A 72,089-nucleotide genomic window follows, 5' to 3' on the forward strand; every position below is an offset into this window, starting at 1 on the left:
TAGTTTTTAAGAGGTCATGCACATTATGAGGTGTCAAAATTGAGACATCCCTTCCAAGGGTTAATTTGAGGGCTTCAGGCACTAGGAGAGCCACTGCTGCCACTGCTCTTAAGCAGGCAGACCACCTCTTAGCTACCAGATGCAGCTCCTTACTTAAATACTGCACAGGCTATAGAGTCATTTCCTGAAACTGAGTTAACACCCCAAGGATCATACCACTTCTCTCAGTTACATAAAGGCTATAGTTATCCCCGGTGGGCAGGCTCAGATCCGGGGTTGATATTTGAGCCTCTTTTAATTTGTGGAAAGCTTTTACTGCTTGTGTTTTCTAACTTAGAGATCTGCCCAGTCTTATTGGCCTCTTGCAGATGGCTATAAAGAGGACATGCAATTTCCCCATATCCTGAAAACAATAGCTGGCAAAACTCCTTATTGCCCCAAAACCTCTAGGCTGTTTAAAGGTAGTGGGAAGTGGAAATTTAGAGATGGGGGCTTGTAGCAGCAGGAAGGGCATAGTGCAGGAGATCCATGATCTGAGCAGATGTGTAAAGGAGAGTCCTGGAGCCCTTGGTGGCTTTTTTAGGTTTGTTTTTTTTTTAGATTTATTTTTATTTATACAAGTGCTGGGGTACAGTCAGAAGCGTGGGAGGGTGAGAGAATTCACCAGAGCCAAAGCAGGGAGCAAAGCAGGCAGAAGGACCGAAGTACACTGCTGAGGGGAGCAGCGGGCGGCAGGAGAGGTCTGCGCGCCATGTGGGACAATCTTCCGGTGGCCTGGGAGTAGCAGGGATTGAACCAGCACTGCAGAGGCTGCGGGCAGCCTCGCAACCCAGCACTCACCGCTGTGCCACCGGGGAGGCCCTAGGGATTTATTTTTTTTTAGGGTTTTATTTTACCAAGTATGCAGCAATGTTCTCCGGCATTCTCTCGTGGCCTCTGCTGGCCCTCTTTCATTCTCTGTTCCGCTAGCTCTGCTCTGTTCTCTTCTTGTTATTCTGCTAGCACCCCTGAGACGCCGCTCATGCATGCCCACACCCTATTCCCGGTGCACGCCATCAGGCATGCATTCAGGACCTCAAGGGTCCATCATCTATCCTAATGGCGGGAGGGCAGAAAAGCCTGATACTTTTTACTTACCCTGCAGATAGTCAGGCATTGGTGCAAAAGAAGGTCAGGCATTCTTTCTATGGAATTGAGGGCTGAAAGAGTCCCAATATTTGAGGACACAGTCCAGGGGTGAGGAGGCAATGGAAGATTGATTACCCATTGACGGGTAAGGTAAAAGTATCAGGCTTTTCTGCCCTCCCACCATTAGGATAGATGAGGGAACCCTGTGGTCCTGAATGCATGCCTGATGGCGGGCACCTGAAGTGGCTACACCTGGGCTGAGAGACTGAGTCTATAAGGGCGGCATCACGGGGACGCCAGCAGAAGCCAAGAATGAACGAAAGCTGAGAGAAGAAGAGAAGCAGAGAAAACAGCAGAGAGCCCAGATGGAGTGAGGATTTGCGAGGGCTGGGAGGACTGCCACCGTGCCGGCCCCCCAGCACCCCTGCCTGCCATGTGCCTGGTCAAGCTAAATAAAAGACCTGCAAAAGCCACCGAGGGCTCCAGGACTCCTTCTTTACCTGGTCTGCTGAATCAGAAAACCTGTGCAGTGCTCTGTCATGCCACTACACCTATCTGAAAGAGAATGACAGAAGCAACATCTCCTTCTCTGTCATCCGCAATCTAACATAAAAGCATCACTTTTGGCTTTGGGACTTGTGGGAATGTAACTGATGGCTGGAGCCATAGATTGTTACAGGTAGTGCCCCCTAAAGGGAGTTGCTGGTAAGGATAGATAGCCACAGGGAAAGTGCTAAAAAGTATCTGTAGAGTAAAGAAAATATCAGGCTTTTCTGCCCTTCCGCCATCAGGATAGATGGTGGATCCTTGTCCTGAATGCATGCCTGATGGCGGGCACCTGGAGTAGGGTGTGGGCATAGGTAGATGGGATTCAGCTGAGCTAAGACTGTGCTTTTTAAGGGCAGCGTCACGGGGACGCCAGCAGCAGCAGCCGAAGCCCAAAGAGAAGCCGAGAAGCAGCAGAACGAACTCCAGAGAGCTCAGATAGAGTGAAGACTTTCTGGGGACTGGGAGGCCTGCCAGCCTCCCAGTCCCCCAGCCAGCACCCCTGCCTGCCACATGCCTGGTGAACCCCAATAAAAAACCTGCAAAACTACTGAGGACTCTGACTCCTCCTTTACCCGGTCTGCATGGGATCAGAAAACTTGCCCTGTGTCCAGTCCTGCTCTTACAGTATGCCATTGTTGGGGTGCAGCGACCCATAAGTAAATAAGGGACTGCAGAAGGGGTGCAGATTCATTCAGTCTTTGGAATTCAATGTTTTCAGATATTCAGCATTTGGGGTCAGCCAATTTCAGCCTCCACTGCATGGCTCTTTCAGAAGGCTGTTATGGGCCGCTGAAGGTGGAGGCCTCTAATAGCCAACCTTGGAGTCAGAGCCGGGTGCCTTACTGAGATGCTTGCCTGGTGCTGCGCTGGGGCATTCAGACAGCAACAAGAGCGTCTCCTGTTGTCTTCATGAGTTGGAACATGGCCTATAGTCTGGCTGTTGCTGGCTCCAAGTCAGCAGAGACAGGAAGACGCCATCTTGGGCACATCACTTACTGTTCAGGAGAGGAGCTATGCATCCTCAGTGGTGGGAAGATGCCATTTTATCTTGTTTAGGACTGGAAAACACTGGGTACTGCTTCAGGTGAGATAAAGGGCCATTTTGGCCTCATTAACTCTTTCTTATTCCCTGGCTTGTTAAACAAATCCCTTTGTTGTTCTCTGAGCCTGAGTAGTCTTGCTATTTTGTGTGTGGGTATAGAACTCAGACTGTGACCAGTAAACTATTTGGGCAGTGACCTTGGCCAGTTTTAGTGCCCCTTGCTGTCCTGTAACAGAAAGTAGGCAAATTGCACCTAAAAGTTGAGGGAAGTGTTCAGTAGGATTACTGCCTGTAGGGTAAGTGATTATCAGGCTTTTCTGCCCTCCCACTATTGGCATTGATGATGGATCCCTGTGGCTATGAATGCATGCCTGATGGCAGGCACCTGAAGTGGGGTGTGGGCATACGTAGGTGGGGTCACCTGGGCTGAGAGACTGGGATCATAAGGGCAGCATCAAGGGATGTCAGAGGAACGGAACCAGCGGAAAAGAACAGAAGAGAGAGAACAAGAGCACCAGAGAGCCCAGAAAGAGTAAAGACTTGCTGGGGGCTGGGAGGCCTGCCAGCCTCTTGGACCCCTGGGACCCTTGCCTGCCGTGTACCTGGTAAAAGCCCAATTAAAAGCCTGAAAAAGCCACTGAGAGCTCCAGGACTCATCTGCTCAGATCACAGAGATCCTGCACTGTGCCTTCCTGGCACTGCACTGCCTTTTCCTACACAATTGACCCCTTTCTCTGTCCCTGCTCCTTTCTGTGTACTGAACATGCAGATGGGTACCCCAACCTAGGGACAGATATCAGAAGCCTGATGGGCTGTTCAGAAATAGTAAAAGGAGAGCTATTTTCTAGCTTCTAGGAAAAATATTACAGTCAGTAAATAAAAGTCCAGGTGAGACAAGGAGGGGCCAAGGGACCAACTCAGGTGGAAAGGACAATCTATGAGGAGGGACTTTGGGGCTTCATGGAAGGGCTCTACACAGTAATCCTTGTGACTGCTACTGCTGTAAAGGTAGAAGGCCAGGAGTTTTAGATTCATCATTCACAGGTAGGGGCCTAACAGAGAGTTGCAGTCCCTCCTCAGTACAACTGTGAGCCTCTTAAGTATTTCAACTCCTATTCCATAGATGTCCATAGATGTCCTTTGAAAACTTTCAGGACCTCCTCATCATATCCCTTCTTCTCAATAAAGCTACTCTTTTCTGTCACACTATTGTAACCCACCTCTCTTACTGTCCTATAATCTTCTTGTAAAATAAGAAGATAAATAAGGTGTCTGAATTATTAATGAAACTTGTGCCTTCATCAATTCCAGGTCACAGGTGGAGGAAGACATCCATGTCCTGCTCGACAAGGTTTCATGGCTCCACAACCTAAGGAAACATCTATCATCCTACTTTGGGACCAGATAAAGGAGTGGATTCCTATGCTACTTGGTTTCTTCTACTCTTGGTACCCTTGCTAATATTTCTGCTGCTTCTCATTTTTGGCCCATGACTCTTAAATCTCACTGTCAAATTTGTCTCATCTAGGCTGCTAGCAGTTAAGCTCCAAATGATGGTCCAAAAGAAACCACCTGTGACCATTTTCACTGATAGATCTACCAGGCCCCCTGGTTAGACACCTCTTCTGGGTGTGTCTCCTTTTTTAAAAAAAAGATTATTTATGCATACAAGAGCTGGGATGCAGGCCAGAGATGTGGGGGTTGAGAGGATTCACCAGAGACAGAGTGGGGAACAGAACAGCAGACTCACTGAAATACACTGGTGAGGGGAACAGCGGGCAAGTCAGGAGAGGTCTGCTATGCTTTGTGGATCCCCTCCCTGGCCAGGGATCCAACTCGTGCTTCAGTGGCTGCTGATAGCTTCATAGTGTTGAGACTTAATCCCTAGCACCACCAGGGAGGCCCAGGGTGTGATCTCTTACTGCTATATCCTTCACTGCCAGTCAGTAGGAAACAACAAGGTTGGTCATTTCCACTAATGACAGCTAGGGTTACTACTCTGAAGGGGAAATGAAAGAAGATGTTAGAGAATGTGTATAGGATATCCCCCCACAGATGTTTTCACCATAGGCCTCCTATCACTGAAGCACACATAGTCCTCCACCATAGTCCATTGTGTTGTTTTTTTCTCCCCTTCCCCTTTTTTCTATCCCTCTCCTCCCCCCTTCCCCTCCATAAGCTGAATATCTATTATCAGTTTTCAATGGTTAGTTTTAAATTTTGTCTTTGTCTGAACTTTGGTTTCCCTGTATTCCACATGTACGTGACACCATCCAGTATTTATCTTTCTCCTGGCTTATTTCACTTAGTATAAGCCCTTCTAGTTCCATCCACATTGCTGCAAATAGCATGAGTTTCTCTTTTATTCTTGCAAGATAATATTCCATTTTGTATATATATACACCACATATTCTTGACTCATTGTTCAGATTTAGACACTTTGTTTCCATATTTTGGTTATCATAAATGGTTCTGCTGTAAACCAGGGAGAGAAGGTTTCCTAATAAGTTAGTCTTTTCACACTTTTTGGGTAGATACTTATGTGTGTTATTTCTGGGTTATATGGCTAGTCAAATTTTATAAGGCATTGTTAAAGACTATGGAAGACAAAAAGAAATGGAAAGATAAACTCCGCTTATGAATTGAAAGAGTCAATATTGTCAAAATTACTAACTTGCCCAATAAATCTATAAATTCAATGCAATCCAAATAAAAATTTCAAAGGCATACTTCAAAAAATAGAATAAATGTTACTGAAATTCATATGCAATCACAAAACAACAAGGATACTCAGCTATCCTAACAATAAAGGAGGTGGGATGGGAGTATTGCATTCCTACTTTATGGTGTAAAGCCATAGCAATTAAAACAGCATGGCCCTGAAACAAAAACAGACATATAGATCAACAGAGTAGAATTTAAGGCCTCCCTGGTGGCACAAGGGGTTCAAATGCAACCTATGAAGCTATCCGCAGCCACTGCAGCACAGATTTGATCCCTGGCCAGGGAGATAGCCACATGGTACAGCAGAACTCTCCTGACTTGCCCGCTGCTCCCCTCAGCAGTGTATTTCAGTCAATCTGCCTGTTCCCTACTTTGGTGAATCCTCTCACCACCCCCACACTTCTGGCCTGGTACCCTGTTCTTGTATTCATAAATAAATAAACCTTTAAAAAAAATAAAGTCGAATTTAGAACCCAGAACTCACACATATATGAACAGTATATGACTGTTCAAGTAGCAAAGAATATATGTTTGGGGAAGACTCTAATAAATGGTGTTAGTAAAATTGGAATGTCACTTGTAAAAAAATGAAACTAGACTATTCACATTATACCAAAAAAAAAAATATCAGCTCAAAATGGGTAAAATTCTCATGTGTAATTCCTGAAACCATAAAATACATAGAATAAAACATAAGCAAAATGCTCCTGACATAAACCTCAGATATATATTTACAGATTCATCACCAGCAGCAAGGAACACAAGAAAATAGAAGCAGCTAGCACTGCATAAAACTAAAAAAAATGTTTCTGCATAGCAAAAGAGATTGTGACCAAAATGAAAAGGAACCCTACACATGGGAGGTTGTCCCGACCCGCGGGATTCATAGGCACGAAAAGAGAAGGGCTGAGGATTGAAATGAGGGGCTTGAGACAACTTGACGCTAGCGTTTACTTCTTTATTTTTCCTTTTCCTTTCTTTTACTTTTCCCTGTCTTTCTACCTTCCCTGACCTTCTCTCTGCTCCTCTCGCAATAACCTCTCTTGCACTAACCTCTCTCGCAATGACCTCTCGACCTTCTCGTGGTTCTCTTCTTATATCCTGGTAGCTCCTCCCATCGTACCTCCCAGTCTCATTTGATTAATAGGAAACACCTGTGGTTTCTCAGCAGGCAAACCGGTAAAGCGAAAACTAATTAATGGCACATGTGTTGCGCAACACGGCGCATGCTCCAGGCGGCTCCGGACAGGTGATATTTGCATACCTTACATCTGACAAGTGACTTATTTCAAAGACCTAAAACAAACTCATATAATTCAACAAAAGAAACAACCCAACCCCAAAATGGGCAGAAGAATTTAATAGGCAATTCCCAACAAAGGACATGCAGATGACCCGTGGACACATGAAAAAATTCTTCATCATCACTAATTATCAGGAAAATGAATTCACAAACCACTCTCATACCTAAGAGAAGGGCCCATATTAAAAAGACCAGAAACAAAAAAAGCTGGTGAGGATGTGGAGAAAAAAGGAGCCCTCTTACACTATTGGTGGGAATGTAGACTGGTGCAAACCCCAAAGAAATCAGTGCAGGGGTTTCTCAAAATCCAGCAGTGATAGTGTATTTAAACACTTGTAGTATAAGTTCCATCGAATACACATGATCCTATTAATATCATCAGGGGCTAATTTTATTCTCTGTGAAGTAAACTATTTAATAATTTTGCCAGTAATTGCACATTCATCCTCGCCTACCTGAAGACATTAGTTAAAATCACAAAATTAGAGCAGTATCAAGAAAGATTATTACATCACTGGTGGTATAGGTGCTAAATCTCAGTACTATCAAGCTATCACCACCACTGGCTGCAGTCTGAGTTTGAGTGTTCCCCTCTCTGTCTCTGGTGAATCCACTCACCCCCTATATCTTTGACCTATACACCTGTTATTCTATGCATTAATGAATCTTTAAAAAAAAAAAAAGATAATCTCTAGGGACCTCCCTGGGGCACAAGAGGTTAAACGTCAGCACTATGAAACTATCTGCAGCCACTGCAGTACAAATTTGATCCCCAGCCCTGGACCTGACTCACATGGTGCAGCAGACCTCTTCTGTCTTGCCCACTGCTCCCCTCAGCAGTGTATTTTCAGTCAATCTGCCTGTTCTCTTTCCCCACTCTGTCTCTGGTGAATCCTCTCACCCCCCACATCTCTGGACTGTACCCCAGTTCTTGTATGTATAAATAAATAAATCTTTAAAAAAATAACCTCTAGTCTGGTGACTTGCAAAAATATACTTAGTGGCATTTAGAGGAATATGGAATTATGTAAAATAAACACTAACTTCAATTATTTTCCTGGTTATTGTTTCTCTTCAAAATAAAAATGTGATGGATTATATTTTTTCAATCCTCACAGGAATATTATACAAACAGTATAATTGCAGATACCCAGGAAAGAAGCTGATTTATGAATATAATGCTTTATATGAAGACAATTCTTACCAAGAAATTTGGCATAGAAATAGATTTATGAATATTATTCATATTTTATATGTTTTAGGGGAGAAAATGCTAAGCTTTCTTTTTCAGTGATATGTTCTGAATACAATCAAAATCCATAGAATAAAATAGAAAAGGGATTTAAGAAAATAGAAAAGAAAAATCAAATCGTCCAAATATGTAGCATTTTATTGTATTTCCAAATACCAGTGGACTGATATATTTTTTTAAAGATTTATTTATATTTACACAAGAACCAGGTTATAGGCCAGATGCGCGGGAGGGTGAGAGGATTCACCAGATACAGAGTGGGGAACAGAACAGGCAGACTGAAGAAATACACTGCTGAGGGGAGCAGCGGCCACAACAGGAGAGGTCTGTTGTGCAATGTGGGACCCTCGCCGGCGGGCCGGGCCACCTATGAGGCCCCAGTGGATTGATATTTGTAATCTGTATTTTAATAATGATAAAAATTGTGCTCAGAGATACTACTTTCTCCAAAGTCACTTCTCGTATTTCCAAAACAGAGGTTCTAATTTAAATGTCTGCTTTTGATATATAAGAAATTTGGTATCATTTATAAAGATGAAGAGAAATCACACTGCGACATAATTAAAATAGCAAAAATTTCCATATTAAATGTTCACATTTTAGTTTTCTTCCACAAGCTTAAAATTTTGAATATTATCACAAAGACATAATACATCATAAGGTGCACCTCTTTGCTGGAATACGACTATTATTAAATTCAACATACGATGATGTGTCATAAACATAAAATAGCATAATTTAATAGAACATAAAAATATCTATTCCCCTTTCATGAAAATCTTACTGTGCATTGATTTTCTCTGGAAGGTACTTGTATCTTTTCATTTTATTTCAGTTCCTCACTGTTCTTTAAGCTTCCCTTCCTGTTATCATTTTATCTAATAAAATATATTTAAATTCATCAAATTGTGCCCCATCACAATAATGAAATAGGGTTCAGTATCTTAAAATTTGTGCTCATAATTCCAGTTTGAGACTTTGAGTGAAATGAAGGCTATAACATACGCCCTAGTTCTTATTGCCATGATTTTTACTTTTCCAAGTATGGTATGTTGTACTCTACTCTGCATTATCTACTATTTGTTTAAATTTTTCTTTCCATCAGACCCTCTACACACTGGAATGTGCAGGTGATTTCATACAAAATTATGCTCCTTTTTCTCTGTAGAAACTATTAAAGATGCCAAATTACACTGAGCCATCTTGAATTTGAACTCTCAAATTAACTTTACTTTCACTTTTAAATGTAATCTAGCATTTTACATAGATTAAATGTTTTTGAATGGTATTTCAAGATTTCTTCATAGAAATGGCTATATAAGAACTAAAACATACAGAGATTTACAATAGATGCTTGCAAATATATGTGCATTTATTACTAGCCCTTAATATTGAAAACAATTTTATCAATATGTTGTCCTTCACTATCCAATATAATCCAATGTGTCAAATTGTTCAATAAATGTGATGAAATACAAATAATTTATGTTTTAAAATTGAATCTATAATAAATGGATATAGATATTTGCATATTACTTAAAATGTACCCCAAATTCCTATGACAATATATTAAATGTAAATATAAAAGACAGGTGGGAAATATGAATATCTGTAATAATAAATAGTGTCTGTGGTATTTTAAAATGACTATTAAATAATTAAAGTCCAAATATCTTCTATTAATTATTAGTGTCTTGCTTAAAAACAGTAAGTCATAAAATAAGTGACCCATATAATTTGAATGTGAAGCAGAATAACGTTTAATTATGGCAACATAATTACTATTTAAATTTCCCAAATTTAAAAAAAATGATAAACATGCACAAAGCCCAGCTAAGTTTAGCTCATATTTTAAAATTTAAATGATTCAGTTATGACTGTAAAACAAAAATATATAATAAAATTTGAAAGTAAAATAAATACAAAATATTCTGTCCCTATGGAGTATAAAGAAACCACCTCATATCGAGAGAATGCGCCTTTCCAAACGACTAGAAGCAATGAGAATATGGAGAATAGGAGCCCCTAGTATGCTACTTGTGGGAATGAAGACTGGTTCAGTCTTTATGGAAAAGAGTATAGTGGCTTATCAGAATATTAAAAATAGATACACCATCTCAAAGTCCAGCTAATCACCTGAAAAACACAAAAACACTAATTAGTATAAACACACTAATGCTCATATTAATAGTCAAGTTAAGGAATTAAGCTAAGTGCTTCATGAAAGAGGAATGAATAAAGCAGATATATGTTCACAATGGAATAAGACTAATCAATAAAAATAGGAAAGATGAAATAGAGTCATTTGCAACAACATGGATGCAAATTATGAGGATTATTCTAAGCAAAGTAAGTTAAAAAGAGAAATACAAATACTGTATGATAGCATTTGTATGTGGAATATAAAACTAAAAGCAAAATAAAGGAACACAGAAAACTAAAGCAAAAGAAATCCTAGAGCTCTAACCAGGAAGTTGAGTTTACCAATGCAGGAAGATAGGACATGGAGAAAGAAGCCAGAAAGGAATTCAGTGAACTAGGTAAAGGGTTGCACAGGGTTGCTTTGGTGGTGCATGTGAAATGATACCATACATATGAAGAGGTGAAACTATACTCCACAATCTTATGCAGTTTGTAAACCAACATTATCTCAATAAAAAATGATAGAATAGGGGCCTCCCTGGTGGTGCAAGGGGTTAAGTGTCAGAAATATGAAGCTATCTACAGCCACTGCAGCATGAGTTGGATCCTCAGCCAGAGAACTAATCCATATGGCACAGCAGATCTCTCCTGTCTAGCCCACTGCTCCCCTAGCAGTGCATTTCAGTCAGTCCGCCGTTCTATTACCCACTCTGTCTCTGGTGAATCCTCTGACCTCTGCGCATCTCTGGCATACACCCAACTCTTTTATGCATAAATAAATATATCTTTAAAAGCAGGATACCATAAAAAAAGAAACTATTATAAAGAAACAGACAAGAAAATAAAAAAAGAAAATTAAGTTATTTATAATAATAATCCATTTAAAAAGTATATCAAGTGTGATATGCCAAAATATTTATTAGTAAGTTGTAAGAAATTAAAAAAATGCTAAAAGATAGTTTAGAAAATACAGTTATCACCTCTAGAGAGGACACATCACCCAGTCCCAGCAATGCATGTCCTGCCCTTCAGCATGGGCCTGTATCCACAGCTGGGAAGCATATCCCACTGTGTTCAGATACTTGAACTTAATTAGCAGACTCATTTCCCAATCTAGACCAGGTAGGGTCTCACTCTATATCAAGGATCTTCAACAACACTCCATTCTCTTAGACCCTGAAACAGACGTGTAGTTTATCCTCCTCAGTGGGGTGAGGAATAAAACGAAAATATTCCCTATTCATGATAATCAACATTGTCAAAAAGAAATAGCCATCCAACACAAAGCAATTTACACATTCAATGAAATTTTAATAAAAATACCAATGACATTCTTCAAAGAAAAACATAAAAAAATATTGAAATTCATCTGGAATCTCACATACACGCAAATGGCCCAAACTTGTCAGGATGACTAAAAGGGGAAAAATAGAGGCATCACATTTTGGACTTAAACTGTACTATATATAATCAGAATAATTAAAAGATCATGGCACTGGTACAAAAAGAGAAACACATTTTTCTAACACACTCACAGGGGCCTTCCTGGTGGTGCAGGTGGTTGAGCGCCACACCATGAAGCTGTCTGCAGCCTCTGCAGCACGGGTTCGATCCCTGCAGGCCAGCGAGAATCCCACATGGCAAGGCAGATCCCTCCTGCCTCGCCTGCTGCTCCCCTCAGCAGTACATTTCGTCAGTCTGACTTTTCTGTTCCCCACTTTCTCTCTAGTGAATCCTCCCACCCTCTTGGATAAATAAATAAATAAATAAATAAATAAATAAATAAATAAATACATAAATCTTAAAAAAAAGTAAATAAGAGCACATGCTCACTTAGGGTCCGTGTCACATTTAAGTAAGGTACATACACTGGCTATTTAAGACATAATGCTCTCACACACTTAAAGACTACATAACTTTTCCAGACTCTAGGAAACAGAAAAGTTGGTGACTCTCTTTCTTGTGATATTAACTTTATTGCAGTGGTCTGGGGATGAACAGGCAGTGTCTACAAAGAGAACCTTCATCTGTCATAGTTTGCCAGGTTTCATCTCAGCTACCGAATTCACATCTGAGGATAAAGCCCAAGAATCTGCATTTTTAACAAGCTATCCAAAGCTTATGGGTTTGTTATAGGTAATTTCTAGGTAACCTGAAGTTTCAGAAGTCCTGAATTAACTATAGGGAGAATGACAAATAGAACCGAAATATTTAAGGGACGAATTTTATTGAAAGTAGAGATAAAACGGTATTATTCAGCTGTTTTGTTAAATATTTACACTAAGATACCAGTACTTAGAAATTGAAAGACTTCCTAACTTGTTTGATGCATGGTTGCTGTAGACCTGAAGCACAGTAACCGAAATTAAGTGAGATATGTCTGTACCCACAGGGGATTAACTTCAGGATTTATTCTTAGTTTGTAGAGAGTTCAGGGTAAATATACACTAGCTTGTTGTCCATTTTCTTTGGATCTTGAGGGAGTTCTGTTGGGTGAGTGGTAGTGATGTGAGAGTTGATAGAAGATAGAAATAAAACCATATCTGTTAAAATGTATCTATAGCTTTGCATTTGTATTTCAGAGCTGTATTTTGTCAGCTGCATCTGTTGGATCATCTCTTATTTTGGAAGATAAATATTACCATTTTCATCATCTCCACCTTAATCTTAACAACACTTTTAAAATTGTGTGGTCCTAGATTTTTAATTGCCACATAGTATGAAGTAAATCTAACATATATATATATATATATATATATATATATATATATATATTTGCAGCCTCACCTCCAACAGCAAGGAAAATAAAGGAGAAAATAGAGGAGAAATAAATACTGAGTGGGAGAAAATATTTATTTGCACACCATATACCTAATAAGAGATTGATATTGAAGATCTACAATGTGTCTATACAACTCAACGATAGGAAAACAAATAACCCAATCCAAAAATGGGCAGAAATGCTAAGTAGGCACTTCTCAAAAGAAGACATGAAGATGGCCAACAGCCATATGAAAACATGTTAATCATCACTTATCAACAGGGAAATGAATGTGAAAAACTAATTAGAAACACCTCAAACTTGTGAATGGCCCATAAAAGACACGCAAAATGAAACAAGTGCTGGCAAAGGTGTGGGGAAAAAAGAACCCCGTTATACTGTCTGAGGGAATGTATGTAGACTCTTATGGGGAGAGAAATATGGAGATTCGTTAAAAGACTGAATATGGATCCACCATATGACCCATCAATTCCACTTGTGATATATCTATCTAAAGAGCACAAGAACACTACTTTGAGGGCCTCCCTGGTGGTGCAAGGATTTAAGCACCACACTATGAAGCTATACGCACCCTCTACAGCACCAGTTCAATTCACGGCCATCTAGGGAGCTACATAAATGGTGCAGCTGGCCTCTTCTGCCTTGCCAGCTGCTCCCTCAGCAGTGTATTTCAGTCAATCCGCCTGTTCTGTTCCCCCATCTGTCTCTGTGGATCCTCTCACACCCCGCACCTCTGGCCTGTAACCCAGTTGTTGTATGCATAAGATTTACTTATTTATGGGGTGCATGCCAGAAGTGCAGGGCTTGAGAGGATCCACAAGAGACAAACTGGGATACAGAACAGGCAGATTGACTGAAATACACTGCTGAGGAGAGCAGCAGAGAGACAGGCGAGGTCTGCCTCACCATGTGGGTTTCTCCCTGGCCGGCTGCAGATTGAACTCATGCTGCAGAGGCTGTGGAATACTTCAGAGTGCAGTGCTTAATCCCTTGTGACACCAGGGAGGCCCCAATAAATAAATCTTTAAAAAAACAAAACACTAATTTGAAAGGAAACCTGCACTCCATTGTTTATAACAGCATTTACAAAGGTCAAAATATGGTAACAACTGAAATGTCCCAGGGAAGATGACTGGATTAAGAACATTCCATGGTATATGTGTATGTGTGTATGTGTACGCACACACACACATACACACACAAATGCATAAAATGGAATAATAGTCATGAAAAAGATAAACACATACCATTTACTGCAACATGGATGGAACTGTAAGGGATTATTCTAAGTAACTTGAGGTGAAGGTTATAGAAGGAGAAAAATAAATGCTGATGGTTTCATCTGTATATAAAACAGAGAAATCAATCACTGGATTAACAAAGACAGGTTTAAAACAGACATTCCACAGAAGATTGTAGGGGAAGTGAGAAGGGGAGAGTCGGAAAAGCAGGTGAACACAATGAACTGTGGTAGAAAATGATGGTTACTTTGATGGTGGGAAAATTATAGTGACCACAACTAAGGGAAGAAATCCAATATTGTGAAAACATAAACATGGATGTTAATAGATTAATATAGAATATAGTTAGGAGAGTTCATATAGCTTAATAAAAATGGAAATAAATGTCAAACAGAATCATGGAAGTAATATGCAATGCCCCTTGATTCTTAGAAATAGTTGAAAAGTCAGAATTATTTATACTTAAGGCAATGCATTCTCTTCAGCTCTAAACATTTATTCATTATGTGTTTCTAAAGTAAACAGTGCATTTTTGACAACTTTGTTTATTTTTTCTATATTCATGCTCTTCTTAAATTTCTACCCTCATAAAATTAGTTTCTGTTATGCACACTTATGCTAGAAAAATCATACATGACTTCCAGGTTCTTGAAACTAATTATTTGAAACAACTTTCTGGCTGATAATGATGTCTTTATTATTTTCTGATTATGATTTGACCTTTTTCCACTTTTTTATATTGTAGATTGATATAGTTTTATAATTCTTTTTTTTTTTGAAATTATCATTATTTAATTAGATTCTTTGCAGGAAACTTAGAACACCAACTTGTGAGGATAAATTCCATTGGTGAGAGCAAACACAGAGCGGAGGTAGCCCTGGAGCTGGGGAACAGCTTTGATTTTTGGCAGAATTTGCGAGTCCACAGCTTTTTGATCCACCTTGCCCTGCTCTGTAATCTCGTATTTCTCCTTCTCTGTGTCGAAGATCTCACCTTCCTGGTGTCGGGGCTTACGCAGCTTCTTCTTCTTGAAGTAAGCATCAGTGAGATGTTTGGGGATCTTCACACCACTGATGTCAATTTTGGTAGAAGTGGCAATGACAAATTTCTGGTGTGTCCTACGCAGAGGAACTCGATTGAGGGACAGAGGTCCAGTCACAAGTAGCAAGCTACTGCCCAGCTGCTTCAAGAAAACCACCCTCTTGCCTCTGTGACGCCCTGTTAGGATGATCAGAATGGTCCCGGGAGTGATGCTAGCTCGCAGTTTCCTGACATGCTGACTGAATGGTTTTTTGCCATGGCTCAACAGCTTTCGGGGCACATCTTCAGTAGGATAGTATCTAGGCATTTTGCGAAGTTTAACTACTCGGGTACCGCCATTCTTGTCACCACCAACTGGTTTTGTGACTGTAGCCAGAACCTTCTCCTTCTTTTTCTTTTCAATTCTAGATTTAGCTGCTGAGTACTTCCTCTTGTACATGGCCTTTCTGGAATACATAGCAGATCGGGAATATCTGCCAATTCCTCTCACTAGGACAGGGTTTCGGCTGCAGTGGGGCTTCCCCTTCTTAGGGGTTTTGCCCTTGCCCTTGGCCTTCTTAACCTTGCCACCAGCATCAGCTTTCTTGGCTGCAGGTTTCTTCTCTTTAGGAGGCGCCTTCTCACCCTTTTCGCCCGCCATCTTGCAAGATGGGAAAGAGGTTATAATTCTTGTAAAGATCTGGTTCTTGAACTTAACAGGTCTGTATTTATTTTTAATATTCAAATCCATTGATTTAAATCACCTTATCAGATAATACTGATAATAATATTATAACATTATAATTATATATTATATATTATTATAGTATATAGTATTCATATTATTATATATTATATATTATAATATCATTATCAGTGTGTATTTAATCCACTGTGTACTTAAATTAATCAAGAGCTACTCAGACTGTTTTTCAGCTAGAGAGGTTGTCTTTAATCAGCCCCACGTTCCATAGTTTAAGAATTTAAGAACAAAATAAACTGTGCCACTTGGTTAAACAACATCTCATAAGTAGGTTTTGACATCCAAGCTCAAGGGGAGTTTTTTCTGACTACTGAAAAAATCAACCTAAATTTAGCTAAATATAATCATTTAGACAGATAAATCAGTTCTGATTTACCATCTACTGATTTATTCAATAATCCAGAATTATCTGCCAAACTCAACCAGCAAATACATATAGTCCATTTTTTAATGATCTTATTCTTTAAGCAATTATGCCGTTATTTTACTATCTTACAAATCCTTCAGCTATAGTTGTCAGAAAAAATTAGCATCTTCATTGTTTAGGTGTGGGTTTGAAATTCCTAAAGGTTATGACTTAAAATTGAATTTAAGATTTTCTATTCAATGCCCAGCACTTATTCCAATTGAGTGGGATATTTCCCCAGGGCTGGTCAGAAAATGAAAAAGAATAAAGGTTAAAAATATAGAAAATGTCAATATTTTCTTACTTTTTAACCAAACTTTTACAAAAAGAGAACTTATGGAATTTTATATAAAAGAAAAATCATTCATATTAAAAAAATGAAAAGTTTTTTTTAAACTTAATATTTTGCTCTCATTAAATTAACTAATTTTGTATAATAATAGCATAGACCTAAAAGTCAAAATTGTTTTGTTAAAAAAAAAATATATATATATACTTAATGAAGTGCCACTCCCAATGCATGAGTTTTACCACAATGTGCATTCCCACCACTACCTTATGTTTATTGTTTCCCCTATAGAAGCACTGTGAGAATACATTTATATTTAATACATTTTTTTAATGCTCATGTGTTAAAAAATAATGCCCCAAATGGAGACCCTTGTGATAAGACCACCAAGATTTAATACTAAACCTGTGTTTAATCTCTTGTAGGAATATAGTTTTGTCTGGTTTATATGGATTTTTCTGGTCAGCAATTAATTAAGTAACTTTATCCATAAGCCAAAAGAAGATGAGATCACCTGCAAGAAGACCTTTTCCCACTCCCTATAGTTAGGTTATCTAAACTTGAAATAATTTCTACTTCCCTTATATTGTCCTCTTTCTACCTGCAAAAACCTTTCATTTTATGCAGATTTTGGAGTTCTCTTCTGCTTCTTCATTGGATAATACTTGATTTATTAGCTGTTTACTAAATTCAATTGAATCTTTAAAATCAACTCAGTTGAATTTTAGTTGTTTAGCAGGAATATTTATTTCATATTTATCATATTTCCAATATCTGTTAGGTAAATAATGATATTTCAATATAGTTTTAAGGATTAGAGTTTTCTCTCTACTGAGATTCCCCCCAACTGTTAATGCATGTGGTCTACTTTTTCCTTTAGAAAATGTAAACATATAAACATTTGTTGTCTGATAATTGCAAAATCTGGGTCATCTTTTAGTCTGGTTTAGTTTATTTCATTGTTTCCTTACTCTGTTGTTGAGGGAGGTGTTTTTGGTTTTTGTTTTGATTTGTTTTTTTGTTTTTTTTGCTTTTTGTTTTTTGTAAATCTAGACATCAGTCATGTTTAGAATACTAAAGATTGAATTAAAATTCTTAAATGGAAATAAGTATTCTAAGGCTTAATTGAATATTTGGTAGGAGTTACATTAATCTAATGAAAAGTTGAGTTGAGTTTCAGATTTGTTTCTTGCTACGGTGCACACCCAACTCTAAATATAACTACCATTGTTTTGTACCTATGTGAGTTGGTGCAACTAAGGACTTCTTCTCAGTTCTCCAAGTTACATGTCCCCAATTAGCCAAAATCTAACAGAAAGCATCTAACTCTTTACCCCATTCTGTTGACAGATTTTGGTTAATTGGTACTTAAAACTTGCTAATAAATTGTAGGGCAAATGTTAACATGGAGGAACATTTTCCTGTGAGTGTAAGAAACTTGTGCTTCTTTCTTTCTGTATTTCTTTTTATTTTAATTTTCTTTTTCTTTCCTTCACCTCACTGCTTAAGAGAAATAAAATAATCTTGGTGGGTCTTTTGTGCCATTCCCACAGTAGCTATTCAATCACTCACACTGCTTTTCAATAGGAAGAAAACGTTTCCCAGTCTCCTGCTCTGTACTCTGTTTTTGAGTGCAAATTTCATTTTAGGGAGATCAATGGAGAACTTCAACAAATACAACTTTTCCTATGTGTGTAGCTTACCAGGGCTCTATGTAGTCCCACTAACACAGAGATGACTTTTTAGTAATTTACTGAAAAATTTAAGTGAAATCTCACATTTTCTCAAATCTGACCATGTAAGCCAGCATTATGTGTCACTTCTGCCCTTGGAGGTACCCAGTTTTCCTTTACTTTCTTTGTGTTGTTTTCAGATTTTGCCTTTATATTTTGGTTACCATGCAATCTCAAATCATACTCAAGAAAATTTATGATTTTGTAGATTATATGTTTTGTTTTCCATCTTTTTTTTTAAGATTTATTTATTTATTTATATAAGCACTGAGTATAGTCAGAAGTACAGAAGGGTGAGAGAATTCACCAGAGCCAGAGTGGGGAACAGAACAGGTAAACTGATGAAATACACTGCTGAGGGGAGTAGCAGGCGTGGCAGGAGAGTCTGCTGTGCCATGTGAGACCCTCACTGGCAGCCAGGGATCGAACCGGTGCTGCAGAAGTTGAGGGCAGCTTTGCAGCCCAGCACTCAACCACTGTGCCACCAGGGGAGGGCCTGTTTTCCATTATTAAGGTGAGATTGATGCATCTTAAAGGTAGAAGTCCTATCCAATTATTTTAACAGAGTAATTGAATAAACATATTTTGCTTTGTTTAGAATGATGCATGTATGTACGCACAAATGTGTTATATTATACACATGTATATTATACAAATATGTTATACATACACACACATATATAAACATATATAGATATATGGGTATACAAATAAGTAGATATATAAATACGCTCTAGTGTTGAATTATGTCCTTACATCATTTTTTCCCTTTAAAAGGTGAATTCTGCCTTCTATATTTATTGACATAATGTATTTGTTCTCAGTATTGTCAAAGTATTTAACATATATGAAGTATTTCATATATTTCTTATGTGGAATATATTATTTCTTTAAAGTTTCAATATTTTTGTTGACTAGGGATACTTATATTTTGGTCCAGTGATTTCCTTAGGATTTATACCTTTATAATTGGAGTAAACTTAAAGACTACAAGATGTCCTTATATTACTTAGACTGCAGCATAAGGGATGGAAAGATGGACATTCCATTCTCATTGATGGGGAGAATTAGTATAATCAAAATGATTATGTTGTCTAAATCATATACACATTTTGTTCAGTTATCATCAAAATCCCAGAAATATTGTTTCAAAATATACTCAACAGCAAGAACAAGAAAAATGAGATGAACATGGAACCACAAAAAGCACCCAATTAAAAAAATCAATCTTAAAGAAAAAGGAGAGAAATTTAGCTAATATCACATTATCTAACCTCAGATTATATAAAGCAGCAATATTAAAAACAGTATGACATTAGTAAAAAAATAGATCCATGGACCAATGAAACAAAATCAAAAGTCTACAAATAAACCCACGCATGTACTACAACCTAATCTATGATAAAGAATCCATTACCATAAAATGGGGAAAAGACCATTTATTTAATAAATGGTGCTGAGAAAATTGGAAAACCAAAAGTAAAATTATGTATTTGGATTACCATAGAGAAAATAAAAAAAAAAGTTTATACATAATATTAATGAAACTAAAAGTTGGCTTTTTTTTTTGGAAAATAAAATAGCTAAACCTCTAGCTAAGATAAAAAAGAAAAAAAAAGAAAACTCAGATAAGTATTAGAAATAAAAAGAAATAATTTATACTAGATGTCTCAGATATTAAGAGGATCATAACAAATTATTTTACACTTATTTTTTTCTAGTAGGATGAATAACCCATGAATAACCTAGATGAGATGGACAGATTCTTAGAAATATAAAATCATAGAGAATCAGGAAGAAATAGAAAACCTAAACACACCAACTATAAGCAAGGAATTCAAAACAGTAATTAAAATTTTCCCCCAAACTAAAAGTCCAAGACCAGTTTTAGTAGTGAATTATACCAAACTTTCAAAAGGAAAGCAATATCTATTCTTTTAAAACTCTTACAAAGAATTGGAAAGAGGGAATACTTTGAAACACAATTTATGATACCAAAATTAACCTGATACTAAAACCAGATACGAACACCTAAAAAAGAAAACTACAGACCAACATATCTGATGAACATAGATGAAAATATTCTCAACACAATCTTAGCAAACTGAATTTACAATAAATTAAAAAGATCTTGACCCAGGGACACTAGGGTGGTTTAACATCTGAAAATCAATCAAGGTAATTGATCACATGAAAAAGAGGAGAGATAAAAATCATATGATCATTTTAACAGAGCCTGAGAAATCATTTGTTGTTAAGATTCAACATCTATTTCTGATAAAGACCCTCAAAACCTGGGGATAGATGGATCTAACTGAAACATAACAAGGGGGCCAGATATATGACAATCCCACAGCGAATGTCATCCTCAATGATGAAAAACTGAAATCTTTCCATTAAGAGTTCAAGGACATCTACTTTTACCACTACTACTCAACATAGTATCATATATCCTAGTAGGTCAATAGGCAAGAGAAGGATAAAAAAGGATTAAAAGTTGGTAAAGAAGAAATGAAACTGTGGATAACTCATTTGCAGATGACATACTAACATACAAAGAAAACCCTAAAGACTCTACTAAAAAATGAATTGAAACAATAAATCAGTTCATGTGCTAGTTTACAAAATCATTACACAAAAATCAGCAGAACTCTAATGTGCAGATAATGAGCTAGAAGAGGGAGAAATCACGAGAGCAATCTCATCCACAATGATACAAAAAATAATTAAATATCTAGGGGGAAACGTAACAGAGAAATTGAAGGATCTCTATAGCAAAACCTGTAAGACAGTGTTAAAATAAATAGAAAATGCAAAAAAGAAAGAAGAAAAGAAAACATAAGCCCTGTTCATGGACTAGAAAAAATAATACTGTTCAACTTGCCATTCTATCCAAAGCAATATACAGTCTCAATGCAGTCCCTATCAAAGTTTCAATGGAACTCTGTGTGAAGAACATTACTGAAATCCATACAAACCCATGAAAATCCCTGAGTAGCAAAATCAGTTCAGGTGGAAAAAAGGAAGAATGGTAGTATCACTTTCTCAGATTTCATTCTAAAATACAAGAGTATAATAATCCAAATAATTTTGTACTGGAACAAAAACAGACACACAGATTAGTGGGATAGACTGTAGAGCTCAGAAGTAAATCTCGGCTATATGGTTAGTTATCTATAACAAAAGAGCAAGAATATACATTAGAGAAAGGATAGCCTCTTCAATAAATGGTTTTGGGAAAATTATACAGTCATATGCAAAAGAATGAACTATCTAACACCATACTTAAATATCAACTCTAAATGAATCAAAGATTTAGATGTAAGACTGAAACTATAAAATATATTGAAGAAAAAAGGCTAAAACTCCATCACATAGGCTTGAGTTATGTCTTTATGGAATTGTCTATAACAACAGAAGTAAACAAAAGAAAATATAAATAATGGGGACTAAATCAAACTAATATAGAAAATAAAATTTAGCCAAAAATACATCTACTAAATGGGAGAATATATTTTAAATACAATATCTCTGACAAGGGGTTGATATCCAAGATATACTAATAACACACACAACTCAGCAAAGGGAAAATAAATAACCCAATCAGAAAATGGTCACGTCTCCAAAGAAGCCATGCAGATGACAAATAGCCACACAAAAACAATGTTCATAACCACTTATCATAAGTGCAAGTCATCACATACCTGTGAGACCTAGCCATATCAAAAAGACAAAAAGACCAGAAACAATGTTGTTAGGATGTGGAGAGGAAAAAAAAAAAAAAAGGCCTTTAATAGTGTTGGAGGGAATGTAGCCTGGATCAGCCCTTGTAGAAAACAATCTTAAAACAATGTTTTACCAGGGCCTCCCCTGGTGGCACAGTGGTTGAGCGCTGCGCTGGGTTGTGAAGCTGCCTGCAGCCTTTGCAGGGCCAGTTCAATCCCGTGAAGCCAGTGAGGGTCCCACACTGGCCTACCTCTCCTGCCACCCGCTGCTCCCCTCAGCAGTGTATCTCGTCAGTGTGCCTGTTCTGTTCCCTGCTCTGGCTCTGGTGAATTATCTCACCCTCCCGCGCTTCTGACTGGGTGGCACAGAATTCAGAAAATGCCTTGGAAGTGTAGCCCGGTCCATTATCAGTCTTAAGGGCCTTAGGCATACCTAAAACAGAGAAGGCGTAAAGGAGATGGGAGATTACATGTTTGGTGGCCTCCCCAGCATGGGGAGAAGCCACTAAAAATCCACTGAAGGTTTCAATGGAAACATGGGCATACTTGGGATTACCAAACTCAGAAACATGGGTGACGTCCATTTGCCAGAGGTCTCGAGGGGCCAAACCATGAGGGTTGACACCCAAGTGAGGGACAGGAAGGGAAGTAGCACACGTTGGGCAGGAGCGAACAATGTGCCGGGCTTGGTCTCACGTGAGACGGAACAACACACGCAGGGACCGGGCTTCGAGATGATGGAGGTCATGGGCTTGCTGGGCCTGGGTGACCGAAAGAACGTGAATTGTCTGAGTGGCCGCATCAGCCAAGTTGTTTCCGTGTGTCAAGAGTCCCGGAAGACCCGAATGGGCCCGAAGATGGCCGAGGAAGAAAGGGGCAGTGCGGTCTCGTATGGCGGCCTGGCAGCATTGAAAAAGGGTCACAGCCATGGAGGATGTTTTGATATATGGGGTGGTTTCAAGTAGGGAGACCGACTGGGCGATGTAAGCACTATCCGTATATAAATTAAGAGGTTGATGGGCAAAGGAAGAAAGAACAGTGATCACCGCCTCAAGCTCTACAAGCTGGGCTGAGGAATGAGGGGTTTTCCAGGCAGTGGGATGACCATGCACCACATATGCAGCTGTCCCATTGGAGGATCCGTCGGTGAAAACTGTGAGGGCCGACGGAAGGGGCAATCTTTGTGTGGTTTTGGGAAAGACAAAGCGGTGGCTGGAAGCAAACTGAACAAGTTTGTCAGGAGGGTAATGGTTATCCAAAACGCCCAGATAGGAAGCCAGTGCGATGGGCCAAGTGTCAGTGGACTGCAGCAACCAGTCAATCTGATAGTTGGAATAAGGAGTGACCACAGAAGAAGGCTCAAGGCCGAAGTATTTGTGGGATGCAAGACGTCCCTGAACAATAAGGTCAGCCACAAGGTCATAATATGGGAGAAAGGTCCTTTTTGAGGAAACTGATTGATGGAGCCACAGGACAGGGTTGTCCTGCCAAAAGAGCCCAGTGGGACAGTGTTGAGTGGAAAAGATAAGCAAGAAAATGGTTTGGAATAGTCCAAACTTACAAGAAAATGATCATTAATGGCAGTTTGTACCTTTTGTAAGGCAATCTGGCCCTCAGGGGACAGAGATCAAGGAGACGCAGGATCAGGGTCACCCTGGAGGGTATCAAAAAGGGGCTTAAGGTCTGCTGTGGGCAACTTTAAATAGGGGCAAAGCCAATTAATATCCCCCAGAAGTTTCTGGAAATCATTAAGGGTGTGAAGATGGTCGGTCGCAATAGTTGCACTTTTAGCAGTAATATAACGGACCATCGAGACAGAAACCAAGGTAGGTGTAGGGGTCACAAATTTGAACCTTCTCAGGGGCGATTGTTAGCCCTGCCCGAGTTAAATGGCAGTGAAGGGAGTGGAAGCAGGCTAGAACCTCTTGGGGGGGGTTGCCTGCCAATAGGATGTCATCCATATAATGAATAATGTAAATAGAGGGCCATTGAAGACATACCGGCCGGATGGCGTGGGCAACAAAAAGTTGACAGAGAGTAGGGCTGTTAGCCATACCCTGTGGAAGAACCACCCATTGGAAACGCTGAAGAGGTTGTTGAAAATTGATAGAAGGAAGGCTGAATGCAAACCTTTTCTGATCATTGGGGTGAAATGGGATGGAGAAGAAACAGTCCTTAAGATCCACAACAACCCAGAATAAGTTTTTTGGGATGGCAGCCGGTGAGGGAAGGCTGGGCTGTAGGGCGCCCATGAGTGTCATAGTGGCATTAACCGCCCTGAGATCTGGAGGAGTCGCCATTTGCCTGAGGATTTTTTAATGACAAAAATAGGTGTATTCCAGGGCAACGTGCGAGCCACAACGTGACCAGCATCCAACTGTTCCTGCACCAGTTGGTATGCTGCCTGGAGTTTAATTTGGGACAGAGGCCATTGGTCAACCCAGACCGGGTCATCGGATTTCCAAGAAATAGAGATGATGTCCGGGGAGGGTACAGGAACGTCAATGGTCTCTACAGAAAACTTCCCAGTCTGGCACGGCTTACCTGGCCCTTAGGTTGGATGGGCTACGTAATGCCTTGAAGGCGGGATCCAAGGCCGCGACCTAGAAGAAAGCCCTGAGACAGCATTTGAGCGGTAACCACCTCATTAGGGCTACACATCATGAGACCCATTTGAGAGAGGAGGTCCCGACCCTAGATATTAACCGGGAGGCCGGGCAAGACATAAGGCTTAATGTGGCCAGTATGGCCCTCTGTGTCTATCCACTGTAGGAGTTTGGAACTTTGTAATGGATTGGCAGATTGTCCTATACCTTGAAGGTTGGTGAGCGTGGCTACGGTGGGCCAGGAGGGAGGCCAGTCAGACTGGCGGATGATAGAGACATCTGCTCCCATGTTGATAAGGCTGGTGAAAGAACGGCCGTCCAAAGAAAGAGTAAGGGAGGGCTTATCCTTAGTTATAGGCTGAACCCAAAGGACATCTGTGACATTACTGTGCGACCCTCGATGAGGAAGGGTTTGTTGTCACCGCCCGGACAACGGGGGGAGAGGAACCAACTGGGCAATTTTTTGGCCCTGGCGGATTTGTAACAGGAGAGATGTGGAGGCAACAACCGAAAGGGTGCCCATAAAGTCTTGATCTATGATTCCAGGAAAGACATGCAGGCCCCGGAGGTGGAGAGAGAAACGGCCCATGAGGAGGCCGCAGGTGCCCGCCGGGGGCGGTCCCATGGACGTGGTGGGTAACACCTGTGGGCCCATTTCTGGAGTTAATAACGTGTCGTTGGCGGCACAGAGGTCCAATCTGGCGCTACCTAAGGTGGCTCGGGAAGTTGGCCACTTACCGGGGTGGGACTGGTCGTTGATGGAACGAACCCCATTGTTTGTTGTGGGGCCTGGGGCTGGCCCTGCTTGAAGTTTCCCGAATGGGGGGGTAGGGGATTTCCATCTGAGTCAGTGAGGGAGCGGCATTCGCGGGCCCAATGGTAACCCCTACGACAGCGTGGGCAGAGTTGGGGGGGTCGGGAAGAAGTGGAGGTAGTAGTAGCCGTGGTTTGAGGTTGTTGATTAGGGAAGGGAAACGGAGACGAACAGGATACCGCGGGAGCGGCAGGCGAGGGACAATTTCTAGCAAAATGGCCCTGTTTTTTTGCATTTAAAACAAGTAACCTGAGCTTGTGTTTGGCCAGCCACGTAAGCGGCAACCGTCTGTCCCGAGAAGGCAGCGGCCATGGTCAGTCCTTGTTGGTAGGCAGGGTCAATGTCTGCACACTCACGGACATAATCCATAATGGTACAGGTGGTCCGGGAAATGGGACGTTTAGCGGCCTGACAGGCGGGAGAAGCATTTTCAAAGGCCAGTTGATGGACAAAGTCAGAGGATCCAGCCGTATCTCCTAACATGTGTTCTGCAGCAGTTTGGAGGCGATCAACAAAATCAGAATAGGGTTCCCCAGAAGCCTGACGTATTTTAATTAAGGGGGTACCAGTGTTGTTTTTGGAGGGAAGTTTGCGCCATGCACTAAGGGCAGCAACACTAATTTGGGCATAAAGGCCAGGTGGAAAATTGATTTGGTTATTTTGGTCAGAATAATTGCCTTCTCCAATTAGCATTTCAAGGGTCCATCCATTGCGGGCCTCGCAGTTTTGTCTTTCAAAAACCTTACAATTATCAATACACTCAGCCTTCCAAAGGAGGTGATCGCCCCCAGAAAGGGTGGCCTTTTCCAGGGAGTACCAATCCGACAGAGTGAGAGAGGATTGGGCAAAGGTGTCCAAAACAGTGAGGGTGAAGGGCACCGTGGCTCCATAAAGGGACACCGCCTCTTTTAGTTCTTTAACGTTGCGGAAATTATGAGGCTCATGATGACGTTGAACAACGCCCTGGGCGTTGGTTGTTTCAACTACAGGAAAGAGATGTAATGGAGCAGGGTGCGAAGGAGGAGGGAGGGACAGAGAGGGCGGCTGAGCGGGAGGAGTCAAAGAAAATGGCAGCAAGGCGGGAACGGAAGAAGGACAAAATGGCGGCGGATTAACTTGTGGGGACGGAGCAGAAGGGCCGTCAGCAGACACGGGGAAGGCCGCACACAATTGATCAAAACGGTCAACAAGAGTATTAATTTGGTTTCCCAAGGTCTCAAGTGTTTGTATTAAAACAGGCTTTTTTATGGGGTCCTTGGCAACAGAGGGGGACGCGGCCAATAGCCGCCCTCTTGTTCTGCCAACTCGTCCCAGTCCACCTCGAAAGCCGGAGGAGACCCACGGCAGGGTCGCGGCAGAGAAGGGTAGAGGCTTTTGCATGGGGAAAGTGTATTTGCACGGGGCTCCTTTACGGAGGTGCCGGCAGGTTGGGGGGCACCATCTGGCACTGGGGGCACATTATTTTGGGGATTAGTCTCATCATAAGGGTTGGGGGCCCCTGTCGCATGTTTTGGGGGCAAAATTTCTTCATCCTCACTATGGAATGAAATTAGATCCTCACCGCAAGCCCCGGAAGGGGGAGCCTCAGCTACACTGGAGGGGGCACTTTTAAGGATATTTTCAGTATGGGAGATAGCATGCTGTAAGCCAGGATCAGTTTTTCGCTTAGCCAACAGATCATTAATAAGATTCCAATATGAAAAGGCCGTTACGGGAACCTTTTCAGGCCCAAAAACTCGGTAAAACTCGTTGAGAGCATCTCCCACTCTTTGCCAGCGTTTTTCATCAATAGTTCCTTCTTTAGGGAACCACGGGCATGTTTCTTGCACAAAATCAAAGAATAAAAAGAGGTCCTTGGACTTAACCCTAACTCCGCGTGTCCTAAGAGCTTCCATGAGCTGGGAAACATAAAGCTGGTGCTCACTAAGTGCCTGTCCCAATTTTAAGCAAATCAGACGCCGAAACTTACCTAATGACTGTCCCGCCGGGTGGGTCTGGGCCTGAGTAACTCGCGCTGCGCGCCGCGTCTGGGTCTACTGGAAATCTCTCGTACCTCGAGCGCCACGTTGGGCGCCACCTGTCCGAGCCCGCGGACTGGTCAACGAGGTTCTCGGGTGGAGAGCAGCAACCTGAAAGAACAGGGGTACACTATGGAGGGAGACACGTACACTCGGTTCAGCTAAAGCAAGTCTCCTTTACTTTCGGTTTCAGCGGGGCTTTATAGCCGGGGAAAAGCGGAAGAAGCAGGCCAACAGTGCCCAGCCAATGATTACACACATGCCCTTATTTGGTGCGCCGGAGGTCGTCATGCGCACTGGGCCGAAAGGAGCACAGCTAATCCCGGAAGAGGGAAGTATCCTGATGCCATGAGGCAAGGCGCCAACAATAAATCTTAAAAAAATAAAAGAAGGAAAGATAGGGTGAAGTACCGAAATCAAGAAAACAGAGTTGAATATATCAGTAGACCAGATTATAAAAAGGCCAATTAGGAGAGCAGGAGAAATGCATGACAGACATTTGAACGCTCCTGTTACAATTTTTACATACAGATGGGGATGTAGAAGATAAGTATTTCAGATGTAGCAGTTGTAGCTCTAAATTAAATTAATTATGAAAGAATATAATAAAAATATATAAGGTTATAAACTTGCAGCACTAAATACTGACAGGCGTGACATAAGAAAGGAGGGGAGAAGGTCTTTTTTTAAAAGGGGTAAAAGAAAGATAATCAAAATATAAACATTTAAAAATATATCTGCTAGATTCCCCTGGCTTTATTTATTATTTTTTTTCACTAAGAACACCAGTGAATATTTTATTGTCCATGCAAGGAATGCATACTTTCATTGTGAAAATTATAATAATTTGTAATAACATGATGTGCTAAAATACAATTCAATAAAGTTTCCATAGAGTAAAAGAAGTTGTTTATTGTACCTGTTCTGAGAGGTAGTGAAGTTAAAAAAAAAAGGTGAAGGTGATATTTAACTAAATCTGCATGAAAATTTTCAAATTTTATAGCACTTAGACTTAGCAATCTTAAGCTATCATTAATCTATTTCTAATTACACCAGTATTTAGAACTCCAAATAATGTAGTGATAACACATACATTTGTACAAGTATGGCTTATAGTCTATATTAACTGAAAATGATTTGAAGTAAACAATATACATTATAAAAGCAATTATATCTTGAGAATTTATAGACCAAATTCTGCTTCAGCTTATTTATACACACTCATTAAAACATTAGTATATTAACTGTGGCATATAGATGAACTTGAATGAAAATTAATGAACCAAACAAGAACCATAGGCCCAAATGAGATAAAATATTTCTTGCTTCTGTCTTGCTGACAAGCAAAAGCAAATCGCTTAATGCCTTGGAAATCCCTCTCCGTGTAAGAATCAATTTGCTCTAGCTTCTGATAACATATTTTTATGCAGTCAAACTAAAATGATTAAATTCATTTCATAAAATAATTTCTTGACTTTCATATGCAGCATAATTTCAACTTCAAATGCATAGAAAATACGTATCTGAGACACCTGAACTCTAAAAGGCCCTTTTATGAATTTTATTGAGCAAAGAAAATTATTTTTCTACCCATTAAATCTCCTCATTTTAATTTTAAGTTCTTTGACTTGTCACAGAAAAATGTAAGCTTCTGAGTAGCCTTAAACAAAATATGCAGTTTTGCTATATTCAGTCCTCAGAAAGTAAGCTTTGATCTCTTTCTGGGTATCAGGGAAGCATAAAAATGATGCCTGACCACTTGCTTAGTTCAAGGGATTATCAAGTAGGATGGAATAAAGAAGGGATGAAATAACTAACTGCTAAGCCCATATTCCACCCACCACCCCATTATCTACATTCCTTAACAGGCAACAACAAAAATCTACCAGTTTTAGCTATAGCATATGGAACCTGTTAAAGACAAATATTTCTGGGCTATCTGTGTGTCTCCCTTTTGAAGCAGCAGCATAAAAGAGACCAGCTATGGGAATCTTAGGGAAGCAAAATACCCAATCCTCCTTATCACAGCTGCCAGCCATGCCAATATGTGAATACAGTTTAAGAGGTTCATGGACAATGGCATATTTGGAAACATATACAGACAATTAAGCTCTACCTTCTTCTTCCAAGGCTCAAAAAAATGTTATTAAAGGGTATGCCTCTATCATTTTAACATTCATTTGCACATGTATAGCATTCTGGTCCTGAAGAACAGGTTGCCACAACTCCTGTCTTCTGTTCTCATTGGAAAATTGTGCCTGCATCTAGATGCTGTGAGAATTAGATAATTGGAGTATTTAAGGAAAGAGCAGTTAACTACACAAATTCTTGCTCTCAAGAGGACTACAGTAGATTTTGCTCCCCCCCCCCAAAAAAAAAGTATAATTCCCTACTGCCTTCATATGCCAATTTTTCTTTTTTTTATTGATTTATTTTTTGATAATCTGTGTCAGTTTTTTTTTAATCTTTCCTCTGCATAATAATTATCTTGGATGATTTAAAAAGTCCATACATTTTTTCTTACTTTTGTAATCTAATTTTGGAAAATTTGTAATTATTTGACAAAAGTTAGTCACTTCTTTTCCTGTTCTGTTTTTCTGAAGGTATTTTATAAAGCTAGAAGTATAGAGATTTTTCTATTTAAGAATTTACTCTTTTGATTCAGGGTTTATAATGGAATAGGTCATAGACCTCATTGTTGCACTTATCCATGCCCTTGTAGTGCCAAATAGTGTCATAAATGAACTTTCTCTTGTCTGTTAAGTCACGCATATCTGTCACAATTGATCACTTATTTTTTCTTGCTTCAAGCACTGTCTTTATGAGGAATCAGTATTCCTCTCAATATGCTAACTTTATTAACTTATAAGCTCACTTTCCTTTAACTAGTCAAGGTTTGATCCCTATGTCACTCCTGACATTTAAATTCTAGAACACCAGGCTGTAAATATCAAATACTCACCACATGTATAGCTGCAGCATCATTACTTCCCTCTAACTTTAGACACTTCACTCTCATGTTCCTATGTATGAGTAATGGGTACCACAAGCCCAAAATGTTCAAAAATGCACCCAGGTTCCATTTTCCCTAAACATGCCCTTATTTCAGCTAATAAAATTTCCATTGTATTCATCTGTATTTTAGCAAGTGAAAACGCTGTTTAACTCCAAAACACTAAAATCTCTCTTTATATGTTTATAGCTATCAGTTTGCATAATTTTCACCAAAATAACTGAGATGCCTCTAGATTCCAAATATGTCTTACCACATCTACTAATGAATTTAATCCAGCTAGAATCATCTTTTAACTAAAATGGTGTTCTAATTGTTTTGTCAGCATCCATCACTGACAAACTCTGATCAATATTTCACATAGTAAACACATTACCTTGAATGCAAGTCTAACTAGTTTACTCTGCTCAAAATTATACAATTACTTCTGTGCAATTAGTGTATTGATGTGCATGTAACACCCTGACCACTTTTTCTATAACATTGTTAGCATATTTCAAATTTATTTTCCTAATACTATCTTATTTGATTATTAATTTTATTGTTTTATTTCCAGTTTTACTCACATGGCATATTATTGACATACTACATATGCAATGTTATGGGGTATGTTATGATGTGATACACATATATATTGCAAAGTGATTACTAAAATAAGGTTACATATTTCCTCTATCTTCTCACATAATTTGTGTTGATAAATTTTCTTAGGAGGACCTTTAGCTTGTTCTTCATTCCTGAAAGACAGTTTTCCTGAATAAAGTAATTTTGATTGACAGTTTTGCTTTTGGAGTCAGTGAGGGCCACTGGAATAAGGAGACACATGTTTAGCTGATATTTTGATTTCTGGTTACCCACTATGGATCTGGTGTCACTGGAGACTACTGTGGCTACTAGAGTCAAGAGCTACTTGGGGAAAACTGGATCCTATGTTCCAGAAACCTGAGGGGGAACCCGGGTCACAGGAATGCCCTGGAGCACACAAGCACCAGTGTGTTTCTGGGACCTGGGTCCCTGGGATCCTTGCCTTGACATTTACCTGGAGCCTTGTGAATTGCTTGGGCCATAGAAGTAGAGGTGCTTTGAGAATGAGGTATTGGTTTGTGGGAACCTACAAAGACCTTTCCAAGGATGCTGTTGGGATCATGGGAGGTACCAAGTACCACCAGTGATGGCAGGAAATTCCCAAGGCTATGAAGTCAGACTATTTCTATTGGGGGTCAACTCTGGGGTCCAGAATGATGCCCAGAACTCACTTTTCTTTCCTCCCACTGGGAAAGTGTCTCTCTAGATACAAAGTTGCTGGAAGTTAGAAAGGGGTGATAGAGGTTGAGTCTATTTTTCCTATTCTCCAGTCTCCTCCAAGTGTATTTTCTTATCACTATAATCACCATATTGTTGATGACATTCTCTATTTGTTTTAATTTTTATCTTAATAAAATTATTTTCATAAAATTAATGAAGTTTTCTGCCAATATTCCAAAGGATGCATCATATATCAGCCATATATCAGTTATTTTAAAATGTCATTAATTATTTATAAATGTTTTGATACATAAAATGTTTCATATATATTTAAGCAAATCATAACAAACACCTATAAACTTTCCTAATTTTTAAGAATAAGAAAAAATGTTAATTCAATTGAAAATGTTTATTCTCTCATTTAATCCTCTCAATTTCTGTGTTGTTCATCATTCAATTTACTTTTTCAGTTTTTCTTGGTCATGTTTGTACTTGTCCCTATTAATAAACTTCACTTTTTATTTTTGTAGACTTGCAAAATGTTTTCATTCTGTAACTTCACCTTCTGAGACTTGCAGTTCTTATTCTACACTGATTGTAAAATGTATTCATATAAACCTAGCTTATTCATTTTTACTTCTATATAGTAAGTCATATACCATTATTTCTTTATTTTCAGTCAATATTACAATTTTTCCAGAATTTTTCTATTTCAACCAGTGCCAATAAAAAAATCCTTGTAAATATGTTCTGATATACTGGTGAAAGGGTGACTTTGGGGCATATAACTTAAAACAGAATTTTGGGATTATAGTATATAAATGACTTTAAAAGTATAGTGTCAAGTTATATTCTAAAGCAAGCAAGCCCATTTGCACAGGCCATTTGGTTTTCCTGTGGACCAATGTTTTCATAGTCTATTCCAAATTTGACTACATCAAAACAAATGTAAACAAGATTGGAATTCTCCAACGGATGCCCCTTTCACTTTGAGTTTGCAGCCAGTAACACACAGCAAGGCCCTAGGTGGTCAACCCCTGCTTTCTTTCTAGCTTCATCCCATTTTCTTCTGTCATTCATTCTACTCTAGCTACAAAGGCCACCAGGCTGTGCTGTGAGAGCTGCCAGTACATTCTAAATCCAGTGCAGGGCCTCCCTTGGTGGTGCAGCAGTTGAGCGCTGGGCTGCAAAGCTGTCTGCAACCTCCGCAGTGCAGGTTCAATCCCCGGCCACAGGTGAGGGTCCCACATGGCGCACAGACCTCTCCTTTCACCTCCTGCTCCCCTCAGCAGTGTATTTCGTCTGTCTGCCTGTTCTGTTCCCTGCACTGGCTCTGGTGAATTTTCTCACCCTCCCGCGCTTCTGACTGTACCCAGTGCTTGTATAAATAAAAAAATATGTAAATCTTTAAATTAAGTGCAATGCACCTATAGGTAACTTTACCTGGAAAACTACCTCCTACGTGTTATACTATGTTCTACACAGGACTCAAAATGACTTTCCAGATAGCAAGGCGTCTTTGAATCTACTAAATCAAGCTTGACAGCTAACATCACCATTAAGCTTTATCTTCTCCTCTCCTTTAGCATGTTTATGCCATGTGTCACCACATAACATGTTATATGTTATTATTTCATATGTTCCAGGTATGTATCCACACAAAATGGAATGGCTAGTGACTCCTTCCTTCATTTGAATGTTTACTAATAACTAGATAACTACCCACAGCAATCAATGCAAAACTGCAGGATGGATTATCATGGGTAATAGTCAAAAATTATGGTTTCCTTTAATTTTCAAATTTTTTAACCAATTGTTCTTTGAGACTGGAACTGAGACCTATACTATGCAATTGGATTCGTTCTCTCAATCTCTTTAGAATGGCTATCTTTTCTAAATTAATGATTGGTCACAAATTTTATTTAGTAGGACAAGATATATTTAAAAGTGACTAAGCAAACATGCAAAGCATGTATAATGAATATAAACAAAATAACATTTGAATATTTCCCGAGTTTGTTTCTATGGAAGTACTCAGGGTATTAACTACAATGTATGTGATGAGAATACACATATATTTATGTATAGAAATGATAATTTATGAAACTTAATCATATATCAGATTTGGTCCTCCTGATGGCACAAGAGGATAAGATGCAACCTATGAAGGTATCTGCAGCCACTGTAGCACAAGTTTGATACTCGGCCAGAGAGCTACCCACATGTGAAACATGGCACAGCAGACCCCACCTGTCTCACCCGCTGTTCCCCTCAGCAGTGTATTTCAGTCAGTCTGCCTGTTCTGCACCCTACTCTGTCTCTGGTGAATCCTCTCACCCTCCCGCACATCTGGCCTGTACCTCAGTTCTTGTATGCATGAATAAAACAAATCTTTAAAAAAATCAACTATTAATATATATGTGGATTTATTTCTGGGCTCTTGATTCTGTTACATTGCATCTTGCCTTTTTATGCCAATATCATTTTATTTATTTATTTTTAAGACTTATTTATTTTATGCATGCAAGAGCTGGGGCACAGGCCAGAGGGTTCACAAGAGACAGAGTGGGGAACAGAACAGGCAGATTTACTGAAATACACTGTTGAGGGGAGCAGCAGGTGAGACATGAGAGGTCTGCTGTACCGTGTGGGTATTTCCCTGGCTGGGCTCGAACTTGTGCTACGGTGGCTGTGGATACCTTCATATGTTGCATCTTAATGCCTTGTGCTACCAGGGAGGCCCCAATATCATTTTATTTAATTACTGTTGATTTATAGTATAGTTTTTGATCAGGTAATGTGATACATTCTTTTTTATCTTTTTTCCCCTCCCTTTTTCTTACTCTAGGGGCTTTATGATTCCATATACATTTCAACTTTTTCTGTTCTATTTCTTTGAAGAATATTGTTGGCATTTTGATGGGGGTTGTGTTAAATTTATATATAACTTTTGTTGAGACAGTTATTTTGCCTGCATTGATTATTCCATTCCAGGAAAATGAAACAGCTCCCTATATCTTTATGTCACAATCTAAGTCACTGTAGTTTTCATTTCATTACATTCTTACCTCCTTGGTTAAGTTTATTCCTAAGTATTTGAATCTTTATGAAGTAATTTTGAATGGAATTTATTTTTTTATTTCCAGTCATTGTTCATAAATAAAAAGGCAACAGAAATTTAGCCTGACTTTGTAGTTATTTATTGTTTCTGATAAATTTTGGTGAAATGAATAGTGTTTCCTTATATACTATAGTATTTTCTACAAATAATAATATCATATTTCTATAAATAATAAGTGTTTCATTTTTCCAACCCAAATTTCTTTAATTTCCTATTTTTGTATTAGAGCTGTAGCTAAAACATCTAATGCTAAATAAAACAGAAGTGGCGACAGTGGATATAGTAGTCTTGTTCATGATCTTTAAAAGACAGTTTGTAATTTTTCAGCAATAAGAATTATATTGACTATAATTTTGTTAACATATGGCCTTTATTCCACTTAGAAAGTTTGTATTCCTTGTATTCCCACCTCCTTTCATGTTTCTATCAAAAATGGATGTTGAAACTTATCAAATGTATTATCTGTATCTACTGCTTTTTTTTTTAAAGAGGCATGTATTTATTTATTTGTTTGTTTGTTTGTTTGTTTATTTATACAAGCACTGGGTACAGGCAGAAGCGCGGGAGGGTGAGAGAATTCACCAGAGCCAGAGGGGAGCAGAGCAGGCAGAAGGACCGAAGTACACTGCTGAGGAGAGCAGCAGGCGGCAGGAGGGGTCTGCGCGCCATGTGGGACCCTCCTCCTGTGGCCGGGGAGCAGCCGGGGATCGAACCAGCACCCCAGAGGCCACAGTCAGCTTCGCAACCCAGTCCTCAACCGCTGTGCCACTGGGGAGGCCCTACTGACTATGTTTTTTAATCTCTACTTTTGTTGATATAATTATTTAATTTATCAATTTTTGTATAGTAAACAATTTTGGCTTCCTTGGGATTAATGCTAATTTATCATGTATAATATCTGTAATGTATTATCGAATTACATTTCCTAATATTTTGTTGAAGATTTTTGAAACAACATTGTTCTGTAGTTTTATTTTCTTGTTCTTTCATTGGTTTTGGTATTGGGTAATGTTGTCATCATATTAGAAAGCATTCCCTCTTCTTGAATATGAAAAATAATTTCAGCAAGATTGGTGTAAATTTTGTTTAATGGTTTGATCAAATTTACTCATAAAGATATCTGGGCTTTTGTTTCTAGGGAGATTTTTGTTTCAATTTATGTGACTGATTGGTTTATTTAACTCCCTTATTTATCTTGGGAAATAATGTTCTAGAAATTTGTTAATTTCTTCAAGGTTATCATATTAATTGCAGATAGTTTTCATAATAATTACTATCTGATCATTTATGTTTACATACTGTCAGTAGTAATTTTTCCTCTCTCATTTCTAACTTATTGTATTTTCTTTTATTTTCATAGTCAGTCCAGCTAGAGGCTTAATCAATTTTATCTTTTTGAAAACCCTCTTAGTTTCATTGATCTTTCTTATGGTCTCTTGATTTCTATTTCATTTATTTGCACTCTTAATTTTTTTATTATTTTCTTCCTCCTATTATACTAACTTTAGGTCTTCCTTGACCTTGTTCCTCTTTTTGAAGTTGTTTTAGATTTTACATTTTTATTTGTTTTGTTTTTTCCTTTTCTTTCTTTATTTCCTTTTCGTTGTTTTTTTTTTCTTTTTTTTTTTTTGGACAACAATAATATGATAATAACCTCTACATTTGTAATTATTGAGGCTTTCCAAAATAAAACAAGAAAAAAACCCACAAAAATCTGGAATATAAATCTTTAAAAAATTACTATTATATAAGTAGACTCAGCAAAAATATCAGTTCTTAACTAATCATAGTAATTTAGCTTCCAGCGAAATTTCTATAAAACCTACAAATGGTTAAGATTCAGTTTCCCTTTATGAACAAAGAATAAATTTGCACTAATCTAAAGCTTTTGTGGTTTTTTTTTGTTTTCTTTAAAATATTTATTTATTTATGCATACAAGAGCTGGGGTGCAGGCCAGAGGTGCTAGAGGGTTGAGAGGATTCACCAGAGACAGAGTGGGGAGCAGAAAAAGCATATCTACTGAAATGCACTGCTGAGGGGAGCAGCAGGGGAGATAAGATAGATCTGGTGCACCATGTGAGACATTTTCTTGGTCAGGATTGATCTTGTGCTGCAGTGGCTGCTATTATCTTCTTAGTGCTGAGATTTAACCCCTTTCACCACCAGGGAGGCCCTTAAAAAATCTTTAGTGTTAATTTGAATATTTGTTATCAAATTATATCAAAGAAAATAATGTGCTTGTACTACTGATTATGTACCATATTTCTAATAAGAACTTATTGGTGTTAATATAAATAAATAAAATTTTAAAAAAGTAGCTACACATATCTTAAACATTATGAAAATATATGAAATAGATATTTTTATCCAAATTAAATTCAGAAATCATATATGAAGTAATAGAAGGAAATATGCCCCCCACACACACACACAAAATTAGCTGCTCGTATTTCTTTGTGTGCATTTTGATTGTGTGCTTACGTTGTGCTTTGTGTGAATTTTGATTGTGTGCTTACGTTATTAATTCATCTTCAGATCATGATGGTAATTGTTTTTAAGATTTATTTATTTATACATACAAGAGCTAGGATACAGGCCAGAAGTGTGGACCATGAGAGGATTCACCAGAGACAGAGCAGGGAACAGAACAGGCAGACTGACTGAAATACACTGCCCAGGGGAGCAGCGGGTGAGATAGGAAAGGTCTGCTGTGCCATGTGGTTAGCTCCCTGGCTGGCAGGGGATCCAACTCCTGCTGCAGAGGCTGGGGATATCTTCACAGTGCTGGGCTTAACCCCTTGTACCCCCAGGGAGGCCTCACGAAATGAGGTTTTTTTTTTTTTTTTTAAGATTGTTTTATTTATGTATATAATAACAGGGTTGTAGGCAAGAGGTGCCAGGGGTGAAATGATTCACCATAGACAGAGTGGGGAGTTGAACTGAAATACACTGCTGAGGGGAGCAACAGGTGAGACAGGAGAGGTCTGTTGTACCTTGTGGGTTACCTCCCTCACCAGGGATCAAACTCTTGCTGCAGTTTTTGGCTATAGCGTGATAGCTCTGAGACTTTAACCCCTGTACCACCAGGGAGGCCCAGACCATGAGTATTTTTAAATGGTAATACATGTATTTTTAATTCTGAATATAGAATATCTTACTTAAATATTTTTCTTTTAGATGTTACTGTTGCAAAAGCATAAAAAATAAATAGTCATATATGTTTTGGGAAGCACAAAGCACAGCCATTTATCCAATCCTAGTGGTTTTGTTATTAAAAAAACATAGCTCTTTCCTGTATTAGCCTACAATAGAATCTTTTATAAAACCATCAGTATTTTTTTCCCAACACAACATAAAAGCTTAACATTACTTAAAAGGAAATTAAGACTTGAATTGTCTTAGAAAGAGAAAACACTGGGCCTCCTCTGGTGGCACAGCGATTGAGCACTGGGCTGAGAAGCTGCCCCCAGCCTCTGCAAGGCAGGTTCAATTCCCAGTCGCCAGCAAGTATCCCGCATGGCCTGCAGAGGTCTCCTGTCACCTTGCTGCTCCCCTTACCAGTGCACTTTGGTCCTTCTGCCTGTTCTGTTCCCCGCTCTGGCTCTGGTGAATTCTCTCACCCTCCCGTGCTTCTGACTGTACCCAGTGCTTGCATAAATAAATCTTTAAAAAAAAAAAAAAAGAGAAAACACTAAGGAAAGAATTTTAAGACTATGGAATCACAGCATTTTTTAAAAAAAATTAACTGACTCAAATTTAGTTATCCTCTTTAATAGTATTTATTTGTAGTATTGCTAGTAGCAAAAACCATGTTGTAAAATTTGAATTTGACACAAAATGAAGAGAAAATATTTTTTAAAAATTTCATCAATTCTTTATTGAATACATGTAGTGATAACATATTGGAGAACATAAACAATTAGTAATTATCATCAAAGTGAAGAAATGCCATGTAAGGGGAAGTAAGATGCAAAGAAATCAAGAAGTTGCATATTATTATATCTTTGTTTTTATTTATATTTAATAGCATTTAAAACAATATAAAAATGATTCTGATACATCATGAATTTGGTGTTCTTGTTGATTATTAAATTCTTCTGATAAAGGCTTCACATAAAATAAAACAAGACACTAACAATTTATTGGAGTAATCTGCATTTTTATTAAGCAGAATTATTATTCTGTGCTGCCCTTTCCCTGATCCCCAAGTTTATCTTAATTCATTTTAGATTTTGATATGAAAGAAATACAAAGAAAATGAGTCTGAAACATGATGTTTGCTATATTGCATTCTTGTTTGCTTTCAATTGCTCCTGTATAAGTCTTTCTTTGGTCAGCTGCGCTTGGAGATATGTCAGCTCACTGAACTAAAATGCTTAATATATTAATCATTAAGTAATTATCTTATTCACTTTATGAATTTTTAACAAAACAATAATATTACTTAATCAATTGTTTCACATGAATTCACCTGAGGCTTTTTTTTTTAAATATTTATTTATTTCTGCATACAAGAACTGGGGTACAGGCCAGAGATGCGGGGAGTAAGAGGACTCACTAGAGGCAGAGTAGGGAGCAGAACAGACAGATCTACTGAAATACACTGCTGAGGGGAGTAGCAGGCGAGACAGGAGAGGTCTGCTGCACCATGTGTGTTGCTCTCTGTCCAGCCGGGGATCAAACTCCTGCTGCAGAGGCTGCAGATTGAGTCATAGTGTGGTGCTTTACCCTTTGCATCACCAAGAATGCCCCGACACCTGAGTTTTTGTAGTAATCCATAATTTAGAGGAGGTGTGTAATGCTATCCACATTGAGGTAGAGAAAACAGAAGTTGGAATATTTTTGGTTCAGAGTCAAGTGATTCTTAAGTGACTGAGACAGACCATTCATCAAGAATTTTTTCCAGGCCTCCCCTGGTGGCGCAGACGGTTGAGCACAGTGCTGTGAAGATGTCTGCAGCCTCTGCAGCACTGGTTCGATCCCGGCCAGTCTACGAGAATTCCACATGGGCAGCAGACCTCTCCTGCCTCGCCTGCTACTCCCCTCAGCAATATATTTTGTCAGTATGGCTGTTCTGTTCCCTGTTCTGTCTCTGGTGAGTCCTCTCACCCTCCCGCACATCTGATCTATACCCCATTTCTTGTATAAAATAAATAAATACATCTTAAAAAAAAAAGAAATGTTTCCCATATTGTTATACAACATTTACTGTGTTTTATCTGTGATTTATGTGGAACATTGTTCCAACAGGATCTTTTAAGATGCACCACATTCCTAATTATTTTTCATTCCTATATTTATTTATTTATCTGTTTATTTATTTATTTATTATTAAACTTTGTATTGAAGTACCACTGGTTTGCATCTTTCTCAGTATTTTGCAAGTATATGATATGCTTTTGCAGATGTAGTCACCATGATGCACACAAACTGAAGCACCCTGAATTCTTTACCATAGTACATTTTTCTGTTTGCCCAAGCTGTTCATCACCACTCTCCCTTCCACTCCGGACACCACAATTCTATAGTCTGCACTCAATGATTGGTTTTAAACTTTATCTTTGGATCCAATGCCTGGGAAGACAGTGCACACAGGAAAGTGTGTCTCCAACTCATCATTTTAGAACAGGGACCTTCCTTCAATAAAGATGGCTTGAAACCAGCAGAAGGCTCCCTGCAGAGCCAGAGGTGAGCTGGGAAGCACAACCACACCAGGCCTTTTCTGGCCAGCAGTCTGAGCCCAGAGAGGGAGTGGGCATCAAATGCCAGGGCAGACCACATATGCAGGAAAGTGCATCTCTGACTAGCCATTTTAGAACAGGGACCTTCCTTCAATAAAGACTGCTTGAAACTGGCAGTCAGAGGTGAGCTGAAGGCCCCCACAAGCCTGGTCCCACCTGGCAGAAAGTTGGAGACCAGAGGGAGATCCAGCAATTTGGAACCTGGAGTGCAATCCAGCTGCCCCACCTCCAGGGAAGTCTGTGGGACTACAAGACACACCTTTAGAATTAAACACAGAAGGAGGAGATATTCAGTGACAGCGACCATTAACATACTCAAAGTACCACTGCCTCACTGGACTTCTGGCATAACAGTATTTGACTCATTTGGACCACCAGTTTCCAAAATCCCAGGAAGAGCACACCAAAAAGATGCCGGCCTGTACCAGTGACACAGTGTCCCAACGCATAGGGCAAAATAGAAAACAGGCAGCAGGGAAAAGAAACACTACGTGAAACCTAGCAACTCCTCAAGAAAAAGACACACCACAAAAAGAAAACCACCAACCAGATTGCAATGACAGTGACTTGGAAGAACTTCTGACCCTGCTAAAAAGAGAATTTAAAATTGCCATGATGAAAAAACTGACAGAACTCATTAAGGGAAACAACAATCAGAAGAATGAAATGGAGTCCCTAAAGAGGGAAATGAAGGAAATGCTGGAGATCAAAGGATTAACAGAAGAACTAACTAATGCTGGGAAAAGCAGTGATAACAGAATAGACAAAAGGAAAGAATGAATAAACACTCTCAAAGACACAGAAATAAAAAGAACCAAAAAAGAAAAGGAAAGAGAAGTATGAATTAAAAAGACTGAATAAAGACTTTGGGAACTATCTGACTCCATGAGGAAAGGAAATATAAGAGTTATAGGAATCCCAAAAGGAGAGGAGAGAGACCTAGGAACAGAGAAAATATTCAAGGAAATAATTGAAGAGAACTTCCCAAATGTGAAGAAAGAGCTGAAAATAGACATACAGGAAGCAAGAAGAACACCAAACTTCCATGATGAAAGGAAAATACAGCAAGACATATAATAATAAAGCTCCCAAGAATCCAAGACAAGGAAAATATAATGAAGCTGATAAGAGGAAAGAAACAGATAACATACAAAGGAAAACCAATCAGACTGACATCAGACTTCTTCAAAGAAACACTACGGGCAAGGAGAGAGTGAAGGGACATAGTCAACAGACTCCAAGACAACAAATGCCAACCAAGAATACTCTATCCTGCAAAGCTTTCCTTCCTCTGTGAAGAAAGAATAAGGACCTTCCCAGACACATGGAATCTCTGGAATTTCATTACGACTAAACCCCCACTCCAAAAAATACTATAAGGAGTCCTAAAGCCAGAACCAACAGAGGGATGGATAACAACAAAAGAAGGCCAAAAAAAAGTTATTAAAAGAATAAATAAATAAAATCAGAGGAAAGACAAACACAATGGCAAATACAGATGGAAACATATCAATATTAACTCTAAATGTAAATGGACTAAATTCGTCAATAAAAAGACACAGAGCCACAGGCTGGACTAAGAAACAAAACTCAAACTTTTGCTGTCTCCAGGAAACACATTTAACTACAAAAGATAAAAATAGACTCAAAGTTAAAGGATGGAAAACAATTCTACAAGCAAATGGACCCCCCCCCCAAAAAAAAAAAAAGAAGGCAGGAACAGCTATACTTATATCAGATAAAATAGATTTCAAACTCAAAAAGGTGGAAAGAGACCCCAACGGTCACTACATTATGATCAAGGGGACAATACTTCAAGAAGAAATAACACTCATTAACATATACTCACCAAATGAAGGAGCACCAAAATACATCAGATAGCTATTATCATCTCTGAAAACAGACATCAGAGAAAACACATATGTAGTAGGAGACTTCAACACAACACTATCAACAATGGATAGATCAACAAGACAAGAAATAAGTAAAGACACTAAAGCTCTAAATAAGGATCTAGAGCTCATGGGCTTAACAGACATCTATAGGACACTAAACCCCCAAAAAAATCTAAGTACACATTTTTCTCAAGCACACAGGGATCATTCTCCAGGATCAATCACATACTAGGACACGAGACAAACATCAACAGACAACCAAGACTGAAATAATACCAACCATCTTCTCTGAACATGAAGGCATCAAACTAGAAATAAACCATAAAAAGAAGGCAAGGAACTCTACTACTTCATGGAGAGTGAAACCCACACTACTGGAAGACCACTGGACTAATGAGGAGATCAAAGAAGAAATTAAAAGAAACTTTGAGTTCAATGACAAAGAGGATACCAATTTCCTAAATGTATAGGACACAGCAAAAGCAGTAATAGGAGGAAAATATAAAGCAATATAGGCTCACATCAAGACACAAGAAAGAACCCAAAGAAACAATCTAATCTCAAAGCTAAAAGAACTAGAAAAATAACAACAAAAAACCCAAAACCAGTAGAAGAAAAGAAATAATAAAAATTAAAGCAGAAATAAATGAAATTGAAACTAAAAAAAAAAAAAAATCCAAAAGATCAATGAAACCAAAAGATGGTTCTTTGAAAAAATAAATAAAATAGACAAACCTCTAGCAAGGCTCACAAAGGAAAAACAGGAGAAAGCACAAATAAATAGGGTCACAAAAGAAAAGGAGAAACCACAACAGACACAGCAGAAATCAAAAGAATAATCAGAAAGTACTATGAACAATTATATGCAAACAAGTTCAACAATCTAGAAGGGATGGACAAATTCCTACAACTCTATGATCACCCAAAGCTAGATAAAGAAGAAATAGAACACCTAAACAGACCAATTACAAGCAGCAAAATTGAAATGGTAATCAAAAACCCCCCCAAAAACATAAGCCAGGGACCTGATGGATTTACAAATGAATTCTACCAAATATTCAAAAACAAATTAGTGCCTATCCTTCACAAACTCTTTCAAAAAATTGAGAAGGAAGGGATAATACTGAACACATTCTAGTTCTTTGAGCTTTGAGATTAGGTTGTTTCTTTGAGTTCTTTCTTGTTTCTTGATATGAGCCTCTATCGCTATGTATTTTCCTCTAATACCAAAACCGAACAAAGACAACACAAAAATGAGAAAACTACAGGTCAATCTCTCTAATGAACACTAATGCAAAAATCATCAATAAAATTATAGCTATCAAAATCCAACAATGTATCCATAAGATAATTCACCACGACCAAGTAGGATTTATTCCAGGGACACAAGGATGGTTCAACATCCGAAAATCAATCAATGTTATCCAATACATCAACAAAAAGAAATATAAAAACCATATGATAATATCAATAGATGCTGAGAAAGCTTTTGACAAAGTACCACACCCATTCTTGATAAAAGCCCTTGAAATTCTTGGGATACAAGGAACATAACTCAACATCATAAAGGCCATATGTAACAAGCCCATAGCCAGTATCATTCTCAATGGTGAAAAGCCGAAAGCATTTCCATTAAGATCTGGAACAAGACAAGGATGTCCACTCTCGCCACTGCTTTTCAATATAATACTGGAAGTTCTAGCCAGAGCAATAAGACAAGAGAAAAACATACAAGGAACCCAAATAGGAAAAGAAGATGTTAAACTATCACTATTTGCAGATAATATGATAATATACATAGAGAACGCCAAAAACTCCACAGAAAAACTAATTCAACTAATAATCAGTTTAGTAAAGTGGCAGGAAGCAAAATCAACACACAAAAATCAGTAGCCTTCCTATATATAAACAATAAATATGAAGAAGAAAAAATAAAAAAAATCCCTTTTATTATTGAAACAAAAAAATCAAATATTTGGGAACAAATCTAACAAAAGAGGTAAAGGACCTATACAAAGAAAATTATAAAACACTGTTAAAAGAAATAGAAGAAGACACAAAGAATTGGAAAGACATCGCTTGCTCATGGATTGGAATAATTAATATTATTAAAATGGCCATCCTACTGAAAGCAATATACAGATTCAATACTATTCCAATAAAAATTTCAATGACATCCTTCAAAGAAATAGTACAATTATTGATTAAATTCATATGGAATCACCAAAAACCCCAAATAGCCAACTAAACTGAAAAAAAAAAAAAAAAGAAGAAGGGAATGGAGGCATCACACTCCCAGACTTCAAACTATACTACCAAGCCATAATCATCAAAACTGTGTGGTATTGGAACAAGAACAGACACATGGACCAATGGGCCAAATAGAAAATCCAGAAATTAACCCACAGATTTATGGTCAACTAATTTTTGACAAAGGAGCAAAAAATATGCACTGGAGCAAAGAAAGTTTACTCAATAAATGGTGCTGGGTAAACTGGGTCGCAACATACAAAAGAATGAAGCTTGACTACTACCTCACACCATGCACAAAAACCAACTCAAAATGGATTAAAGAACTAGACACAAGACCTGAAACCATAAAATACATAGAAGGAAATATAGGCGAAACACTACATGACATGCGCCTTAAAGACATCTTTACAGACACATCACCCAAAGCAGTGATAGTGAAGGCAAAGATCAACAGCTGGGACTACATCAAATTAAAGAGCTTCAGCACAGCAAAAGAGACAATAACAAAAGCAAAGAGAAACCCCACCAACTGGGAGAACATTTTTGCACCCAACAGTAATGATAAAGGACTGATCACAAAAATCTACAAAGAGCTGATGGGACTCAATAAAAACAATGAAAATAATCCAGTCATAAAATGGGCAGAAGAGTTAAACAGAAACTTCTCCAAAGAGGAAATGCAAATGGCTAACAGGCATATGAAAAAATGTTCAACATCACTTGTCATCAGGGAAATGCAAATCAAAACTACCATGAGATACCATCTTACACCTGTGAGAATGGCACATATTAAAAAACAAAACAAAAAAAAAAAAAACTAGCAACAACAAATGTTGGCAAGGTTGTGGAGAAAAAGGAACTCTCCTGCACTGCTGGTGGGAGGGCAAACTGGTCCAACCACTATGGAAGGTGTGTGGAGATTTCTTGACCTACTAAAAATTGAGCTTCCGTATGATCCAGCAGTTTCACTCCTAGCTATTTACCCAAATGACACAGAAACATCAATTCCAAAGGGCACCTGCACCCCTATATTTATAGCAGCACTATTTCCAATAGCTAAGCTTTGGAAACAACCCAATGCCCAAAAATAGATTACTGGATCAAGAAGATGTGGTACATATATACAATGGAATATTACTCAGCAATAAAATAAGATAAACATGCAATTTGTAGCAACCTGGATGATGCTGGAAGGGATCATGCTCAGCGAAATAAGCCAGAAAGAAAAAGAAAAATATTGGATGGTCTCACTCATAGCGGGAATTGAGAAAACCTAAATAAGGGAACTGGAGAAAGACTAATTAATACAAAGTAAAAATCAAAATTAGGAAGCAACTATAAACCAGAGACACACTACGGGAGTGTGAGGGGGGGAGAGGAAGGGCTAGGCTCATAAATAAGGGGGTGTGCCATTGTTTGGGGAATATAACCAAAATGAAAATGCAAACATTGTGCAAAAATGAAAAATGATATAAGAATTATATAAAATAAAATATTAAAAAACTTTATCTTTTTGTGACTTTTGGTTTCTTTCTCTATATTCCACACATAAACAATGCCATACAGTATTTCTATTTCTTTTACTTATTTAACTTAGCATAATCCCTTTTGCTCCATCCATGTTGCTGTAAATGGTATGAGTTAATTTTTTTTGATTGTTTGATACTATACCATTGTGTATATATATGCACACTTCTTGACACATTTCTTTTGTTTTGGGGCACTTAAGTTGTTTTCATAGCTTGGCTATTGTAAATAAGGCTGCAGTAGACATGGGAGTGCAAATTTCTTTGTTTATTAGTGTTTTTCTATTCCTTGGGATTGCTGGGTTATATGGTATATTCACTTTTAACCATCTGAGAAAAAAAGAAATGCATGCTTTTTTCCATAGAGGATTGAGCAGTCAGCATCCCCACCAACAGTGTAAGTGGATTGTAGTTGTTTTTTTTTTTTTTCCATACACCCTCCCCCAGCACTTTTTTGTTTCTGATGTTTTTGATATGGATCATTATCACCTATCTTAGTTATTGCCTTATTATGGTTATGATTTGTATTTTCCCTGATGATAAAGGATGATGAACATCTTTTTATGTATCTATTGGCCATCTGCATGACTTACTTGCCTAAATGCCAAATTAGTCATCATATCCATTTTTTGGTTGCTACTATTTGCTTACTTTTTGTTGAGTTGCAAGGCACCACATGGATCTTTTATATCAGTCCTTATTTAGTTGTGTGGTGGGCAAATAAGTTCTCCCTTTTAGTAGGGTGTCACTTCATTTAGGTATGTCTTCTTTCAATTGTGCAGAAACTTTTTAGTTTGATATTCTTCCAATTATTTATAATCTATTTTGTTTTCCTTGATTCTGGGGATACATTCACAAAGACATTGCTATTCTGTTTTCTATTTGTTTTACGGTATTCAGTCTTATTTTTTTTCAATCCAAGTTTTTTTCTCCATTAAGAGGTGTTTTATATGGTGTAAGACAGTGGTCTAGATTAGCTCTTCCCCACCCCCACACACACATATAACACCATATATTGAAGAGGCTTTCCTTATTCTAGGGTATATGTTTGACTCCTTTGTAGTAGATTAACTGCCAATAAAGGTGTAGGATATTTTCTGAGTTCTCAATTCTAGGCCAGTATCTGTTCATCTGTTTGTCTTTTTTCTTTAAAAGTTTTGTTTTATTTATTATTGTTTGATAGTTTAGTTTGAAATCCACAAGTTGGTACCACCATTCTTTCACCTGTATGTCAGGAAAGCATTGGCTACTTGGGGTTTTCTTTGGCTTCCATATGAATTTCTTTAGTGCTTGTTCCATTGCCTTGAAAAATGCCATTGAAATTTTCATGAGGGTTATATCAACACTGTATATTTTATTGGGTAGTATGGCCATTTTGGCAGAAGTGGAACCTAAAATAATTGCAGGACTTGCCTCAACTATAAAGGTTTTTTTGAGTAACTACCAAATTTCAGGACTTCTGTTTTCTTTTACTACATTTTTGTTTCTTGCTAGGTGTAAGGAAAGTGAGTTAAAATCATGCTGCTTTTCACTTTCAGTAGAGCCCATATCTTGAAATGCTACATTCCACCATTCAGACATTTAGCAAAAGGATGGGCCTTGCATTTGCAACAATGCATCAGTTATGTGTCTATGAGCTCTTAACAATGTAAAGTGGCCTAAGCAGTACAGTTGCTCCTCTACGTTTGTTTTTTGTTTTTTTTTTAAGATTTATTTATTTATGCATACAAGATCTGGGAGACAGGCCAGAGGTGTGCAGGGTGAGATGATTCACCAGAGACAGAGCTGGGAACAGAACAGGAAGATCAACCAAAGTACACTGCTGAAGTGAGTAGCCTGCAAGACAGGAGAGATCTGCTATGCCATGCAGGTTGCTCCCTGTCCAGCCTGGGATCAAACTTGTGCTGCAGAGGCTGAGACCAGCTTCACAGGCTGTGTCTTAACCCCATGCGCTAGCAGGGAGGCCCTGTTCTACCTTTCTCAGAGGTGGAGTCTCTAGTAGTCTTTCTCTGCCTGCCTGTGTATATGGTACCGTGTTTCATTATTAAAGGCCTGCAAAATTAATCAAAGGCTCCAAATTCTCTTTTTGTGTGTGAGAACTGACAATGAACCTACCTGGCCTGGGATGAATACACAACTGTAGGGAGTAGATGTATTTATCATTAAATACTTCTTTAGATCTCACAAAATAAACATACATAAAACATTCCCTAAACTATGATTGTAATTTAATCTGGAAATATCTTTAATTAATTTATATACCTATAAATGTACATAAAAACATTTACAACATAGATAAACATACCTTTGCTATCTTGTAAGCATTTCTTAATTGTTAATTAAATAGCAATTTTTGGGGGGGTCTCTCTGTGGCACAAGGGGTTAAGACACAGCACTATGAAAGCCATCTGCAATCACTACAGCACAAGTTCAATTTCCCAGCCAAGGAGGTGACCCACATGGCATAGCAGACCTCTCCTGTCTCACCCACTGCTCTCCTCAGCAGTGTATTTCAATAGATAAGCCTGTTCTATTCTGTTCCACTCTGTCTCTGGTGAATCTTATCATGCCATGCATCTCTGGCCTGCACCCTCAGTCTTGTATGCATAAATAAATAAATTAAAAAATAAATAGCCATTTTAATGCACAATTAATTGTAAAAGAAAAAGAACACCCACAAAAAAGCATACATAAATATAAATGTACTCTATGTAATTCAATTGAAATGGAGTAAATTGCCAAATTAAAAGTATAAGATATGTAAATATATAATGATGCAAAAAAAAAAAACAGTTTTTTCAGGAAGAAAACAGTTTTCATTTTAACATGTAAGAAGTTGAAAGTAGAAAAGAAACCCATCAAAGGTAAATTGACGATGTATTTTGATGAAAAATTGGCATGTACTGTTAAGAAGACATTCTAGGTACATGATATGTATGTTTCAAAATTAACTCTTGATGGCTTCACAGATAATTGTGGAGTGCCTACTATATGTTGAATATTTGATCATTCTATCTTCCCTGGAAGGTGTAAGTAGATATTTTCTCCATTTGGGAAAGATAAGCTGACATTAAATTTCTAAATCTTGATTACCCAAAAACATTCCACCAGGTAAATGTGGCTATATGATGTTATTTTATTTTAAAGGTTTATTTATTTATTTATTTATTTATTTATTTATTTATTTATTTATTTGTTTGTTTGTTTGTTTGTTTGTTTGTTTGTTTATTTATACAAGCACTGGGTATAGTCAGAAGCACAGGAGGGTGAGAGAATTCACCAGAACCAGAGCAGAAAGCAGAACAGGCTGACAGACGGAGGACACTGCTGAGGGGAGCAGCAGGTGGCAGGAGAGGTCTGTGTGCCATGTGGGACCCTCACCCAGTGCCCAGGGATTGAACCGCCACTGCAGAGGTCACGGGCAGCTTCGCAATCCAGTGCTCAACCGCAGCACCACTGGGGAGGCCCACTATATAATTTTAAATTTCAATTACCTAAATTAGTGAAATTAAAATTTCAGTTATTTGGTCAAATTAGTCACATGTATATAATTTCCACATGAAGCTAGTGATTGCCATATTGAATAATACAAATATATATATATACACTTATATATTTCAATTATCATAGAAACTTTACTGAACATTAACAATATAAATCTTTTATTTCTTTAAGAACCATGGCTGAAGGAATCCAAGTTTCTTCTAATTTACTTCTCTGAATACTCAAATGGCTATATTAAATATTTCTTTAGGAAAGTGTTTCTTCAGTACTCTCTGGTGCAGAAAAGGTAGGGTCATCACAGGGATATGAGTTTCCAAATTTTTGTATATTATAATCCTAGAATATTCATGAATGCCTGAGGCCTTCCTAGCAGGAAGCCCCAGTAATTGATATATAATTATAATCTAATAACTCCCCTTGCACTCACATAATCATTAACCAACTAGCATTCCAACAGAGAAATATTTTTTCTCAGTCATCAGGATCATTCTGGTTTGCATAATAATTATATAAACTGTTATATTGTAACTTGGTTTTACAAAAATATTCCTGCAGGCCTGGTCTATTAACCATAGACATAAAATAACTGCACACAGAAAATCTATGACATCTGGTCATTTTGACATTGCAGAGCCCAGTCTGATAGACAACTCATATATGTTTTCTTTCTGCTCACTATAAAATAAAATCTGTAATTTGTTCCCAAGGTTGTTTTTTTTGTTTTTGTTTTTTAACTCATACAAGATGTCCAGAGAGATATCGTATTTAGAAAACTGTAAAGGAAACTGTAAAGGTGCCTCTACTAATTCTTCTAATATATGGATAGATAGATAAGTAGATAGGTATCTCCAGATCTTCAAATTTGAGGGAATATGGGTGATGTGGAGAAAGATCACAGTGAACAACTATACATTTGACAGCAGTGAGATTGGAAATGGAATGAAATAACTTTTATATAGTTCTAAGGTAATCAGATACAATCCAGAGAATATGTTACCTATAAAACACAAAACAGGGCCTCCCTGGTGGCGCAGCAGTTGAGCACTGGGTTGCAAAACTGCCCGAAGCCTCTGCAGTGCTGGTTCAATCCCTGGCCACCAGTGAGGGTCCCACATGGCATGTAGATCTCTCCTATTGCGCCCACTGCTCCCCTCAGCAGTGTACTTCTTCAGTCTGCCAGTTCTGCTCCCCACTTTAGCTCTGGTGGATTCTCTCACCCTCCTGCACGTCTGACTCTACCCAGTCCTTGTATAAATAAATAAATAAAATAATATTAAAAATGAATAAAACACAAAACAGGGGGGCTTCCTGGTGGCAAAAGGGATTAAGGCTCAACCTATGAAGCTATATGCAGCAGTTGCAGTGCAAATTCTATCCCTGGTCAGGAGCTTCCCACATGGCACAGCAGACCCCACCTGTCTCGCCCACAGCTCCCCTCAGCAGTGTATTTCAGTCAGTCTGCCTTTTCTGTTCCTCACTCTGTCTGGTGAATCCTCTCACCCTCCCACACCTCTGGCCTGTACCCCAGTTCTTGTATGCATGAATAAATACATCTTAAAAAAAGAAAAAAAATACATTAAATTAGTAAAATAACAAAACACATTTCCCAGAAGTAAACATGGAAAGAAGTTTTCCTTCAGTTTGAAAGATTCCTCTGCTTCTTTCAACAGTGATAGGGTAGGAAAAGAGAGAGCTATAAGTAGGTATATTTTTTCAGAGATTTCAGAATTACAGGGATAGTGAATTCACCAATACAAAACAAAATGCCTAACCAAAGACACCATTAAGAAAATGAAATGGGAACCTCCCTGGTGGTGCAAGTTGTTAATTATCAGTACTATAAAGCAATCCACAGCCACTGAAGCATGGGTTCAATCCCTGGCCAGGGAGCTGACCCACATGGCACAGTAGACCTCACCTTTCTTTTTTTTTTGATTTTTTTTTTAAAGAGGCATGTATTATTTATTTGTTTGTTTGTTTGTTTGTTTATACATGCACTGGGTAGTCAGAAGAGAGGGAGAGTGAGAGAATTCACCAGAGCCAGAGCAGGGAGCAGAGCAGGCAGAAGGACCGAAGTACACTGCTGAGGGGAGCAGCAGGCAGCTGGAGAGGTCTGCGCGCCATGCGGGACCCTCCTCTTGTGGCCGGGGAGCAGCCAGGAATCGAACTGGCGCCGCAGAGGCCACGGGCAGCTTCGCAACCCAGCACTCAACCGCTGCGCCACCGGGGAGGCCCAGACCTCACCTTTCTTGCCTGCTGCTCCCCTCAGCAGAGTATTTCAGTAGATCTGCCTGTTCTGCTCCCCACTCTATCTCTGGTGAATCCTCTCACCAGAGGAATCCTCTCAGCAAAGGAATCGTCTCACCCCCATGCCTCTGGCTTGCACCCCAGCTCTTATATGCATACATTAATAAATCTTAAAAAAAAAAAAGAAAATGAAATGGTAAGTCAAATACTGGGTAATATTAGAAATGTATATATGTCAAAGTAATTACATCCCAAAAAATAAAAATTACTAGAAAAATAATAATGGGTCCTCCCTAGTGGTGCAAGGGTTAAGCTCAGCACTATGAATCAATCCACAGCTAATGCAGCATGAATTAGATCCCTGGCCAGGGAGCTTCCCACATGGTGCAGCAGACCTCTCCTATCTCATCCACTGCTTCCCTCAGCAGTGTATTTCAGTAGATCAGCCTTTTCTGCTCCCCAATCTGTCTCTGGTGTATCATCTCAGCCCCTAGCACTTCTGGCCTCCACCCCAGCTCTTGCATGCATAAATAAATCTTAAAAAATAGTAACAATCAAATAAACAAATAAAATAAATAAAACAACAAAATAAACAAATAACTTGATAAGATAGTGAATTCACAAAAGATGGTATACAAATGGAAGCAAATTAAAAAAAAAAAGTGAAACTTTTTTTTTCTTTCTAAAGCTACTTCATTAACAATATCCCCCAGTCAGATTTTGTTTTCTTTCCTTTTACTCCTACCTTCACAAAACGCAGAAGGCATGGTTTATATTGTGCTCTGTCAGATTCCCTTGTGAAAAAACATGCCAAATTGTATTGCTGTTGGTGGTAGTGTGATATTTTTCTTTGTCTTTTCTATGTCTCTCTCTTTGTCATGTGTCATTTTTTTTTTAAGATTTATTTATTTATACAAGCACTGTGTACAGTCAGAAGCACAGGAGGATGAGAGAATTCACAAGAGCCAGAGCAGGGAGCAGAACAGGCAGACTGATGAAATATACCACAGAGGGGAGCAGCGGGCGCAGCAGGAGAGGTCTGCACGCCATGTGGGACCTTCGCTGGTGGCCAGGGATTGAACCAGCACTGCAGAGGCTTCAGGCAGCTTCTCAGCCCAGCACTCAACTGCTGCGCCACTGGGGAGACCCTGTCATGTGTCATTTTTTTTTTTTTTAAGACTTATTTATTTATTTATTTACACAATCACTGGGTACAGTCAGAAGCACAGGAGGGTGAGAGAATTCTCCAGAGACAGAGTGGAGAACAGAGCAGGCAGACTTGATGAAGTACACTGCTGAGGGGAGCAGGGGGCAGCAGGAGAGGTCTGCGCCCCATGTGGGACCCTCATCCGGCAGCTGGGGATCGAACAGGGGCTGCAGAGGCTGCAGGCAGCTTCACAACCCAGCACTCAACCACTGTGCCACCGGGGAGGCGCGGTCATGTGTCATTTCTAACCTGTTATTCATATTTGGTCCTTTCTATCACAGTTTATATAAATTCAAAACCCAGACAGCTACAACGAATGTTATGAAAAATAAAAGAATTTTCAATAAGAGGAGAAATAAAACAATACCACAATCAGAGATACACTCATCAGATGCATACAATGTAGACTAAGAGAAACATTCTTAGTAAGAAACTACGTGTGTGCAGACAATTTCTACCCAGTCAAACAAGTTAAATTAATTAAATATATATATATGTATGTATATACATTTGACTTATATTCACCAGGAGCAGCAACAGAATAGCAAGGGCAGAATTCACCTAGTTGTTATCCATAATTATAGAGAAAGCGATTATAACAGGAATTGAAAGTTTTTTGCAATGGAGATGACTAAATTATGCACAAAGAAAATACATATAAAATAATACATATTATTTATTCCAAATAATAAAGTAATAGATATCAAGCTCTTAAAATTATGAATGGATATACAAAAGTTACATTAACAATACACAAAAAAATGAAAAATTAACTTAGCAAGCGTGAAAAAATGTTTGACTTCACAATTAATCAAAGACAAACAAGAAATTGAAGTAATTAGACACCAATTAACTCTGAAAACAAACAGCTCTACTGCCAATTTTAAGCAATGTTGTAATCTCACATGGATTCTAAAATACTGACAATATCTTACAAGGTCCATTAAACACATGTAAACCACTTAACCCATTAATCAGCATTTTATAATCTAGCCCAAAGTGGAAAATAAAAGCTATAGGAAAAGTATGAACAAAAATTGTCATTGTCCACAGCCACTGCAGTAAGGCACCAATTTGACTCCCAGCTGGTCAGGGAGCTGACCCACATGGCATAGCAGATCTTTCCTGTCTCTCACTGCTGTTACCCTCAGGAGTATGTTTCAAACCATCTGCCTGTTTTGTTCCCTGCTCTGTCTCTGGTGAATCCTCTCAACCCCCAACCCCCACACCTTTTGCCTGTACCCTAGTTCTTACATGCATGAATAGATACATCTTTTTAAAAAAAGTTTCATTGTATTCTTGGGTGTGATTTTCTCACCATTAGTCTAGAAGCTAAGGAGACATCTGGAAATAAAGGGGTGTTAAGATCAATATTCAAAATGAGATCAATTATCAAAGAAACAAAATAACAAGTAAAAGTAATCATCATATATATCACATACTAGTCAAAGGAAAAAAAAACATGGAATAAATATATGCATAATGTGACTAATATTATGATAAAATGCATCTTAGAAATTGAGATAGAAATAAAAAAGTTAACTATGGTATTTAGATTATGGTTTTCCATGTAATTAATTATTATACTTTTATTTTATCAAATTCAATTAGATCTTAAAATTAATAAATGAGCTATGGAAACAACCCAAATGCCAAAAATAGATGATTGGATCAAGAAGATGTGGTACATATACACCATGGAATATTACTCAGCAATCAAAAAAGATAAACACATGCAATTTGCAGCAACATGGATGGAGCTAGAAGGCATCATGCTCAGCGAAATAAATCAGAAAGAAAAATAAAAATACCGATGGTCTCACTCATAGCTGGAATTTCGAAAACCTAAATAAGGAACCAGGAAAAAGACTAATTAATACAAAGTAAAATTCAAAATCAACAAGCAACTATAAACCAGAGACACACTACGCTGGGGGAGGGGCAGGGAGAGGAAGGACTAGGGTCAAAATGGGGGTGGGGGTGCAATTGTATGGGGAATATCACCAAAATGAAAATGCATACATTGTGCAAAAATGAAAAATGATGTAAAAATATATAAAAATTTAAAAATAATAATAAATAAAAAGAAATCACATAATTGCATTTTGTAAGCAATTTGAGACCACTGAAAATATGTGTACACTGACAAAGATTTGTAAATGAGAAAACTCAATGACAAGATGGTAAGTAAGAATGAGTACTCTTGAACATCGCCAATGTAAATTATAATCAGAGAAATCTTATAAGAAATCAATTTACCAAGAACCTGAAAAATAATAAATCTTTTAATATAGTGAATCTAATATGTGATGAAATATATATTGAGCAAATAACCAGAAAAAATAGGAAATGCTATTTTCTAAAACACTGCTTATCCCTCATTTTCATACTTTGTAATTCTTGGAAAATTGTCCTTTATCCATACTCACTTGATACATAGTCAATATAAGAACAATTTAATGTATACTGTAGCAGGGCCTCCCTGGTGGCACAAGGGTTAAGATGCAACCTATGAAGCTATCCACAGCCACTGCAGCACAAGTTCAATTCCTGGCGGGACAGGGAGCAACCCACATGGTGCAGCAGACTTCTCCTGACTCTCCTGACTCACCCCACTGTTCCCCTTAGCAGTGTACTTCAGTCAATCTGCCTGTTCTGTTCCCCACTCTGTCTCTGGTGAATCCTTTCACATCCCCCACACCTCTAGCCTGTCTCCCATCTCTTGTATGCATAAATAAATCTTTGAATGCATATGGCAGCACAAAATTATAAAAATATATTATTTTAGAATACCATTTATAATAATATTGATTTGTTTAATTTTAGATATGTTTAATTGAAAATATGTTGGACTTCTACATTTTTTTTTTTTAGTTGAGTCATCAAAGTAAAACTTAAAGATAAAACAAAGGCTGGGGAAAAGCTGTAATATATTTGTCTTACAATTTACTAATATCCATAATATGTTAAGGGTATCTACAAATCAGTAATAAAAAGACTATTCATAACATTAACATATACCCAGGTAAAAAGTTATTCAAAAATCAATATCTACCCTCCTCAAACTCATCTTTAAAATAGTAAAGAAAGAAAACCTTACAATATTTTCTTTGAAGTGAAAATTTTCCTGATTCCAAAACCACACATGAACATTACAATTAGATAACAACTAAATACCAATATCTCTTATAAAAATTATGCAAATACCCTCAATGGTAAATATGAATTCAACAATACATTGAAAGAATCACCATCATAATCAAGTGGAATTTAGTCCTGGGATTCCATGATGGTTTCACATATGCAAATCACTGTGGGATGCACTGTGTCATTATAATCAAGGACAAAAAGTGATTATTTCAATGGATGTAGGAAAATCATTTGTCATGATCATTTGTAAAAATCATTTGAAAAAGTCATTTGTAAAAATCACTTGTCAAGATACAACATCATTTTATGATAAAATATTCAACAAAATGGATCTAGAAGAAACATTTCTTAACACAGTAAAGACCAATTATGAAAAATCCACAATTAACATTGCACTCAATAGTGAAAAATGAAAACATTTCATCTAGATCAAAAACAAGACAAATAGTCCATTGTCTCCACTATTAATCAATATTGTGTTAGAACTACAGGTAAGAACAGTTAGACATAAAATATTGTGAAAGGAGTTCAATTTGGAAAGAAACAAGTTATATTTTCATAATGAATAACAATATACAAAGAAAATCACAAAGACTCATATAAAAAGATTTTAGCAATGATAAAGGGATACTGCAATGTGGCAAACTACAAAATTAATATACAAAAATCTGTTATATTCCCAATGCAAATAATGAATTAACAGAAAGAGAACTCAGGAAGGCCATCCCATAATCATATACAAAATAATCAAATCCATTGGCATAAACTTAAGTAAAGAAGTAAAAATCTATATACAGTTAGAAAATACAGAAAACAGATATTGTGGAAAGAATAGGAGGAAGGCATAGGAGATGGAAAAGTATTCATGCAATACAAGCTCTAATATTGTCAAAATGGCTGTATTACCTAAAATGATATAGAGACACAATGGATACATTCCTATCAAAATCCCAATGACACTTTTCACAAATGTAGAAGAAAACTCATAAAATTTATTTGGATACACAACCTTGAGCAATAAAAATTCCTGATAAGAAGGTTAAAAATGGAAATACCACACACCTCAGTTTCAAACTATGATACAAACAATAGCTATTAAAGCAACATGGCCTGGTATAAAAGACGATACATGGATTACTGGAATAGAGTACACAGATTACTGAAACAGAATTGAGAGGCTAGAAATAAAACTACACATATATAGATAAATAACTTTTTGCGAAGGATCCAAGATTTCACATTCATACAATGTGGAAAAGGAAAGTTGTTTCAATAATTTGTTTTTGGAAACCTAGGGAGTCATACATAAGGGGATGAAATTAGAGAAATATCTGGTACCACATATAAAAGTCAAATATAAATATACTAAATAATCTTATATAGGTCTGAAACTATAAAGTACATATAAGAAAATACATGGCATACACTACTTGACATCAACCTTAGAGATGTTTGGTGGCATAATGTCTTAGCTAAACAAAAATAAGCAAATGTGACTACATCAATCTAAAAACTTTTTATAAAAAATACATCAAAATAAAATGAATATTGCTAATAGGACAGTATGTCTTAAAAGGGGTTAGTATATAAAATATATAAAGAACTTCATAAAATTCAAATATATAAAACTTAATATGGGCAAAAGATTTAGAGAATTCTCTAATACATCCATAAAAGACTTTCCTTTCCTTTATTGTGTAGGGATACACAAATCCAAATACAATGAGATGTCACCTTATACCAGTAAGAATGGTTATGATACAAATGATAAGAAACAACAGGTATTGAAGAAGATGTCAGATGGAAACCCTTTTACACTGTCAGTGAGAATACAGATTGTCACAGACATCATGGACAACTAAAGAGATTCCTCAGTAAATTAAAAATCGAAATTCTTTTTGAAACAGTTATCCAACTTTTGTATGTGTACCCCAAAATATATACAAAATACTAAACACATAAAATATAAAAAGTCAATAACTAGATCCACCCTGTTTAATGTAAATGTAAATTAAAATTGTATATAAATAAAAATTTATATTTTATTTGCATATATAGTTTACAATAATAGATGAAAACAATCTAAATACTAAAAGGAGTGGCAAATAGATGTAGATTTGGTACATATACAAAGCAGAATGCTACTAAGCCAGTAAAAAAGATGAAAATCTGCCATTACTACAACATTGACAAACCTAGATAAGATTTTATAGAGTGAAATAAGTCAGATGGAGAATAACAAGTACCATATGATTTCACTCATATGAGGTACATAGAGAAAACAAACAAATGGATGAACTAAATCAAACATAACAGGCAACTATAAATCAGAGACATTCTGCATGGGAGGGGAAAGGAGAAGGATCAAAACAGAGGAGGGAAGAGCACAAGGGACTATGACAATTGTGCACAGGTGAATTGCTGATGGAAATTCTATGGGGACTACACCTGAGAGGAGAAAGTAAACATTGTGCAAAAATGAACAATGATTTAAAATATGTATAAATAAAAATAAAAATAAAATGGTTTCAAAAAATAACATTACAGCAACATAAATGAATAAATACACCAGAATAAACCTAATAAAGGAGGTGAAAAATGTTGAAATAAAGTTGAGTGCAGCACTGTGAAGCTGTCCGCAGCCTCTGTAGTGGGGGTTTAATTCCCTGCTGGCCAGGGAGATCCCCACATGGCATGCAGACCTCTCCTGTCTTGCCTGCTGCTCCCCTCAGCAGTGCCTTAGGTCTGTCTGCCTGTTCTGCTCCACGCTCTATCTCTGGTGAATCCTCTCACCGTCCTGTGCCTCTGACCTATATCCCAGTTTTGTATAAAAATAAATAAATCTTAAAAAAAATAAATATAACAAAGGTGTGGAAAGTTATTCCCTGATAATGGACTGGAAGATCAACATTGTCAGAATGAGCATCCTACCCAAAGCAATATATAGATTCAAAGCAATCTGAATTTAAAAAAAAAAAAAAATGGTGTCATTGAAAGAAGTAGAACAAACACTACTGAAATTCATGTGTAACTACAAAAAACCCCAGAGAGCCAAAGCAATCCTGACAAAAAGGGGAAGAATGGTGACATCACACTTCAAACAGAAATGACATCAGACTTCAAACTATATTATAAATATACAATAATTAAGAGCTTGGCACTGACACAAAAACCAAACATATAGTTCCTTGGAAAAGTACTGAGACTCCCGAAATTAACCGACAGGTTAATTTCATATTAGACAAAGGAGCCAAGAATATACATTGTAACAAGGAAAATGTCTTCAATAAATAAGTCTGAGGAAACTGGATGACCACATGCAAAAGAATGGAGCTACACCACTATCTCAAATTACACAAAAATCTACAAATATGGGTAAGAGACTGTAGGGGCAGGAATGGACACTGCAGGTTTTCTATGATCCAGCAGACAGGGTAAAGGAGGAGTCCTAGAGAGTACTCAGTGGTTTTTACAGGTATTGGGTTTTACCCGGTACATAGCCGGCAAGGGTGCTGAGGGGCCGGGAGTCCTCACTCTATCTGGTTAACTACTATAACAATCTTAGTATCATTAATTTAAATTTCATAAAAATGGACAAGTAGGTTTTTTCATCTTATACAAAATATATCCCTGATAAACGCTCTTCACATTTCCTTCTCCACATATTATTGGTACCTAAAAAAAAAAAAGATCAGCTACAGAAAATCTGTTCTATTAAAACTATAATTAAATATTTATTATTAAATAAATATATGACCACCCACAATATATAAATTTTACCAGTGTACAGGTGAGTGCAACATTTTCAAGAGATCATCCAGGAATGAAGACATTCATTAATTTTACTTATTTTATCTTCTAACATCTCACAAACATTAAAACAATAAGGAAAGTCTCTGTGAATATCACCTTTTCATATTTTTATGTTCACTTTTGTTTCTCATCATAAAAGTATAAATTTATATAGTGATTATAGGAGTAATTAAAAGAAAAAATAAATTATATTGATTGAATTAAATGTTTGAAAAATATAATTTAAATTTCCACAATTTCTATAATTTTAATTTTAATGGATTGCAATATTCTAAGAAATACCAAAGCAGATGTTTATCTACTATTGATAGGTATATTTGTTATTAGCAATATTTAATACTATGAATGCCACTTCAGTATAAATCTTCCTATAGTTTTCATAGACTACCTTGGCATTAAATTTTCAAATGCTTTAATAAGTTAAGGTTTATAAACATTTTTGACACAATATAATTCATCAAGTGAAGAAAATAATTTTAAAGTTGCATCTGTATGATAGTTCCTGGAATGTGGTAAACATATCGTGAACATAATTTTAATTTATTAAATTGAATGATATCTAAATGATTGTCCATAGACACGTGCTAAATATTACATATTGATATTCTTTATTTTAATGCAAAATTCGTCTGATTGATTCATATTGTTATATTAGGTAAAATATTTTACAAGACTAGATATTTTATTCAGTGCATAGATACACATAGATAAACAAGGTCTTGTCCTGAAACATACATCTCCAAGATTATCACAGTCACATTCTTCAAGTTCATTTCTAGTATCTGTAGTTTTTAAAGGCCACCAAGGGTACTTCCAGGAAAGATTTGGTCCCACATAGAATCTGATAGTCAAGAATTGTCTCCATTTCTTTCTAAATTACTTTTTCTATATCCTCTGGGCATGTCACCCCACACAAGAACTAGAACTGGCATGGGTCCAGTTGAGTCACCTTTCCACAATGTATCAGACTGACTAGATACCCTAGAGATCTCCAGTATTCATGACTATTGGGTCGTTCAATGGTTCCATGACTTGCCAAATTTTCAGAACAGTAGTCTGACTAATATATCACTCTCATCGGATAACTTGGTATTTCTTTTGCAGGGTTACATGAGATTAGGCTACCAAAAAGGTACAGAAAATCTGATTTTGATTGGCTTTCATTCACATAATTTAGAGAATGAGTTCAGGACTGTAGGCTACCAATTTGTTCAGCATCTTATCTTGTGTTTTAGCTGAATGCTTGTGCATATTTATCAACTATGCCCATCATTGTAGAAACCATGATACTATTGCATGCATCCTTGACCTTCTATCTTTGTGTTTGCATTCCAAACAGTTACTTTACAAGGTATTTTTCCTCTGATAGCACTGAGACTTAAATCCTAGGGCATCAGGGAGACCCCTCCCCTGGGGACTTCTAAGAAAATTGCCCTACAAGGGCCTCCCCTGGTGGCGCAGCAGTTGAGCACTGGGCTGCAAAGCTGCATGCAGCCTCTGCAGCACCAGTTCGATCCCAGGCCACCGGTGAGGGACCCACATGGTGCACAGACCTCTCCTGCTGCACCCACTGCTCCCCTCAGCAGTGTATTTTGTCGGTCTGCCTGTTCTGTTCTCCGCTCTGGCTCTGGGGAATTCTCTCATCCTCCTGCACTTCTGACTGTACCCAGTGCTTGTATAAAATAAATAAATCTTAAAAAAAAAATCAATTAAAAAAAAAAAAAAGAAAATTGCCCTACAAGTCCAATGGGAACATTTGAATTGCGTCTTCTTTTGTCTTCAACAGAATGATGATATAAGGTTTTCCTGTGTTTATTTAAAACCACACTAGAAGAAAAGCAAATACTTTTTACCAAATCAGTCTACTTCTCACATTCTGTTCTGGATACCTCACTATACTCCCATTGATGATGCTGTGTGAAAGTGAGGGATATGGGCAATACTAAAATAAATCACACTCTAGGAATGCAGTGTTTGGATCTAAAGAATGCAAAAGAAGATTGGGTTTAAGCTATAAAGTCCTAACTGGTAAGTTTAATATGACCAGAGAATAAATTATTGTTCATATTATATTTCATATCCTGGGTAAGTTTGTTTTTGTTGTCATCATCATAAAGTAGAGTATGACTGTTTACAGAGTAATTGTGGGGCCAATGTCCATGGGTGACACGAACATTAAGTCAGTATTATAAATGGTGACTCACTAAATAAATGGCATTATGAAGTTTCAGAGGCAAGAATTTCTATAACTCTTCTGTAAAATCTCAGTTCAAATCCATGTCATTATGATAATAACAGCATTTTTAATCTGTTTCTGGCAATAGAAAATGTGAAATTAGTTATAAATCACAGTTTTAATGGTTTCTTGACAGAAAACTAGTTTATGGGTCTGAAGAAAATGAGAGTACCTGTCTGAACAATAATGAGGTGAATAGTTCATCTCTCCCCTGTATTCTACATTTACTTTAAAAATTCAGTGTCACACATGACCATATATATTTTAAAGATTTATTTTTGCATGCAATAACTGGGGTACAGGCCAGAGATGTGGGGGGGAAAGGATTCACCAGAGACAGAGACAGAGTGGGGAGTAGAACAGGCAGACTAACTGAAATACACTGCTGAGGGGAACAGTGGGCTAGTCAGGAGAGGTCTGCTGTGCCATGTGGGTCACCTCTCCAGCCAGCCAGAGAATCAAATTCATGCTGCAGTGGCTGCGCACAGCTTCATAGGTTGTGTCTTGTTTATATCAAATTGCTCATATAAATGGGGCCAGAAAAACATATGATACTGATGTATTATATGCCTGGAGAGGACGTGCAGTTATCAATATTATTTCTAATGCTTTCATTTATTCTAATGATTTATTCTAATTCTTTATTAACATTTTCACATTGAGATCACAGAGACCAATGATATACTTTGTCAATTTTTTTTTATTTTTTTAAAGATTTATTTATTTATTTTATACAAGAACTGGGGTACAGGCCTGATGCGTGGGAGGGTGAGAGGATTCACCAGAGACAGTGCGGGGAACAGAACAGGCAGACTGACGAAACACATTGCTGAGGGGAGCAGCAGGTGCAACAGGAGAGGTCTGCCACACCATGTGGGAGCCTCGCCAGCGGCTGGGATCGATCCAGCACTGCATGCTGTAGACAGTTTCACAGCATGCCCTCAACTGCCTGCACCACCAGAGGAGGCCCCTACTTTATCAATTTAAGGAAAATTATTAGCAACCTCATGAATCCAATGTAAAGCCAATTGTTAAACTTAATGTAACTGGTTTCAATATAATTATACCCATCTGATTACATCTTATATGACTACATGCAGTGTGAATGGAGAGCTTCTTTCCATTATATTCCATACTAGTTAAAAATATGAAACCATGTAAATGTCTATACAGTGTGGTAAAGGAAGGAATTCCATAATCAATTGTGATTAATTTTTTTTTTCATTCAGCAAAAATTTATTGAGCACCTATCATGAGCCAGTAGGCATGGGTGCGAATGCTTGGCTATCTGTCTTCAGTCTAACCCTCTATGGCTCTTTTTTTTATTATTATTTTTACTAAATTATTTTATATAATTCTTACATCATTTTTCATTTTTGCATAATATATGCATTCTTATTTTGGTTAAATTCTCCATACAATTCCCACCCCCTTTTTCTGACCCTAATTTTTTTTTTAAGATTTATCCATATACACAAGAACCAGGGTACAGGCCAGAGATGCGGGAGGGTGTGAGGATTTACCAGAGATAGAGCTGGGAGCAGAACAGGTAGGTGGACCAAAAACACTGCTGAGGGGTTCAGTAGGCTAGACAGGAGAGGTCTGCCGCGCCATGTGGATGTCTCCCTAGCCTGCTGGGAATTGAACACATGCTTAAGAGTGTGTGGACAGCAACTCCACTGAAGAGGCCCCCAATTGTGGATTATTAATAGCCAGGTAACCATTAAGTCAGGAAAGCAACACAAAATGATTATGATATAATTTCACAGGCAATTATGCTATATCAAATATCAGCATTTTTGAAATATATATCAAATTTGAAACTTTTAGTTTAATCATCATAAGATGAAAGTTAATACACATATACATATACATATATATTATTCTAAGTGCTGAAGTCTTTTCATGAACTTAACATGATTCTTATCCTTTGCAAGTAAACATGTGTCCTATTAAATGTAGGAGATATTACTTTCATTTTTAGATGTTTGATATTTCTGTATATTTCTAACTAAAATCTACATTTTCTGATCATATGTTCTTCAATAGTGTGTACTTTACTTTTGCTTGGTTTTGACATTTTTTAGTATTCTAAAAGATAATTTTGTTTGGTTGCTGAATAAAGTTGGTATTGTAATTATACCTCATTTATTTAGTTTTTTTGGTTGCTGAATAAAGTTTGTATTGTAATTATACCTCATTTATTTAGTTTGTATAGTATACATTTATCTAAATACATGAAAATAAATTTATTCATTTAGTCATTGTTAAACATGTAATTTTTTCCCTAGGATTTACTATTACAAATAATAGGGAAATTAAGGTGCATGTATCGAGGTGTGAACTTATTGAATTAAAACATATGCATGCTTTAAAATTTCCTTTTGACCCATTATAAAATGGGTTATATGAGTGTTTATTAATTAAATATGGTTAAGCTAGAGATAGTGATAGAGACAGAGATGTGTGTGTGTGTATAATTCACATGGCAAATGGAAAGTCAGGTTTTCAAGCTGCTAGTATGCTATCTCATCTCTTCATTTTTAAAATGCAATAGAATAACGATTCTTAAAAACTCATATAAAAAAGTCCCTATAAAAAGCAATATGGAGATTTCTCAAATTAAAGTTGTATATGATCCAGCAATTCCACTTCTCAGTATCTGTCCAAAGAATAATAATAAAAAAAAAAACTAATTTGAAAGGAAATTTGCAATTTCATGTTTATTGTGTCACTACTTAAAAAAAAAAAACTAAAGAGACAACTTAAATGCTTCACAACAGATGTGTGAATCAAGAAGATGTGGTGTGTATATGCAATGGAATTACACACATCAATCAAAAAAGATTAACTCATGACATTTGTGACAGCATGGATGAAGTCAGAGGTAAATTCATGTCCATAGTAAAGATTATATTTTTGGATCCTTCTACATAATGTTCCCATGGTAGATTTAAAAATATGTGTGGTGTTCTATATCTTAGAATCTATGTCATAAACCAATACATACTAGAATATTTACTCGTTGGTGTCTAACCAAAGAAGGCAAAAACACTAATTCAGAATATATATGCATTTTTTAAAATTTATTTATTTATGATTACAAGAGGTGGGGTGCAAGCCAGAGGTGCAGGGATGGGGGGTGAGAGGATTCACCAGAGACAGAGTAAAGAGCAGAACAGGCAGACTGACAGAAATACACTGTGGAGGGGAGCAGCAGGGAAGGCAGGAGAGATCTGCTGCGCCATGTGGGTCACCTCCCTGGCCAGAACTCCTGCTACAAATAACAGGAAAAATAAGGTGCACGTACCTTATAGTGCTGAGACTGAACCCCTTGCACCACCAGGAAGGCCCCTATATGCACTTTTATGTGTATATTTAATGGGACAATATGGCCAGAGTTATTCACTAGTAGCTCAGTTACCAAACACAGAAAATCTTAAATAATTTAACAAATTCTAGGTGCCATTAAACATTCAATTAAAATAGTTATAGTTTATCTGTATTATTTGACTATAAAGTTCAAATTATATTTTAACAAAAAAACAGTTACATTTTTATATCATAAGATTATAATCAAGCCTGTGATAATCACTGATATATGTAGTATTGAAAAATAATAATTCTGAGCCTGCCTGGTGGTGCAAGGGGTTAACCACAGGACTATGAAGTTATTTGCAGCCACTGCAGTCAAGTTCTATCCTCAGCCAGCCAGGGAGCCACCCATATGGCGCAGCAGACTTCTCCTATCTTGCCCGCTGCCCCCCTCAGCAGTGTATTTCAGTACATCTGCCTGTTCTGTTCCCCACTCAGTCTCTGGTGAATCCTCTCAACCCCACCCTCACGTGTCTGGCCTGCACCCCAGTTCTTGTAAGCATAAATAAATAAACATTTTAAAAAATGAAAAATAGCAGTGGGCCTCCCCTGGTGGTACAGTGGTGGAGCGCTGGGCTCTGAAGCTTCCCGCAACCTCTGCAGCGCTGGTTCAATCCCTGGCCCCCAGCGAGGGTCCCACATGGTGTGCAGACCTCTCCTGCCGTGTCCTCTTCTCCCCTCAGCAGTGTATTTCGTCGGTCTGCCTGCTCTGTTCCCCGCTCTGGCTCTAGTGAATTCTCTCACCTTCCCGCATTTCTGACTGTATCAGTGCTTGTATAAATAAATAAATAAATATTGAAACATATATATATATATATATATATATAGATAGAGAGAGAGAGAGAGAGAGAGAGAGTTGGATATATACCATTTAAAAAAAAAAAAGAAAAATAGTAATTCTTAGTATTTTCCCCATCTGCACCTATTTTCTTTCCTTTTCATAGTTTTCTTTTTATGTTTTTTTTTTCAGATTTACTTTATTTATTTATACATATAAGAACTGGGTGCATGGTGAGAGAATTCATCAGGGACAGAGTGGGGAGCAGAACAGGCAGATTAAATGAAATACACTGCTGAAGGGAGTGGCAGGTGAGACAGGAGAGGTCTTCTGGTTCATGTGGGTCAGCTCCCTGGCCAGGGATCAAGCTCTCATGCTGTAGTGGCTTCTAGATGGCTTCATAGTGTTGAGACTTAACCCCTTGAGCCACCAGTGAGGCCCAGTTTTCCTTTATCTTGATGTTGAGATAACATTTCCATTCTATTTTATTATTGAGTAATTGTATTATATTATCTCACTTAATTGATAAGTTACCCTTATTAATATGTATAAGTTTAATTCTAAATTCATATCATTGCTACTGTCTTTACATTGACATGGATTATAAATGGTCTTTTGTCTTAGTTAGTTTACTATCCAGTTGGATATGTGACTGAATAAGTTTCCTGAATGCAAAATTATTATTGTTCCCTTTCTATTTTTGTAACATATCACTTTGGAAAGACCCTCTCAAGCTGATAAGAAATAGACATGGTGAAATAACATCAATAGCAACAATAGCTACTAATGTCAATTTTCTCTTTTACTATTAACTAAACACTTCATAGTTATAATTTCCCATAATTTAACACCTTGTTAACTTTTTAACTGAGTCTTGTTTATTCCTACTTTATTAAAGAAAGCACTGAGTATATGAGAAATACTAAGTGCCTTTAATGAGGCACAATGCTAGGAAGAAAAAGATTTAGATTTGTATCAGTTATTCATCTGGAACCAGAGCCCAAGCACTTACACAGAACACTAAGTAAAAATATTTTCTCAGGAATGGAGAACAAAAATGTTGGGACATGCACAGATTCTGCCAAGAAATGTATGAATATTATATCTATGTTTTGATTTCTGAAGTATTAATTTCTTAAGTGTACTTTACTATGCAAAGGATGCTATCTGAAATGTTAATTATAGAGAATTTCCCAAAGTAATTACTTCATAATTTTCACTCTACTGAAATAAAATAATCTTATTTTGTCTTAGGTTAATGTTTAATTTCAAGCATCTATAAAGTTAATTTATCAACATTTATACTGTTATAATTAATTTTTAAAAGTAAAGTATAAATTACTGCTATTCCCAAGTCTGGAGAAGATGATAAAACTATTTTGAAATTAATCTCTTGATGGGATTTTATTTTAAATATGCTTTCATTGATCTTTATGACTTTTTCCCCAGTTAAATTATAAATTTATATACATTTTATTTGCTGTTAGGTTTCTTATTTTTAGAGATATTAGTAAATGATTATTAAGCCTTTATGATTTCTGAGTTGATAATATTACATATATTATTTTATTTATGTGTATTTTGAAATGCTTTTTAAATATTTCTAATATGACATATGCAATGACAAAACTTTGCTACTTTTTTAAAAAATATTTATTTATTTTTATACAAGAGCTGGCTTACAGGCTAATGTGTGGGAGGACAAGAGGATTCACCACAGACAGAGCAGGGAACAGAACAGGCAGACTGACGAAACACATTGCTGAGGTGAGCAGCAGCAGAGACAGGAGAGGTCTGCTGAGACATGTGGGACCCTTGCCAGCCCACCTGGATTTAACCCTTGCTATAGAGCCTGTGGACAGCTTCACAGTGCTGCGCTCAACCACATGCACCACCAGGGAGGCCCACTTTGCTACTTATTTTGATAATCTATTAAGAATCAAACAAATGTGCCATTTGGAGAATAGAAACAACAAACATTGAATTACTAAAGCAAAAATTAAAAAAAAGGAAAATTTATATAATCCATGGTACAAAATAGGCAGACTAACACTTCTCACTTTGTGACACTGCTCACTGGGTCCCATCCCTGGAACTTCTTAAACCCCTCCTCTATTTTTCCCTGTCTCACCCTCCTCTCTCTTGGCCTACCTCCTTGTTTTATAATTGGAATACAATGGGATATTATTTTACAATAAAAAGGATTGAAGTTCTGATACCAAAAAAAAAAAAAATTAAGAGACAATTCTGAAACACAACTTTGTTCTTGATGATAACAAAATTGGGTACATTTTACTGAATGTGTGATTATGTTAGTTCTCAGTATGAAAGAATATTAACAGGTCATTTACACAGGCAATAAAAGGCGATTCCCTTCTAGACTTTTAATTATTTTTATTTAAACAGCAAAAATCCTTTCTTAATTTTTATAAGAATAGCTATTCAAGATCCCACTTACACAACTGATTCTTCTTTTATTTTCATTTTTTTTTTAAGATTTATTTATTTCTAAAAGCACTGTGTACTGTCAGAAGCACAGGAGAGTGAGAGGATTCACCAGAGCCAGAGCAGGGAACAGAACAGGCAGACTGACAAGTAGAGGTACACTGCTGAGGGGAGCAGCAGGCGGCAGGAGAGGTCTGCCCGCCATGTGGGACGCTCGCTCCGTGGCTGGGGATCAAACCGGCATTGCAGAGGCTGCGGGCCGCTTCGCAACCCAGCGCTCAACCGCTGCACCACCGGGGAGGCCCCCAACTTATTTTCATTTCTGAGAATTAAAGTTAATTCCATCGAGCAATTTTATTATTTATGCAGAGATTGACTAATATTCTCTGCCTCTGACACTACTCCCTCACTTAGATACAATTATAGCTATTTAATTCAAAGAAAATTATGATCAGAATCATTTCAACATTGTTCTGGAACTGATAGCCCAGTTGCAGATATGGTCTTGGTCATACCAGTGACTAAATTAACAGTTGTGCCTCCCTTGGTGGTGCAGGCCACAGAGCGCAGAGCTATGAAGCTGTCTGCAGCCCCTGCAGTGTGGGTTCCATCCCTGCCAGCTGGCCAGATACCCATATGGTGCAGTAGACCTCTCCTGTCTCGCTGCTACTCCCCTCAGCAGTGTATTTCAGTCAGTCAGCCTGTTCTGTTCCCTGCTGTTTCTGGTGAATCCTTTCATCCTCCACACATCTGGCCTGTATCCCAGTTCTCGTGTACATGAATAAATAAATCTTTAAAAAAATAAAAATAAATTAACAAAGTTTTTCAGGACTTCAAGCCAAAAGTATGGGTGTATTTGGTTACTTGTGTGAATGACATTTCCAAAACCCATAAAGCTAGTAAAACTGTCAGGAAAAACTACAGGTGGTTCTAAAAAGCTGTGGGGAAAAAAAAATGCCCAGAAATAGAGCATACTATTAGGTCAGTAATATATTCAGAAGTTGCATCTATCCTACTCTTATTAAGTATCACTAACTCTGACCATTATGACCACAGGCAGTTTTTCTAATATTCAGTGCCCACCAGCCTCTAATTAACCCCATCACTGCACAAACATTACATCTCACTCTCCCTCAGCACATATTTATGTGCTAAGAAACACCATTTAGGTATTTCTTAGCTATTTATGGAAACTACTGGTCCAAAAGTAAGGATGATAGCAAAGGATATTTCATACTGCCTCCATAGGGCTCAAAATTAAACTTATGTGTGTTGCAGAAAATTCAGTAAGATTCCATATTGCAATAATAATTGTTTCATACTACATCAGTTCAGACATTCAAAAAAATGTTGATGTTATAGAAAAGATATAAAAATCATATCAACAATGAAAGTGTATGAGGATCTTTGCACATTTATGTGCCATATAAAATAATAGTGAAAAAGAATGAAGAAGAGGGCATCCGTGGTGGCACAAGGGGTTAAGCTGCAACCTATGAAGATGACCTCGGCCACTGCAACACAAGTTCAATCCCTGGCCGAGGAGATACCCACATGGAGCAGCCGAACTCTCCTGACTCACCCTCTGCTCCCCTCAGCAGTGTATTTCAATCAGTCTGCCTGTTCTGCTCCCCACTCAGTCTCTGGTGAGTCCTCTCACCCCCTCACCTCAGGCTTATACCCCAGTTCCTGTATGCATACATAAATAAATCTTTAAAAAAAAAAAAGATTTGCCAAAACTTTAGTTGATAGTCATCAGGGATGAAGACAATCCTTTTTGATACAAAAATCATGTCTGTTTACTTTCAGGTTGACTGAAATTAGATTTATTTTCCTGTTTTTTAGGTTTTTTTTTTTTTTTTTTAATATCAGGTCACATTGCTTTGGTCTTTTGTCCTGATGAACTTTTTTTTTTTTTTTAGATTTATTTATTTGTTTGTTTGTTTGTTTATTTAATTATTTATACAAGCACTGGGTACAGTCAGATGCGAGGGAGGATGAGAGAATTCAGAGCCAGAGCGGGGAACAGAACAGGCAGAGATGAAATACACTGTTGAGGGGAGCAGCGGGCGGCAGGAGAGATCTGCGCGCCATGTGGGACCCTCGCAGGTGGCCAGGGATCCAACTGGCGCTGCATAGGCTGTGGGTAGTTTCACAGCCCAGCGTTCAACAGCTGCGCCACCAGAGGAAGCCCTTAGGTCATATCTTTAAGACAGAACCTGAGTGAAGTTGGAATGATATTTTCCCCATTAAAGCCTCTAAATGAGAATGCAGTGAGATGACATCTTGATTATCACATTGTCAGAATCTTAGGAAAGGACTCACCTATGCTGTACCCTGGATTCTGGACATAAAATTGTGATATAGTATATGCATGTGTACGTTTTAAGCCACTACATTTGTGGTGATCTGTTTTACAGCAATAAATAACCAATAACAAATTAAAATATCATCTTTAAGAAAAGACTATAGAATTTAAATATGAAATTGGAAAAATATGTATTACCATTTAGAATGAGAAAATATCATTTATTTTTAACTGTAAAATGTTGTCAAGTAACACAAACACTTCATTATCTGGAAATATAACTTTTATTTTTTTAAAGATTTATTTATTTTTTATTTATGTATACAAGCACTGGGTACAGTCAGAAGCGCGGGAGGGTGAGAGAATTCACCAGGAGATGTCTGTGCGCCATGTGGACCCTCGCCGGTGGCCAGGGATCAAACCAGCACTGCAGAGGTTGCGGGCAGCTTCGGAGCCTAGTGCTCAAGCGCTGCGCCATCAGGGGAAGCTGTGTCCACATGTCATTTGATAATCACTTTCATATAAGTGTTTTTTGACAATATTAACTTCCTACACACTGAATAGAAATACAATTCAACTGGGCCTCCCTGCTGGCACAAGGAGTTAAATCTCAGCACTGTGAAGCTATTGGCAGTCACTGCAGCACTAATTGGATACCAGGCCAGGGAGCTGACCCACATGGCACAGCAGACC

The 72,089-nt window shown here is 37.6% G+C and overlaps 1 protein-coding gene across 1 annotated transcript; it reads right to left on the minus strand.

Moving 5' to 3' along the window:
* Positions 1 to 14,970: 14,970 nt before the first annotated feature.
* LOC311169446 (large ribosomal subunit protein eL6-like) lies at positions 14,971 to 15,845 on the minus strand (the record flags this gene model as incomplete). The annotated part of the gene is made up of 1 exon (XM_084231407.1): positions 14,971 to 15,845. The coding sequence occupies one exon, from the start codon at positions 15,843 to 15,845 to the stop codon at positions 14,979 to 14,981; it is 867 nt and encodes a 288-aa protein (XP_084087533.1). The 3' UTR covers positions 14,971 to 14,978.
* Positions 15,846 to 72,089: the final 56,244 nt, after the last annotated feature.

The sequence above is a fragment of the Talpa europaea genome (genome assembly GCF_964194135.1).
Source record: "Talpa europaea genome assembly, chromosome: 4".
Taxonomy (NCBI): Eukaryota; Metazoa; Chordata; class Mammalia; order Eulipotyphla; family Talpidae; genus Talpa; species Talpa europaea.